Source organism: Python bivittatus, unplaced genomic scaffold (assembly GCF_059951505.1).
Source record: "Python bivittatus isolate LINGU-HERP-01145 unplaced genomic scaffold, Pbiv_v1 ctg000690_np1212, whole genome shotgun sequence".
NCBI lineage: Eukaryota > Metazoa > Chordata > Lepidosauria > Squamata > Pythonidae > Python > Python bivittatus.
This window is the reverse complement of record NW_028277096.1, coordinates 19,400,477-19,460,981: the sequence shown is the minus strand read 5'-3', so window position 1 is coordinate 19,460,981 and position 60,505 is coordinate 19,400,477. Positions and strand designations below refer to the sequence as shown.

General features: G+C 45.5%; 2 protein-coding genes across 6 annotated transcripts; both read left to right on the top strand.

The window, feature by feature from the left end:
• Positions 1-2,672: 2,672 nt before the first annotated feature.
• Positions 2,673-37,635, top strand: DHRS11 (dehydrogenase/reductase 11). The gene is made up of 7 exons (XM_007441332.3): positions 2,673-2,999; positions 21,991-22,200; positions 23,866-23,960; positions 28,339-28,468; positions 29,754-29,846; positions 33,356-33,421; positions 34,809-37,635. Exons 1-7 carry the CDS (start codon positions 2,868-2,870, stop codon positions 34,848-34,850), a joined length of 768 nt encoding a protein of 255 aa, XP_007441394.2. The 5' UTR covers positions 2,673-2,867; the 3' UTR covers positions 34,851-37,635.
• A 110-nt stretch (positions 37,636-37,745) lies between these two features.
• MRM1 (mitochondrial rRNA methyltransferase 1) lies at positions 37,746-54,890 on the top strand. Of its 5 annotated transcripts, none has more exons than XR_003086157.2 (7): positions 37,746-41,156; positions 42,631-43,481; positions 44,999-45,092; positions 48,637-48,757; positions 51,744-51,863; positions 52,624-53,061; positions 53,536-54,890. XR_003086157.2 is itself a non-coding variant. In XM_025175096.2 (7 exons), exons 2-7 carry the CDS (start codon positions 40,951-40,953, stop codon positions 52,310-52,312), a joined length of 1,419 nt encoding a protein of 472 aa, XP_025030864.1. In that variant the 5' UTR covers positions 37,746-39,515; positions 40,900-40,950; the 3' UTR covers positions 52,313-52,757. The 5 variants fall into 5 exon arrangements, 4 of the variants coding, with proteins under 4 accessions (XP_025030864.1, XP_015745948.3, XP_025030863.2 ...); XM_025175096.2 differs by lacking the exon at positions 53,536-54,890 and having other exon boundaries at positions 37,746-39,515; positions 40,900-41,156; positions 42,735-43,481; positions 52,182-52,757; XM_015890462.3 differs by lacking the exon at positions 53,536-54,890 and having other exon boundaries at positions 37,746-39,515; positions 40,900-41,156; positions 52,182-52,757.
• Positions 54,891-60,505: the final 5,615 nt, after the last annotated feature.

Here is a 60,505-nt window from a genome sequence, read left to right as displayed (position 1 = left end):
GAAATGACAATGAGCTCAATATAAAGATTTTACAAAGTAGACATCCATTTGCAAAAAGACGAAACAAAAAAGATGTTCTGGATGTAATATGTTGGAAGCGCAATGTGCAAAATTTAAAAATAAAGAATATTTATTAAGATGCATAGTAAAAAAAAGAAAAGAAAAAGTGTGCTTGTTTCTGCTCTTGTTCGTGAAATCAGAGGATGCTGAAATCTTGCCATAGTTAGGTATAAGTTTCAGCAGTCGAAACTATATATTTTTTTAATGATAGACCATTTTATCACTTAGGCTGAGAACCCAGCTTACAGCAATGTGTTTGTTAGCTGCGTCTAGGGCAGCGTTTACCATCTGAAAAATGAAGCGAGGGTTAACATGGATCAAATAAAGCCTTGTTGCATCCCACAGTTTGTGGCTTATGAATGGCCACCTCCTGGGATATTTTTTGATTTCCTGGTGGCCTCCCGTCCCTGCTTAGATTGTCTGCTCACACGAGGAGCACCGGATATTGAGGCTTAGATCCAATAGAGGCTTCAATAAAGAAAGCAGGAAAGGAGAGGTGTGGTGATTTTAGGTTTATTCATCTCTACGAGGTGCTTTAACGTAGTTTTTGTTACAGCTATTGTACTCTCTTGCATGAGATGTATCCTCGGTCAATAACCATGGATTTTCCAATAAACCAACTGTTCTGGGTTCACCCAACACACTCAACCATAAACTAACCATACTGTCACAGTTCATGCAGTGTGTTCAGCTCGGATGCGGTTGACTAATTTGCAGTTCAGGATTTTGTGCAAACACAGCCTCTGTTATGTTATTCCTGCTTTAAATGGGATTTTCTTAAGCTGCTTAAGTTTTGTGGTTTTTAATCTGCCAGCTCTTAAAAAAGAAGGTTGAAGGGAGGGAGGGAGGGAGGGAAGGGGGTAGGGAATTTGAAAAAAAAGATGATTATATCTTTATGGGAAGTCATTTGCTGTGGCCCATATTGGCCCTTTATGCAGTATACCCACTTATGATTAACTTAACCATCATTTTCAAAATTAGGCTGATTTTTGGTTTCACACGACAGATGCCTCATAAATGATCCACTTGGCGCTATGCGCTAGGCTGAATAATGCTTCCGTTTATGGCACCCCGCATTTTGCAAAGCCAGCCGTTTGTAGAAAAGGGGTGGGAGGTGCGCAAGCATTAAAGAGTGACGAAACGGCAAGAGAAATATGGGGTGCATTCAGATGGAAGAATTTGACGCCCTGCAATACCACACACAAAGCAGGGCCTTTGCACCAGCATCATCAAGCCTTCAGAGCAGCGGTCCTCAACCTCAGCGACTTTAAGATGGGTGGACTTCAACTCCCAGAATTCCCCAGCCAGCCATGCTGGCTGGGGAATTCTGGGAATTGAAGTCCACCCATCTTAAAGTCGCTGAGGTTGAGGAGCACTACTTTAGAAGCAAAGGGGAGATGAACCAGGCACAGTTGGGGGGCGGTTTCAGCCCCACATCTCTGTCGCCAGCTTCTTGCTTGTGAAAAATACTACAGCCTTTAATGCTGGACAAGGAGGATGAAAACCTGCTCTAAAGGTACTGGGGTAAAGAAGAAGGTGGGACTGTTGGATCCTTGGACAGGGAATGTGAACAGCCAGAGGTGCCCAGCAGGAGCAAACGTGGGTTTGTTGTGACGGCTGTTCCCTTTCCTTGCTTCACGAATTTGGATTCAGAGCCGTCCTCCTGCGGCCATAACCATTGCAACCCCAACTGAAGATTCAGGGTGATCTGTTGGAGGGTGTCAAAAAAGTTAAAATGGATGCTGTGATGAAAGCCCCCTCCTCTTTTTAGATGGGGCTTCAATGGCCCGGTTGCAGCCACCATTTTGACTTTTTTGACACCCTCCTGCAGACACCTGTAAAAGTTTCATAGCCAGGAATAGTAGGGGGGAGGTGTCTTACCGATGATTATTTGCATGTCCTCCCGTACTACTCATTCCTGTGATTATATTATGATTCACATTTCATTAGATTGAAGGTTTATGACAGCTCGTATTTCCTCTTGGAGCTCACAGCCGTGTGCATAGCCCTCGCCCCTCTCATTTTTTCCCCACGACAACCCTGTGGGGTAGGCCAGGGGGAGTAAGAAGACGGGTCCTAAGTCCGCAGTGGCGCTCCATGGCTGAGGATGGCCTGGAACCGATATCCCCTCTTCAAGGACCTTCTCCAGCTGCTGAATGGTTCTCCACCCATTCCTGAGTCAGCAACTAGATTGGCACACCGTTTGGCCTGGCACCGCGGATCCTTTCTGCCCCTCTGCCAGGCCTCCCAAGGTCGGGGGTGCCAAAGCTGGGCAGATCGGACGCCCCCCGAGGCTCGCCAGCCAGGTCTGGATCCGAACGAGGGGAAAATGCGGCTTTACGATCCGCCCCGCTAAGGACGCCTCAAGGCTGGCTCGCTCGCGGGCCGGAGACGAGCCGAGCCGAGGGCGCCGCCGTGGGCAGGAAGACCGGCTGCCCGGGCAGGCCCGCTGTCGCCCCTTCCCCGCGCTGCCTGCGGTCCCGCCGACGGCCGCTGCCCCGGGCACGCGAGGCCCCGCCCGCCGGAGAAGCGCACGGGGAACTTTCGACCCTGCCAAGGGAGGGGGCCGCGGCGCCTCCCCGCCTCCCCCGGCGCCTCTCGCCCGCCGAAGGGCGAGGCTGCCCTTGCAGAAGGCGGCGAGTGCGCCGGTCGGTTCCTCCTCCGTCCCCGCCTCCGCCTCCGCCTCCGCCTCCGCCTCCTCCCGCCGGGAAGCGTCGCCGGACAGGCTCCTGCGCTCCGGGAGGCAGGGAAGAAGCGGCCGCGGTCGGACGGAGGAAGGCGCCGGCAGCCGGCGCGGCTCGGGGGCCATGGAGCGCTGGAAGAACCGGGTGGCGCTCGTCACGGGCGCGTCGGTGGGCATCGGAGCGGCCGTGGCTCGGGCGCTGGTGCAGCACGGGCTGAAAGTGGTGGGCTGTGCCCGGAGCGTGGACAAGATCGAGGTAGGCGGGAGGGGAAGGCAGGAGAGAAGGAGAGGAGGAAGGAAGGGCGGGAGGAAGAGAGAGGGAAGGGAAGGAAGGAAGGGAGGAAGGAAGAGAGGAAAAGAGAGGGAGAGGAAGGGAGGAAGGAAGGAAAAGAGAGGGAGGGGAAGGAAGGAAGGAAGGAGATGTGCGGGGAGGTGGCAGGCAGATAAGAAGATGTGGGGGCATTTGCGAAGAAAGGAATTTAGAGAATGAATGAACGAACGAACGAATGAATGAAGCAGTGGGGGGAGGCAGGACCGCGAGTGGAAGGGGCAGGGGGAGCAGGAACAAAAAGCAGCGAAGGAGGGTGGGTCCTTTTGGGGGGAGGGTCTTCCTCCTCTTTTCCCCTGGGAGGAGGCGGTAAGTCTTCACAGGAGTCTCCTGCCTTGCCGTCCGCCCCCTCCCTCCAGCAACGCCCCCTCCCCCCAGCCCAGGGCTCGCGTCCTCTCGGCGGCCAGCCCGGCGTTCCGCAGACAAAGCTTCGCAGGACCGATAGTTGGGTAGAGGGAGGTTTGGAGGGGGTGCCTGGGGGGGGGGGCTGGATGTTACAGTACTTGGCTGGAGAAATCTAGGTGCCCTGGATGGGCGGGTGAGCCAGAGAGAGGGGATAGCACGTGGCCTGTTAAAAAAGGGGGGAAGGGGAAATTGGTGGGGTCTGGGAGCATGTTAAGGGGGGGGGGTGAACAGAAGGGAACAGCACCATTGTTTGCAAAAGGCTGCCCCTCTTTTTCCTTTGTTGGAGGGAGGGTGAGTTTAGAAATCTGGAGAACAACACCCTCCCCCCCTTGCAATCTTTGTGCTGTACTTTTAAAGAAGCAGTTGTTTTAAAGAATTATGCAAGAAAAGGAAAGGCGAAGGCACTTTTCTGTGGTTTCATCTGGAAAGGGCCATAGATGCATCAAGGCACTTATTTGCGCCTCATTGCGCTGTCAGATTGTACATATATTTTCCCTGGCTGACAGTTCCTAAGAAGCACTGCAATTTCGAAAGAATTCTTGCCGATCAAAGCATGACATTACTTTTTCCAGCAGACCCGTAGGTGACATTGCTTTGGAAAAGAAGTGACACCTTAGGAAGTCTTTTCATTGTAGTTCTTGAGATGTTTGAATGTCTGCTCTTGCTGGAAATCAGGGCCAAGGGTTTCTTACCTCTGGAAAAACTGAGCAAGACAATCAAAAGGGAAAAACAGCCCTCCTGGAGTGTGGAATTTCCTGCCAGAGAGACTGCGCCCGTCTAGCCTATTTCTCCCTTCTATTATGGGCAGCCTGGCATCCTTCAGATGTTTTGGATTTCAACCCCATTGGCACAGCAGGCTTAGCTTCCCAATCACGAAGCAACGCGGACTTATGGAGTGGATGGCAGGAACAACTGCAGTGCCAAATGCCCCCCCCCCAAAAACCCTAAAAATCTGCCTATTGTTTCATCAATGATCATTCCATCTGATGAAAAAGAGAAAGTAGTTTCTCTTCCTGCACTTATTTATTTGACCTAAGTCTTGCATTGTCTCTTGAATGGTCTGCCACAGGGTTCCTCAACCTTGGCAATTTTAAGGCGGGTGGACTTCAACTCCCAGAATTCCCAGCCAGCAAGGCTGGCTGGGGAATTCTGGGAGTTGAAGTCCACCCGTCTTAAAGTTGCTAAGGTTGAGGAACCCTGGTCTGCAGGACCTTTGGCTTCTCACATTTCAGTTAGATCTCTCCTCCTCTTCATCACCACCACCATAATTGTTTCTGAGTGACCTCCTCCTTTTGGCCCAGATCAATTTTCTTTGCCTAAACCATAATTTAAGCCTCTCTAATCTTGCAGGTCACATATCTCCTCTTTGTCTTCTGGTGCAGTCTTGGGCATTCGGCAAGGTTACATTCTGGCTTCTGTTCTAATTTCACCTTCTCATCTCCTTCCAACCTGATTTTGATTCGCATCTGTTTAGTTACTTGCTGTAACGTCTGTGCTAATCCAATCAAAGTGACTCTAAGCAGCCAAATTCCACTGGGAAGAACAGAAGCAGCGTTTGCTTACAGGGTCTGTTAGTTCCAGGTTAACCTTGGTTAAAATGAACTAGAATTCACTGAAACAATCCAGTTTGCAGCTCTGGGGTTTGGATGTGGCTTGTTTCAGCACATTGGGGTTAATGGAAGTCAGTGTTAGGGAGCAGGTGACAAGCTTAAACTGGGTTTAATTAGAAACGGGAGCTGAAGCGTCTCTCTTTTCGTCATGACTTCATGGAAAAGTGGAGGAGAGGAAATGGTTGTATCAATACACAATCTGATGCCTCCAGATGTATGGATGAAAATTCCCACAATGCTTTGCCTAATCTGGAGAGAACTCGGTTGCCTACACCAAGGGTACCTGATTTTAAATATACTCAGTGGCCTCTTGTCTGTTTCCTGTTTTTATCTTTTCTTAGGAGTACAATATTTTGTTTATTAAAAAATAACTGTATTAAGATTTTAAACAAGAAAGATAAAAACTAACAGAAACTAATATTTAGAATAAAGAAAGGAAAGAAGAAAAGAAAGGACAAAGCGAAACATGCAGGGAATAAAAAGGAAAGAAAGAAAGTATAAAGAAGTAACTTTCGATTTTCTTTTACAGCAGTTATAAGTAAATTACTTTTACTCTATGGCAGAGTTTCTCAACCTTGGCAACTTTAAGATGTGTGGACTTCAACTCCCAGAATTCCCAGCCATCATCTTAAAGTTGCCAAGGTTGAGAAACCCTGCTCGACCCGTACAGCGTGACTTTCATTTTTTCTATAATCTATTGTTTTTTCTTTCTTTTTTTTTAATAATATTTTATTGAAATTTTAAAATTACAAAGTTAAAAGTTAGAAACGAAAAAGAAAATGAAAAATACAAATTATAAAGAAAAGGAAAAGAAAACGTGAGATAAAGTAAAAGAAAAGAAGAAAGACATGAAAAATAGATAGCTTCCAATCTTTCTCTGGTCTTAAGAATAATAAGAATGTCATAGGTGCTAGTTTTTAATGCATTAAGTAGGAATAATTCTTTGTCAAAACATATCCCATTACATTTATAATCTAATCTTCAAATCCCCATGTAAGCTTCGCCCCACCTGCATTTTGCAAATAGTCCATGATCTATTGTTTTTTCTAATCATCAAAAACATATATCAAAAGTTCGTTTTTTTCTGTTTCACGCAAAAAGTCTATAAGGGGTTTCCAGTCAGGTTTAAACTTAATGTCTTTTCTCTGAGAAAGCAACAGCCGTGGGTAGTGCAGTGAAGGTGGCGGGGCACGATCTCTTCATGTGCCATTTACTCAATATTTCTGGCATGGCTGGTTCCTTTGCAAAACTAAAAACAGAGCAAGCCGCTTGTATTTTGACACACCAAAACAGAAATTTGTCAAATTCATGAGGATGTGCCTATTTAAAACTTAGTTGGGTTGCCTAAATGGATCCCCCATGTTTAGAGGCAGTCCATCTTCAAATTCCAAATTTGGGAAGTGAGAGCAGAGGTATTCTTTCCCTGACCTGTTTTTACATTTCTTGGAAACATTTTAACTAGACAAGACAAAAAAGCTGCATGAGAAGCACGTTTGGTCTAATCCAGTGTTTTTCAAACTTGGCAACTTGAAGATGGGTGGACTTCAACTCCCAGAATTCCCCAGCCAGCATGCTTTTTAAAGCATTTTTAAGACTGAAGATTAGTGGCTTTTTGGACCAGGCATAATCTCTTTTGTCAGGTCTAAACGTGCTGGCTGGGGAGTTCTGAGAGTTGAAGTCCACGCATCTTCAAGTTGCCAAGTTTGAAAAACATTAGTCTAATTTATCCGTGCTTGTTTTAGGCCCAGATTCCTCAGCGGTAATATACAGCTTCTGGAATATAATAATAAAGAAAAGAGCAAACATCTGTTTGGTCCAGAATTCTGTCCTCTGAGTGGCTAAAAGTAGCTTCTCATGGTTGCTCTCGAGCAAATGTATTGAAAAGCCCGCTGCTCTGACAGTGTATCACGACTACTGCTTGTTGATAACCCTCTCCTCCATGAATTTCTCTAATCTCTCCCACGGCCTTTCGAGTTCTTCTTTTATCTTGTGGCGGTCAGTCCCACAGTTTCACTAAGTGCCTCTTATCTGCCTGGAACCGGCTGGCTTTGAATTCTTACACATTCTCCCTTTGCACAAGAAAGTTTCTCCTCAACCATAAATCTTACAAGGAGAGGGCTGTAAGATCTGGAGCCAGCCTGGAGCGATGGACCTACAGCATAAATATAAGGGGGGTGGGTGGGGGGGAATCCTTTGCTGATAATATATATATTTTTTCTTTTTGCATGTCGTCTTGTTTTTGAAACCACCTATCCTACCCTTTTAGAAGAACATTTTAGTTATTTGTTTGTTTGTTTATTTGTTTATTTATTTATTTATTTATTTAAAAGATTGGTATATCCGCCCATCGTAAGCAACTCTGGAGGGCTCACCACGACAATAAAACCATAAAACGATCATAAAACAGTAAAACAATCAAACAATTAAAGCGATCGGGCTGTCAGAACAGAATCTTGGAGAGTTTATGTACCGGATTTGTATCACTGCTTTCAGCTGGGTGTTCCCAATTCCCCTTCTAGAAATTTTGGGCACTGTTATCCAACTACACATCTGTCGGTTGGGGGAAATTCCTGATGGCAGTTGCTGCAGCCCGTAAAATCCATCGCTCACTGCATGCTGGGTCCCCCTTCCCTGGAGGCCGTCCCAGGTTTTATTCATTTATGATTAGATTGATATCCCATCTTTCATTTTTTGCAATACTGGGTGGTGTACGTAATGCTCCCCCAGCCTATTTTCCCTGCAACAACAACCGGGTCAGGCGGGTTGGGCTGAGAGAGAGGGACAGGCCTGAAGTCACCCAGCCGGCTTTCATGCCTAAGGGAGGATTAAAATGCACAGTCTCCCAGTTTTTAGTCCAGCTTCTTGACTGAGACATCCAAATGGCTCTTGATGCTTTAGTGGATCCTGCCCCAAGTTGGGGGTTGAACTCGTGGTCCCTTCCAACTCGGTGATATTATGATTCTGTCTGCAGTGTTTCTCAACCTTGGCAGCTTGAAGATGTGTGGACTTCAACTCCCAGAATTCCCCAGCCAGCCTTGCTGGCTGGGGAATTCTGGGAGTTGAAGTCCACACATCTTCAAGCTGCCAAGGTTGAGAAACACTGGTGTAGAGAGTGTCTGGCTGGTGAAGGCTGGTCAGTCTAAAAATAAGGACTGTAGTCTCATAATAAGACCCCCTACTTTCCACACGGATGGTCCTAAATTCAGTTCCCCAGTCTCTAAATTTGGGAGAGCTGAAGCCACCATAAATGATATTGCAACTGATCAACGTGATGCATAGATGAAGAGGAAGTCTGCTAATTGCTTGAATTTCTACTGCTTTTTGTGGCCCAGCAAGAATGGGGTTCACTGGTTGGGGTAGGGGGCTAGTTTAGTTTTAAAAAAAAAGACGGGAAAATCAGGTAGGACTTGGACTAATTTACAAACCAGGGAAAGATCTGAGAGCTTTAAGCTACTGAGTGGTCTGCATTTGCAGTTAGAGAAATTTATTTATTTATTTGTTCAATTTATATAAATATAAATGTATATATTTGATATATAAACATATTTATATACATTTATATTATATACATATTTACTGTATATATCTATATTTATATATTCTATTGTTCCATTTATATAGAAATGCTCAGTGTTTAAGGAGCATTTGAGTTAGAAGTCAATATAAGATTTTTCTCTCCGTGTATGTTTGCGCACGTGGGTGTTTGCGTGCTTTTAAACTTCAATAAGCTGGGCTTAAAATGCGGGATGGTGGAGTATGTTGATTGTCATTTTAAATGGAGGCTGTAAAAAGTGACAACAGAGACAGCGTGCCTTTAAAGCAGTGTTTTTCAAGCTTGGGAACTTTAAGAGGTGTGGACTTCAACTCAGATTTTCCCAGCCCCTGCTTTAAAGGATCAGTTGAGCGATTCAGTTTCACTTGAATTTCCAAATCAGGTTGATTTTCCAAATCAAACCAGAAAATCGAAAGGAAACCTCAAATCCAATCTGACAAATTATTGGAACACTCCAGCACCTGTTTAGATTCAGAAATCTGAATTGAATCAAACAGGTTCAGCTGTTGGAATCCAATTGGATTGATTTTCCAAATGGGTTTGAATTGCTAAATTGGATCAGAATGATTTTCCGAACTGAACTGAACATTTGAACATTTGGATCCCAATTGATTTATTTAAGTAAGCCAGCTTGATCAACCTGATTACTGGCACATTAAGCTAGTTATCTTGATTAGCGAGACCGGCAACAAAAATTAAATTTTGAAGTGCTCCTGTTCCAGACCTCTTGATCTTCTGTGACCATTCTCCATTCCTCTCTCAAAGTGTTTTTTTTTTTAAATCTTCAGATTTTGGAGCTTTTTCACATGTGTGGATTACCCCCCACCCCAATTTAGATGATTAGTCCTTTTGACTAAGGAAGAAAACCTAGAAAATACAGAAGAGCTTCTCATCTAGGGCTTAATGTGGTCCCCAGAAATCTTGGCTACAATTCAAGGGTTGGTCGGTCATTTGTTTCTTTGTCTGTTTATTCAATTTATATAGTCACTCACTTGACGCGCGACTCAGAGCAAAGCATGCAATTAGAAAAACAAAATCAAATCTACAATATAATAAGGCGTATTGCACCAGAGGCAGTTCAGACAAACAAAGGCAATAACTCACAACTGGCTGCCACTGAATTCTCACTTTAACACCACAGAAGTCTTACATAGATGGGCAATCAACTGCATTTGGCTCATTTCCGTTCCGTGTCAAATGCAAATTAAGTCAAGTTTTCTTTCTCCCCCAGCTCTATTTGTTTCTTCAGTCTCGGCAAATGCCCTTTTGGGGGGAATGCGGCTGTAGGCGTCGCACTCCAAGGGGAAGGTGGCTCTTGGCGCCCCAAAAGTCTCGCGCTCCGGATCTCGACTGAGCTGTCCTCAGATACGCGGTGGCTTTTCTCTTGGGCCCCATTCCCATCCGGGTCCCTTGGTGTCCCAGGCCTCAGAGGCTGAAGAGGGGCCCTGTGCCTGCGGGGGCTTGCCGCTCCAGACAGCATTTCAGCCCAGGTTGCCAAAGGGCTGGTGAGGGGCGAAGGGGGGACGAAAGGCTTGTGGGGCTTTATCGAGCTGAGTGGTAGCAAGAACTTGATAAGCTGAGATGGCCTCTCTTATTAGAAGACAGGTGAAATACAACTCTTTTCTCCTGTCTGTCTTCTTCCTTCCTCTTCCATTTCTCCTCCTTCTTTTCCTGCTTCTCTTTATTATCCTTCTTTTCTTCCTTCTCCATTCCTTCCCCCTTTTCCTTCCTCCTCCTCCTCTTCCTTCTCCATCCCTTCTTCTTTTCTTCTTTCCCCTCCTTCTCCTTTTCTTCCTTCATCATGTCTTATTTTTCCTCTTCTTCTTCCTTCTCTTCCTTCTCCTTCTTCTCTTCCTTTCCATCCCTTCTCCTTCTTTTCTTACTTCTCTGTTCCTTCCCCTTCCCCTTCTCTTCCTTTTCCTTCTCCTTTTCTTCCTTCTCCAACCCTTCTCTTTCTTTTCATCCTTCTCCATCCCTCCTTCTTTCCTTCCTTCTCCATTCCTTCTCCATCTTCCTTCTTCTCCTTCCTTCTCCTCCTTTTCTTCCTTCTCCTCCTCCTCCTCCTCCTCCTGCTTCTTTTCTTCCACCTCCATCCCTTCTCTTTCTTTTCTACCTTCTCCATTCCTTCCTCTTCTTCCTCTTCCTCTTCCCCTTTACCATCCCTCCTCCCCTCCCCTTTCCTCTCTGATGATACTTGCAGGCCCAGGAGAACAGGAGTTTCCCCTTGGAATGTGGAAATACGATGGGTCCCATTTTGCTACTGGCAGTGAAGTGTTAAGCGGTTATGTTGGTGTTAATTTAACCAGACTGCGAAGGAGAAATTGTCAACAGCCAGTCATTTATTAATAACCTCTCCTGCTGGGTGGTAGGACTGTCCATGGGCTGCCAAGTGGGCTGAGAGAATTCCTAGCGGAGCTTTCTCTTGTCCTGCACGGGGTCCCAAGCAGGCAGGCCAAAGATCAGCAAGACCTGTTTGCATTTCGGATCATGTGATACAGAATTTGGGGGGACCCTAGGATCAAGGAGATCCAGATGCAGTTTCTTATTGCCACAAAGCTCTCTGGCTGAACTGGGGCTCACTTATCCTTTGCCTACATGTCCTACTTCACAGGGTGGTTGTGAAGGGGGCAGGAAGTCAGCTGAGAGCATCATGCATTGTGCTGTGAGGTCCCTTGAAGGAAAAGGTGACAGTAGCAAGTCAGGGGTTTCTCAGGGTTATAAGTGAGGTAAGGAGGTGGTGCTTCTCACCATCTGGGATTAAGAGGTATACTTTACCTGAAGGTGGAAGCTCCATTGAGGGATCAAGGCTTGTGATTTTGCAAGATGTGAAAAAGTATTTATGATTGATTGGATGTCCCCAGGACTGGGTGGCTTTGCCATTCTGAAGGGAAAGGGCAGAGAAACAATTACATTTACTAGGATAGATTGCAGCTTTTGAAATGTTGAGTTGAAATGCCTCAGCGAGCTATTTCACTCCCGCTTCCCTGGTTCCTTGCCTCTCTCGAACAGTGTCCTTCAATCTGATGCCCTCCAGAACGGTTCAACTACACCTTCCATCATCCCCAGCCCCTGTTCCCACCGCCACTAAGTTAATCATGATCTTGCTTGGTCCATGGAAACCAGGATGCCCATATAGCAGACATACCCCGCTTGTCTGTCCCAGCACCTGAAACCCAGAGGTGTCCTCTCTCTGGGTATGCAGATAGGTTGCCTTGGTCCGTGGAGGCTCTCCTTCAGCAGTCCACAAGCGAAAGCTGCTCCTATCATCCTCTTTTTAAAAAGCCATTTAAGTTTCCAGCTTCCCCCTTGGCTGGGTTTGCTTGGTCAAGATTGGGAAACGTTGAACCTTCTTCCACCATCAAAACACAGGCGACCAGGTGCCCTTGATCATCCACACTGTGAAGCCACTTGACATAACTTGCTTCCAACCCCCCACCCCAAAATCCAAATAAAGAGTGGCAAATAAAATTAAAAGTGGCTCTTTCATTATTCCTTGCTGGAGAAAGAAAGAAAGAAAGAAAGAAAGAAAGAAAGAAAGAAAGAAAGAAAGAAAGAAAGAAAGAAAGAAAGAAAGAAAGAAAGAGAAAGCGAGGGAGGGAGGGAGGGAAGGAAGGAAGGAAGGAAGGAAGGAAGGAAGGAAGGAAGGAAGGAAGGAAGGAAGGAAGAGACCAGCTGCAGCATACTTGGTTTGGCTTGGCTGATCATTGGCAATTGCCAGCAGAAAACAAGCCAGCTAGGTTGGCTGGCCTGTTTTTGGCCTGCAAGCAAGGAATAAGAGGTGCTTTCGCAGCATCTGAGTATGTGCAGTGATGTCGCTAGGCAGACCATGCCCCACGGTAGTGTCGTCATGCAAGCTCGTAAGCTTGCAAGTTGAGTGCTGTGTGTAGCAATGCCCAATCATAAAACTCACATTTTACCAGATTGCACAGCTCTTTAGCTTCAGGGGATGTTTGCATCTTAGCTAACCTTTGTCTTTTTCCTGGCAGAGGTGCAGATTTCCATACAGAGTCCTTCTCCAACCCCGATTTTTTTTAATTTTTAATTTTCCAACAATGCCTCTGTATATCCCAGTCATGCTTGTAATGGAGGCTTGGGATTGCAACATGTTACATGCATCTCATTTTGCCTCTTCACCTGCTATCTTGTTTTGCTCAGTCTGTTCATTTATTTTCACCAGTTAGTCTTTTATTTTTTTATTGTTATATTTTATCCCCAGCTTTAGTATGGGACAAAATGTTAATCTATTTTATTAATCTTAATAGCCATTTTAATTTATTAATAGTAACATTATAGAAGATTCATATTAGTGTCATTTGTAGTTTTTATATAGATTTTAATGTTGCAGTGGGTTCATAGCTTTGTGTCAGTTGTTCTGTTCCAGTTACTTTTTCCCTAACTTTTAGCTTAGATTGTTGATGTTACATTATCTTATCTTGACCAGGGATAATAAGAAAGTGTTTTGAGGGTGGTTTTTGTTGCTGTTCTTTTTTTTACTTTTTTTAGCATGCTACCTCTCCTTCTCCTTTCTTGAAAACTTAGCAAATCTGAAACAATAAAATAAAATAAAAATAATAGTCACATTTGGGTGGGTAACCTGGTTAGTGCCAAAGGAGGTATCTCTGAAATTCCAGACTTTTGATGGACTGATTGATTAATGATGTACCATCAAGGTGGTGTTGACTCTTAGCAACTTTATAGATAGATTTTCTCTGGATGGATCTGTTCCCAGCCTGGCCCTTCAGGTCCTCAAACAGTGCCCCCATCGCCACTGTAACTGAGTCCCTCCACCTGGCTGCTGGTCGTCCTCTTCTTCTCTTTCCTTCCACCTTTCCCAGCATTAGAACCTTCTCCAGAGTGCTGGGTCTTCACATTATGTGTCTGAAGTAGGATAATTTGAGCCTGGTCATTGGTGCCTGGAGTGAGAGCTCTGGGTTGATTTGTTTGATGATCCATTTGTTTGTTTTCCTGGCTGTCCACGGTATTCTCAAGAGTCTTCTCCAACACCAAAGTTCAAAGGCATCAATAGTCTTCCCATCCTGCTTCTTTAAAGTCCAACTTTCACTTCCATAGAGTCTCACAGGGAATACCGTGGCTTACACGATTCTGATCTTTGTAGGTATAGACACATCTCAGTATCTGAATATCTTTTCCAAGGCCTTCATGGCTGCTTGACCAAGTGCTGGTCTGCGCCATATTTCTTGACTGCTGGTTCCTTTATTGTTGACAGCAGATTCTAAAAGGCAGACGTTATCTACCATTTCAAGACCTTCGTTATCAACCCAGACTCTTAGAAAAAGAGAAATGAATGCATTGACTGGGTCCTTGGCAATCTGAGAGCAGAATGGTAGATTAAAAATACGACACACAACAGTGCTTCCTGGCTTCCGTGCAAAGGATAACAGGGTGGCTGGAAAGGAAGGAAAAACGTGGCTGAACATCGCATAGGAATTTTGCCTTGGGCTGGTCTTCCTTTTCTTTCCTTCCTCCAAATAGGATGAACAAGGAGCCCAAACACATCAGAACATGTTGAGATACCTGTATTGCCTTGCCCAAAACTCCATCTTGGGCCTCGAGTCTGAAAAGCTATGCGTGTTAAAAGGCACAGAAGCAATCGGCGTGTCAGTGATAGGGACAGATCAAAGGTGCCCATTTATAGCCTGCAAGGAAGGCACAGTGCGAGCAATTGTGTTTGTTCCTGTAAGAGTCCGGTGCAGAGGGAAGGCCAGCCGGGAAGATAGACGAACAGCCGTTCTAGAAATCCTTTCCAAGAAGGATATAAATGGAGCACCTGGATGAATAAAGGGGAGCTGATCCTTCGGTCTGGAAATTGTAGGGTGCAAGAATAGCTGAGGAATAGTTGCTACGGTTTGCACACCAAACTATTCTGTGATCTGTTGGTGGAAGAAAGATTTGGATTCCAGCAGGGGTAGCAAAGTCAACTCTGCTTGGGTCTGGTTGTATCTGTGACAAAATGCTGGTGGGTTCCTAGGGGTCATTTAGTCCAACCCTCCTTAGGCTAAAACTCTTGTAACCACCCCGTCCCTGAGTGATGGTCTTCCAACTTCTGCTTAAATTCCAGTTCCTGAAGCTCTCTGTCCCACCACCGAAGAAGTCCTTCCATAGCTTAAATAATGGAACCTTCTTTGGGCTGGGAAAATTAAGGATCGTCTCAAAGATGTATCTCAGTTATCAAAAACTTTTCAGCTAGGGAAGGAGAAAATGTGTCCTCCCCTTGAAGTATATCTTATTTTTCCATGGTAAACGCTCCAAATTTGAATTCATAGGTTTTTGCAACGTCAGGCCACTCCCTCCTCAGAGTTCGATGTCTGATTTATGTTTAGCTTTCAGACCCAGACAAATGCTGCTGTAATCCACCTGTTCCTTAGTCCTGACACTGTAGTCCCTTTGGGCTAAGACAGGCTTTGGGATTAGGGATTATCTTAGCCAAAAGCTTAGGAAAACAGCACGTAATGGGCTTGTGTTGTGGTGGGCCTTGGAGTCTGGGTGGGTGGGAGGTGTTAGGCTTCTTGCATGGGTCCTAGAGGGAAGGCGTGACTAAGCTAAGTGGAAACTCCATGAGCAGAGAGAGTCTATCTGTGCTTTGAGTGTCAGAGTTGGGCACAGAGGCCCGCCTAATTTGGGAGGCAGGGTTTGGGTACGCTTCACAATGTCTGGAGATGGTGAAATCACAGGGGCAATTAGGGCTGTCCTAATCTTGCCCCAGTCATGCCTGCCAAGCGCCTTCATTGTAGACCAAGACAGATAGTTCCAAAGACACTAGCCTGTTGCTTCTCAAACCATCTGGGGATAAGCTCTATAATCTAGATGGGTTTGTTCAGCTTTGGCTACTGCACCTCTGGTGACCGTTCCTGGCAAAGAAAGAGCTAGCCGCAACCCTCATCCCCTTGTTACCTTACAATTGGACTACTGTAATGCACTCTACATGGGACTGCCCTTGAAGGCTACCTGTGTGCTAACTAGGACTTACTTGGCATAGCCGCATAACGCTAGTATTGCAGAAGCTGTGTCGGCTGCCACCTAGTATCCGGGCACAGTTCAAGGCGCCTTTTCCTGTTTCAACTTCTCACCAATCCTCTTTGAAGATCTCATCGGTACCATCCAGCCACGATGTCCTCCCCTCTCTTCCTCTGCCTCTCAATCCATTCCTTCTTCTTTCAGATATTTGGTTGACAAGTTGATCCTCATTCATTCTGTCTCTCTGACCAAACCACCTTCTCATGCTTCTTTGATGGCTACTCACCTTGATTCAGTCCACATTCAATCTGGACCCATTCATGTTTTAGTCTCTCTTCTCGATTGACCACACTTCTTACCCCATTCCCACTGCAGTCAACTTACTTCTTCTTTCTTCTGGCATGCACAACCCTCATTTCGATAAAACTAGCCAGAAGCATGCTCTTATGCACAATCATTTTCACTTTTTTCAACAAGATATTCCATGCCACAGGCCCTAGACTGCCCACTGTCTTTCTACCAGCACTTGCACATCTTAAAACGTCTCCAGCCATTTTCTTAACTTTAGTAAAGACCCTTCCAAGATACACAAATCAAGGTACTTGTTTTAGGTCACCCCCCCCCCCATTTGTGTATAACTTGCAATGATTCACTCTGTTCTGCCTGTGAAACACGACTGCCTTGGACTTTGATATGTTCATTTTCAGATCCTTCCTGTTCATTGCATCATCCGGTCTAACATTCATTGTAGATCATTTGGATTCCCAGCCAACAACATTGTCTGATAAAAAGCACATGTCCATTCATATCTTCCACCAACACACCTCTGTTGTCACCATAAACAATCCTTATATATTTATCCATCGTGATATCAATCAGTTAAGGGGACTTCACGTACCACAGGCTGGCTGGGGAATTCTGGAAGTTGAAGTCCACACAGCTTAAAGTTGCCAAGGTTGAGAAACGCTGCCTTAGCGCCAGGGAGAGATTGAAGGTGTGAGTGGTATAATCATTTATCCAGTATCGAATGAACCCACCTTGGCATTTTTAGGGAGCTAGACCGGAAGTTGCGCATCAGAATAAAAGTATGATTTGATCTCAATATCCCCCACCCCTTTTTTGTGGGGGACAGCATGTTTCAAGGCTAAGCAGAGCATTGATACGGAAAGCTAAGCGGAGCTGATCTTCACAAGGGCTCAGTGTTGAACCACTCCCTAAGCCTCCCACTTACTCTCGTACATGCTCTATTTTATATATAGTATTATATATGGGCTTTTGATATAGAATTGTTATTAGTTATTTTAATATGGATATTTATATTTGTATTGTTCTTATTGCTTCGGATTTTAATTGTAAGCCGCCCAGAGTCACCCTCTGGGGGAGATGGGCGGCATATATATTTAATAAAAATAAATAAACAAACAAACAAACAAACAAACCTTCATTATATCCCACGCCTGTCCCACACCGCGACCAACTTTCCACTCCACATTTGCAGAAAAATCCCACGATTCAAGCTTCCTCGCTTGATCATATGCTCTCTGCCCATCAAGCATCTTTCTCCATTCAGCTAACCTGCTAAAGTGCAGAAAGCTGATTTGCACACCCGTTGCTCATCCTAAGTCTCACTGTCCTTTCCCCCTTTCCTTCCACACGTTGTCGTGTCTCCATCTTTCAACCAAAATTCTGCCCAGTTCTTCCCAGGCACCCTTAACAAACAAATTTCCCTGTAATTTTTGTCTTTACTTTTTTTACCTTTCCTTCATTATAAAGCAACAGGAATACCCTTCTTCCAAACATCGGGCACAGATCTGTACTAGGATTTCCAAGGGCCCTGAAGATGTGGCCTTTTCTTCTTTTCCTTGTTCCCATCCAGGTTTGTTTTCCCTGCCACCTTTGTTCCTTTGGTTTTGGGTGGTTTTGGGGTGGTTTCCTTGTTTTTCAACGTTTTCACTGCCCAGAGTCTCTGGGAGTCGGGTGGGATATCCATTTAATACATTATTATTATGTTCAATGTCGCACAGCCACTCCATAAGCAAACCACACCCATATTTTAACACATCTCCAGCGACACCAGCCACATCTGGAGCCTCACTATATTTCAACACTCATTTGCCACTTCCTTTTCCCCGTTGGTTTTTTTCTTGGACACAGTTCCTTTCAGTTCTATTTTTTGCAATACCGCGGTCATTCCCCTGTAAACTCTAAATCCTCCTTTCAGCGTTCCTTCCCCTCGACTTCAGCTCAAATCATTTCGTCGTTTTTATTTTTCGTTCCCTACAGCGCTCTGGAGACAGGCTCCGGCCTTTTCATTCCCCCAACGATTGCAGGGAGGAAAGAGTTAGGGTCTTAAAATCGGGAGTCTGGTAGCATTTCTTCCAACAGCTTGTATTAAAGGGCGTAATGCGCATAGAGGTGGATGGAGTGGCTAGGCTCACGGAGGATTTAAATCAGGGTGAGATGGGATGGGGGAATCGCCCCCCACAGCAAGTAAGGGATAGTTTCTCAATAGCTAGTCCATTTCAGTTTCCCCCCTGTTCAGGAATGGGTCTACTTTGGGGATGTTTCAGCCTAAGGAAGGCCAGGCAGAATCCGAAAGTGAGACCCTCCCCATTCCTACAGCAATGTCCTGCTGGGGATGTTTTCCTTGCCGGCTGGTGACAGGCTGAAGGGGGACAGCAGCCAAGCCGGAGGAGACATCCAATCCCCCATCCTACCGCAACTGGCACGCTCAACAGGTGATGTCAGTCAGCAGGGATGCAGAATACAGGTGGTCCTCAGTTTACGGCCATTTGTTCGACGACTGTTCAAAGTTACAGCTACACTGAAAAAATGGATATGCAACTGGTCTTCGAAGTTCAGGCCATCTCAGCACCCCCCATGGTCACGTGATTGCAATCTAGGCGCTCGGGTGCCCAGCTTATGATGATGACATCGCAGGGAGCTGCGGTCACATGATCGCCATTTGTGACCTTCCCTACTGGCTTCCCAGTGTGTCTTGGGGTTATGACGGCAACTAGGATTTCAGTTGCTAAGCGATGTGGTCACATGACATCACGCTTTATGAACTCATTGCTTAGTGACTGCAGTCCTGATCCCAACTGCCATCATAACCCGAAGACTACCTATAGAGGCAACATGGATCAGCAGTGGGGACAGAGAATGTTATGCCAGCATTGTTCTGTGTTGACTCAAGGATGGATGAGTGACACTTTAACTCGGTAGTGGGGAAAGGCTGTCATTCTAGAATCACATGCAGTTTGAAGACACTATTAAATAGTTTGTCCAGTTAGCGTGTGTGTGTGTGTGTTGTGTGATTTCTCTCTGGAGGTCTCAAGGTCGAGACCTGCCAAAATGTAGCTGAGGGACTTGCCTCTAACCTGGTTACATGGAAACATATCTTTGCTTGTCCTGAAGGTGTGTAGGCTGTACTGTACATAAAATGGGCATCCTTTTCTGTTTGATAGTGTTATTTCAAGACAAACTCATCAAACAGCAGACCAGAAATCCCAACTTTGGTTACAGATAGGCTTGCCTTCATTGCTCATGATGGAAAGTGGATTAACTTCAAAAATGGGGGGATTGGTTTTAAATTATCTTTGCTTACCACCCCATCCTGATGAATACAGGTAGTCCTTGATTTCCGACAGCAACCAGGACTTGCAGAGATTGCTGTCGTAAAGCATGACTGCATAGCTTGGCGACAGCAATCCTTGCAGTCCCGGTTGCTGTTAACTGAATCTCACGGTTGTTAGGCGAGACAACTTCCTGCCAGCTTCCCACAACCAACATTAGTGGGGAAGCTGGGAGGAAGTTGCAAGTCCCAGGCCAGCAGACAGATGAGTGGCTGCTGCCAGATGGGGGAAGGAGAGAGGGGGTGCATGGGGGTGTGAGGGAGAGTCAAGGGGCTACATGAGGGCGTGAGGGGGTGTGTGGTCAGGGGGTGCATGAGGGTACAAGGAAGGGTTGAGGAGGGTATGAGGGTGTGCGTGAGGGTTTGTGAGGGGGTGCACGAGAGGCACAGCATGGGTCAGGAAGGGTGCATAAGGTCGCAAGGGGGTACTACCATTCGTTCAGTGCCATCGTAATTTTGAACGGTTAATGAATGGTCATATGTCGAGGATTACCTGTATGTCTTCAGCTTGCCTGTTTGGGAGCACTAAACCTTAATTTATTCTTCTGGAGTGCTTTGCTGAATTGAGGCCAGAACAAGAGGCATCCTATATATTTGATTAAACCAATATTAGGTGTAAATTCCTGAACAAAATGCTGCTATGTATTGATTCGTGTGTGGTCAGTGCTGCAACAGATCTGGAAATTTTCTCTGTTTAATGGTGGCCTCCTGGCTTTTCTGTTTTTTTAAAAAAATCTCTTTTCAGTTCCCAATGTTGCAGATACAGCCACGAAGGTGCACCACATGTTTTTTACGAGGAGTATTTTAAGAATTAAGTTTCACTTCTTCCCTCTCAATGGATCAGTTAGTGGAGATGTTTTATCTGCTCCTTATTCAGTTCTTAATATCAGGAGTGTCTGTAGGATATGATTAAAAAAAGTCAGGGCAACAGCTGCGACAGTCTGATCAGAACTCCGCTTGTGTTTTATGTGCAATGCATATAAAAAACAGGCAGAGCTTCAATTGCGCTGTTATAAGATGATCTTGACTTTTTTGACTGGACCCTGCAGAGACCCCTTCCTCCATCTGGATCTGGGTGAAGATCTGTTTTCATCCCAGCAGCCCTATGAAGTAGTGTAGCTGGATCCCCCTTTCACATGTAACATGAATAATTTGGCGGGTTTCTGAAAGAAGAGGTTAGGGATAGATCATCACAGAGAAAATCTATCTATGTGGTCACTAGGAGTCAAAAATGACTTAATGGCACATAACCATCGTAATCATTAGCAAATTGAGCAAAACCGAGCATTGACAGCTTATAAGCCACGATTTTATAACGTATCGTGATGGTATGAAGCTGATGGTACGAAGCCTGCCAATGGTGGTTTATTTGATAAACCATCTTCAGAACAAAGCATGGATGAACTGGTGGCTGGAGCATGAGTGGACTGGTGGCTGGAGGTGCAAACTTGGTACTACTTTGAGAAGGGGAAAAACTGCAATTGGTATGGCAGTGTTATGCATCTAGGTAGGACCAGGATTTTTAATTTTCCCTTTGTGTTTTTGATGGAGAACAGAGCCAGGAAGGCCTGCTGACAAGCTACTATACAGGTAGTCCTCACTTAACAACCATTTGTTCAACAACCTCACTTAACAACAGTGCTGAACAAAGGGACTTACAACCAGTCCTTGCACTTAGAACCATCACAGCACCCCCACGGTCATGTGATTGCTATCTGGGCACTTGGCAACCAGCTCATGTGACAGTTGCAGTGTCGCAGGATCACATGATCTCCATATGCAACTTTTTCAGCCAACTTTTGGCAAGCAAAATCAATGGGGAACCACATGATTCACTTAATGACCATATGATTCACTTAATGGCCTCTGCAAAAAAGGTCATAAAATTGGGTGCAACTTGGTTAACCAGCATCCCACTTAACAACAAATTTTCCAGTCTCCATTGTGGTCATTAAGTGAGGATTACCTGTAAAATGTCCTCAGTTCTTACAGGACCTCTTGCAGACTTCTTCAGATCTACCCTGTGTGTGCTATATAGGAAGATTGCTGGAGATGCCCCCTTCCCAAATGGTCTTGGAGATGGAACCCTGGACCTAAGCTTCTCCATCACTGCTCCAGTCCTCTGGAATTCTTTTCCCCAGAAGTGAAAACAGTTCCTTTCTTTCTTCTTTTCTGGAAGAAGGTGAAGACCACCTTCTTTCATGGAGCCACAGGAGGATAGCTTGATAGAAAGATAGCCACTGTGTTGGTTCCTGGAAATTATAGTTTTATGCTTTTGTGGTGAGGTAAGACCTTGTGGTCTTGATTTTATGCTAATTTTCCGTGTTGAGCCATCTAAAGTCTGGCAAAGTGGGTGGCATAGATTTAATCCTAATGCATACATACTTCCATACAGATCCATTACTGGTTTCAAAAGATCTAACCACACAGGAGTCTGTGGGGTGGATCAAAATCATCAAGATGACAGCCATGACTAAAGAATTGAATCCCCACCTTTTTTATAAAGTGCATTGTGCATGCAACACATTTTTTAAAGGGGCAGGGCTTCAATCAGAGGGTTGTGGCTACCATCTTGACTTTTTTGACCTTCCCTGCAGATCTCCCCATAACCACAGCTTCATCTGCATCTCCATTTTGGAATTCTTTTTCATGGAATATGAGAATGTATCTAAAATGTTCACTCCGTAGCAATAAATCCCAGTTATTCCCTCTCAGTCCCTGTCTTGCCTCTTCCCTCTCCAGAAGTTGGCAGCTGAGTGTGAGAGTGCTGGCTACCCAGGCGTCCTCATCCCATATAAGTGTGATCTCTCAGTGGAGGAGGAGATTCTCTCCATGTTTTCTGCCATCAAGACTCTCCATCAAGGGGTTGATGTCTGCATCAACAATGCTGGCTTGGCGCGGCCGGAACCTCTGCTGTCTGGCAAGACTGAGGGTTGGAGAACAATGATAGACGTGAGTAAGGGAGAAATGAATCTCCAGGGAACCTTCTCAACCCATCTGCACAGTGCTAAATGCTGCCAAAATGTTCAGCCGGCCAGGAAAGTTATGTTCCCCCACATTTGTTGATTTTCCTTGACATCTTCTACAATCAAATTTGTAAGTGACATAGAAAGTGGTGGCGTCAACATAACTGATTTATTTCCCCCTCCTCCTCCTCCTCCTTCTGCTCTACCTCAACCACCACCTCCTTCTCCTCCATATCATTTTCCTCTTCTTTTTCTTCCTCCTCATTCTTCTTTTTCTCCTTCTGCTCTACCTCAGCCACCACCACCACCACCTCCTCCTCTTCCATATCATTTCCCTTTTCTTTCTTTTTCTCCTTGTTTTTCTTCTCCTCTTCCTTCATCTTCACCTCCACCTCCTCTTCCTTCTGCTTCTCCTCTATCTCAACCTCAGTCTCTTCCTTCTTGGGCTCTCTCAACCTCCTTCTCCTCCTCTACCTCTACCCCCCCTTCTCCTCCCTGGAAGGAGGCCATTAGTTTGTTTGTTTATTTGAGGCTTAGTATATTGTTCAAATTATTTACCTGAGGGATCAGTGACCTGTTCAGGTGTTTTCTGGTTTAAGCAGTGGCATAAGCACTCACCCGCCCCCCTCTCAACATCTCACAGCATCACCAGATCGCATGACATTTTGGCCTTGCTTTAAAATCTTGCAAGATTTTCACATTTTTGCACCAAGCTCTTTTGAGCATCCAGAGGAGAGCACCAGAATCTTGTAAAATGAGGGGGAAAAAAGATGTCCTTACACATTTTTGCCCATTTGTTTTAACATAGTTGTGTTTATTGTTATCAGATCAAATCTAACCTTTTACTGCAGTCATGAACCAGCAGAAAGCAAATATTTTATTTACTTATTTATTTAAAAGATTTATATGTCTGGCCATTATAAGCAACTCTGCGTGGCTTACAACAAGAATAAGACCAATAACTCTAAAACAATAATAAAACAGTAAAACAATAAAACAAAAACCCTGCCCCTTAATCATTCCCTTGGGACAACCCGCAGCAAACCCAGTTGCCCTCATTCCATACTGTCTATCTATACAATCCTATAGGGTTAGGTTCGGGGTTAGATTACCCAGTGTTTAGGTAAAAAGCCAGGTCATAATGGCCTCCCGAAAGGCTAAAAGGGTGGTGGTCTGCCAAATCGCATGAAAAGGCAGGCTTTCAAGGTCCCACTAGGTGGCAAGATTTCAGGGGAGGGGCCAGGAGCGTGCCCACCCTATCTGGTTTAGTGGGACAGGCAGATATTCTTAGGGAGAGGTGGTCCCGCAAATAACCAGGTCCTGTACCATGAAGGGCTTTAAAGGTGATATAATCATGGATCTAAGAGTTGCTTGTGTGAGATGGGCAGCTATGTAAATGTGACAAACAAGCAAACAAACGGGTTAAAATAAATGATAGCAGATAAGTATAAAAGAAAAATTAAAATTAATTTTAATTAAAAGTGAATTAAAAGAAAATTGGATGGGACTATGTCTGTATTTGGGAGATCCCAACTGGGGCTGTTGTAGGCGTAGCATGGCAAGTTAGTTACAGTGCTGGTAATTGCTAGTTTGCTTAAACTCAAAGCCCCTGATTGATTTTCCAGGCTTCATCTTTTCTCTGCTCTTCTAGGTCAATATCCTGGCAGTCAGCATCTGCACCCGAGAGGCTTACCAGTCCATGAAGGAACGAAACATTGATGACGGCCACATCATCAACATTAACAGGTGGGAGAGTTGTATGAGTGAAATGGCTTTAGCGGGCAAGCAGCCTTCCCCCACAGCGTCGTGCAGTTGGACTACATCTTCCACCATGCCCAGCCAGCCTAGCCAACACACCTCTAAAGGTTGCTAAGTTGAAGAAAACAACCCAAATGCTGCCGATGATCTTTTTAATGGTTTTTTATTTGGTTTTAATACAGTTTAATGGTCTATTTGTATTTTGCTGATTATATTTTGCTGTGGTTTTTAATTTTGTGAGCCGCCCAGAGTCACTTATATGAGATGGGCAGCTATGTATGTTGAATGAATGAATGAATGAATGAATGAATGAATGAATGAATGAATGTGAATGAGGAAAACAGAATGTTCATAATTAGGCTATTGTATCTGTCTTGAGCCTGTGACAATGCATATACTGGCCCTTTCTTCTGGGGTGGGGCAGCTGTGGAGACCATGAACTACATCTCCCAGAATCCCTCACTATCAGCCACTCTGAGTGAGCTGTTGTGGCTCAGCAGCATCTGGAGCCCTGCAAATGCCTTACTTCGGCTTTGATGTATAATACTGGAGGCTGTCAATTGAGATCCAATCTGGAGGTCTTCCTGGTGGGCTCACAGGATGCACAAATGTGCCACGCTTGGAAAAAAGAAAATCTTGGTCTTCTGTCTGAGCAAGAAATCTCTCCAATTTTTAAATCCTTAATTTTTAATCCCCTCTCACCCCTGTGGGTGGTATGTGTCTTCCTCAATCTTGGGTCCTGTACCAGAGGCCTGGGAGTTTGAGGGCTCTACGCAGTATCTTAGTTGTTCCTAGCCCTGCACTCTTCTGGACAGAGAGCTCTGATGTCATTCCTGGGATCTGTTGGAGCCACTCTCCCAGCTTTGGAGTCACACCCCCAAGCGCTCCTACCACCATTGGGACCACTTTAGCCTTTACTTTCCACATCTTCTCTAGTTCCTCCATCAGGTCCTAGTACTTCTCTAGCTTCTCATACTCCTTCTTCCTGAGGTTGATGTCACTTGGCACCCCTACATCTATCAACACCACTGTCTTCTGGTCCTTGTCTACTACCACGATGTCTGGTTGATTGGCTGTTGCCTGCCTGTCCACCTGCATCTGGAAGTCCCACAGAATCTTAGCTCTGTTATTCTCCACGACTTTCTGTGGAATCTCCCATCTGGACTTGGGAGAGTCTAGCCCAGCCTTTCTCAACCTTTTGACCCTGGAGGAATCCTTGAAATATTTTTCAGGCCTTGGGGAGCCCCTGCACATTTAGGCTCAAATATAGGCCAGAAGTTACAAATTTATTATATTCATTTTGTGTGTAGGCCTGTATATGTGCATTAACAGTGTTCTTAAACTAAAAATAAAGAATGAAACTTACCTCTTTAATGTGAAACCTGGGCTTGTTTTCGCTGCACAAATACTCAATTCTGGGCCAAACTTGAGATAAGCACACACGGATTTCATTTGCAGCTGAAATAAGACGATTTCTGTCTTTGCTTTTGATGCTTGTTAAATAAGAAAAAACTTGCTCACCCATGTAAGAAGTTGAAAACTGCAGCAAAATGTTCAGTGCCTTCCTATGAATGGCAGGATACTCTTCTTTCACAGAATCCAGAACTTGTCCATGGACAGATGAGTGAATCTCATCTTGAGTGTATGATCAGACTGCAGCTCATGAAGTTCTTCTCTTCCTCCAAAGTGAAGTTCTCAGGCTGAGCAGAAGATGCAAAGGAAGGATCCCTCACCAAGTCATACGTTTGTGTTGAAAGGGAAGAAAAGTACTGATCAGTTTTGTTCTGCAGTACTTCCAGGTGGTTTTCAAAGATTTGAGACTTTTTGGTATCCTTCCTCACTCTCAAGCCCAAGCAGCAGTGGAAACATTTCAATATTTCCTTTTGCAACATGATTTTTCCAAACATTCACTTTTCTTTTAAATCCAAGAATCTTATCACTTGAAATCCAAACATTTTCTCCAGTGCCTTACAGAGACTTGTTCAGCTGGTTTGTGATGAAAGATGTCCACTAGGTATGCTAGTTTCTGCAACCATTCTCTATCTTCAAAGGACTCAGCAAAATGTGGAATACTATTTTCTCAAAAATACTCTTGTAAATCTGCCTTCTGCTCAAACAACCTGTTGAGAACACGTCCTTTGTTGAACCACCATATTTCTGTGTGTAACAGGGGACTTATGTGCTCTTTGTCACACAGTTTTTGAAATATTCTTGAGTGAACTGGTCTTTGTTTAATAAAGTTAACCATTTTTGTAGCATCATCCAGAGCTTTTTTCATTTCATCTCCAAGAGGTTTTGACACAATCTTTCTGTGAAAAAGCGTGTTGTGACAACATCAGGATTTTCTTTTCTTACAAGAGAAACGAAACCTCTCATGGAGCCAACTACTGATGGAGCACCATCAGTACAGATGCCACCACAGTTCCTCCAAGATAGACTTTTTGCTTCCAGATATGAAGACAAAACATCTTGGCCTTTGCATGTTTCATGTAGTTCTTTGCAGCAAAGAAAGTTTTCTTGAATTTCACCATCATTTACAAATCTTACAAGTGCTATAACATGACATTTATTGGTGAAATCTGTTGACTCATCAACTTGGATAGAAAAGCTGCTGTTCTCCAGTTTGTCACACAAAACCTCTTCAGCATCGTGTGACATGTCATCAATACGCCGACTTATTGTACTGTTTGACAGTGGAACCTTTCCCATTTCTTGTCCTAGCATTTTTCCCACTACTGTTTTACATGCTGGCTTGATTACTTTCTCGCCTGAAGTGTGACTTTTCCTTTGCTGTGTAGTAAGTTCTGCTACTAAATAACCTCAGGGAAAAGATGCAGGAGGAAGAGACTGACATCACCAACTAAGTTGGATGTGTCCATTAATTGCTTGAAAAATGCACTTCTCCCTCCCCTTCCTTCAATATATTCCTCCCTTCCTGGACTGTAGCATTCACCTGTTATCAACAGTCTCCCCTATCTTGTGTCAAAAATTAAGAATGGATTCAACCAAATAAACACAGTCCTTCGGCGCACTACCAGAGAGCTCAGAAAGAGCTGTAACTAAATTTTGGTTTGGCCTCTGCTCATCACTGCAGAAACAGTTTTGAAATAATTTTTTAAATAAATCGTGATCTCTCAGGGAACCTCTCGTGACCTGTCACAGAACCTTAGGGTTCCACAGAACCCTGGTTGAGGAACCCTGGTCTAGCCCATGCACTGTGCAGATGTTCCTGTACACAGTGGCAGCTACTTGGTTGTGCCGTTCAGAGTATGCTGTTCCTGCCTGCCTCTTACACCCTGCTGCTATGTGTGGGACTGTCTCTGAGGCCTCTCTGCACAGCCTGCACCTTGGGTCCTGCCTAGTGTGGTAGACCCCTCCTTCTATGGCTCTGGTGCTTAGTGCCTGTTCTTGTGCTGCCATGATCAGTGCCTCAGGGCTGTCTTTTAGTCCAGCCCTTTCCAGCTACTGATAGGATTTCCCAATGTCAGCTACCTCAGCTATCTGTTGATGGTATATCCCATGCAGGGGCTTGTCTTGCCATGGCACTTCCTCCCATGTCTGCTGCCACCTCAGGCATTCTCTCAGCAGCTCATCTTTGGGTGCCATCTTACTGATGTACTCCCGGATGCTCTGGGTTTCATCCAGGACAGTGGCTTTGACGCTCACCAGATCCCGCTTACCCTCTTTCCGACTTGTATAGTCTCTGGGTGTTGGACTTGGGGTGGAAACCTCTGTACATCGTGAGGAGCTTCCGGGTCTTCACATCAGCAGCCTCCATGTGACCAGCTCACTATACCGGGCCGGGTATCTGATGACTGGCAGGGCGTACGTGTTGATGGCGTGGATCTTGTTCTTCCGATTGAGCTGGGTCTTCAGGACCGATCTTATCCTTTGGTGGTACTTGGATGTTGCTGTCTTCCTTGCCTCCTCATCGTGGTTCCCATGTGACTGTGGGATACCAAAGTACTTGTAGTTGGTCTGTATGTCTGCTATGTGGCCTGCTGGTACTGTAGTTCCACCCCATCCATCTTAACTACCTTCCCTCTCTTTACTACCATCTGGCAGGTAAGCAGGTGAAGCATTAGGGGTCTTTGCCCAAGGACCCCTAGTGGTAAGGTAGGTACCGAGCAGGATTTGAACCCTGGTCTCCTGCGTCAAAGGGTGGTGCTCTAACCACTACGCTATCCAGCTGCTTATTTCCCTAGTATCATAGTTTGTTGTAAAAAACACACTTGGGGCTTCTGCAGCTTACCAGTGCTTTCAAGATCTCAGCAGAATCTCTGCCGCTTGGCTAAAGCAATTGTCTGTGTACTGAATATCTTCCCCCCCCACCCCTTTCATCCCTTTTTTCTTGCGTTGTACCCAGCATGAGCGGTCATCGGGTCCTTCCGGAGTCTGTTATACACTTTTACAGCGCCACAAAGTACGCGGTCACGGCTTTAACTGAAGGGCTGAGGCAGGAACTCAGAGAGGCAAAAACTCACATACGAGCCACGGTGAGTAATCCTGATCAGGCAGGCACTCGGGTGTAACGCCTGCTTTGCATGTCCAAGGTCCTGGGTCCAGTTCCCTGCATTTCTGCCAAGCTCTGTGAGTTTCCAGAAGCGACAAGATCTGGATATTCTCTTCAGCAGGCCAGACTTAGGGGCTTTCACGATGCTAATCCTCTTCATATGCACCGTGCACACAGGGTGTTGCTAGCAGACCTCCAATCCGGCTTTGCCCAGAGGCAAACTGTCTACAACTTCAATCGCCGCCAGCCAGTGCACCCCCAATAGTTTATTTATAAATGCATTTATCCCATTTCCTTATCCATGGTTCCATGAACAGTTGGAGATCAATCCCAAAGTGGGCTGGGGATTTGGGGCATTGCCATCTGACAGTGTGGGCCTTGCAGGATTGATTAAGGTGCATTTGTTTTAAGATCTGATTGGATTTACTTAGAAATGGAGGTACCTCTAGTTACGAACGCCCCTCCTTACAAATTTTTTGAGATACGACCAGCTCCGCCCCCAGAAATTTACCTCGACTTGCGAACTCCGCCTCGACTTATGAACCGGATCCGCGGCCATTTTCCCTGCTGCCACGCGGTCGCAGCTTCCTATGGGTGAGACCGCGGTAGCAAGGAGACGTTCGGTGAGGCTTGTGGTGTGTTTTGTGGCGTTTGGAAGGTTTTTGGTGTGCTTGTCAGCATGGCTCCAAAGAAAATGCAGAGCAGGCTGGCAACTGACTTTAGACAGGTTTTTCCCCAGAACTGAGCCTGCAGCTAAGAGGCAAAGAAGAGAGGAAACCCCAAAGGAGATCTCCCTGATGTCCCTTTGGAGGGGGACTCTCCCTCCAAACAATAACTGCCTCCCCACCCCATTCTCCCTCTTCATACTGTGCTGTACTGTACTTTTTTTCATGTTTTTGAGGTTTAAAAATAAAATGCATATGTTTCAGAACTGTTTAGCCATATTTACATTGAACCTTATGGGGGAAATTTACCTCGGGGTGCGACCAAATTCGGAGGGCGGATTAGCCGTATTTACATTGAACCTTATGGGAAACTTTACCTCGACTTGAGACCAACTCGAGTTGCAACCAGAGTCATGGAATGGATTAAGTTCGTAACTAGAGGTACCACTGTATTCCCCTTTTGTGCGAATGATCATTAATCTGTATAATATTCATTGGATGTTTTAGCCTAGGAAAGCAGGGGGTCCAATCGGGTGCTGTTTTCTTTTTTTCCTTTTTTTCCCCTGTTTCCTTCCTTCCTTTTTTTTCCCCCCTTTTTCTTAGTGTATTTCTCCAGGGCTGGTTGAGACTGGATTCGCTTTTAAACTGCACGATAACGACCCGGAAAGAGCTGCAGCCACGTACGAGAGCATTAGGGTACGAGAACAACCAAAGCGATATAGAGGGATGATGTTGGTTAAGAGAAACATAAGACTGTTTGCATGCTGGATTTAGATCGGGCGTGTGCAAATTTTGGGCAGTGCACTTGAAAATTGGATGGATTCAGATGGGGGCAGGAAAAAAAGCTACATTCAATTTAATCTATATTTATACAAAACTCGTTGAGTTTATATTTTCCCCTTCGGAGACTTTAAGTTACCGTTTGATAGTGACTTTTGAAAAGGCTCTGAAGTTTGGGGGTTGCATCTGGTCTTGGAGAATCTCCCTGTGAAGCCGTGATGTGTTTATCCAACCAGAAGGCAGGTTTGTTTCTCAGATAGTTACCTAGAAATTAGGAGTCCTTGTACCTTCACTGATAAGAATGAAAGACACGGTTGAAAACAAGAGAATAAGCAAGAGATACGAATGACTGCAGAGAAGGCTTTTTAAGGTTGAAGATTAGGGGCTTTTTAGACTAGACATAACCCTTTTTGTAACCTCTAAACATGCTTGCTGGGGAATTCTGGGAATTGAAGTCCACACATCTTAAAGTGGCCAAGTTTGAGTTAGACATTGGTCTAAAGAGAACTTCTCTCTTTCTTTGTACTCCAGTCTCATCTCCAGGCAATTTTGTTCCCCCCTTAGTTTCCCCATCCCTTTGATGATGATGTGATCCATTCAATTGTGTCTGATTCTCGGCGATTCTATGGACCATCTCTCTCCACATTTCCCGATCTTGTACGGCTTCTTTTAGTTGTTTTATGCTCTGGTTGGTGTCAGTTTGATGCTGTCTAGCCATGGTGTCTTTTGGCAGCCTCGTTTCCTTTTACTGCTGACCGTTCCAAGCACAACTGCCTTTTCTAGTGGTTTGATCGCAGGACATGGCCGAAATAAGTAAGGTGGAATTTTGTGATTTTGCCTTCCAGCGATATGTCTGGTTTTAGACGCTCCAACACCATAGCTCGAACTGCAGAGGCCATCTAGCCCAACTCCTGCTCAGTGCAGGATTTGCTACGGCATCTGTGTGAGATGATCACCCAGCCTCTGTCTGAAGACCTCCAGTGAAGGAGAACACACCATTTCATGAGGCTTCCTGGCTGACAGCTTGTAGAGTCAGGGACTTCCTCCTAAGGTCTAGCCTGAACCTCCTTCGTTAGTTTAACCCATTGGAGTTGTTCCTGCCCTCTGGGATAACAGCGAATAAGCCACTCCCTCTTTTGCATGGAAATGCTTCATATATTTGAAGACTGCTACTATTTCTCCCTTAGTCATCTTTCCTATAGCTGATCATACCCAAATCCTTTAATCCTTTCTCACGGGGCTTGATTTCCAGACTTTTCACCATCTGGGCACTCCTCCTCTGTACTCCCTCAAATTTGCCACTGGCCCTTTTGAATGATGGTGCCCCAAACTCCTCCAGGTGGAGCCTTTCGGTCTCCTCCTCCTCCTCCTCCTTTTCCTCCTTCCTTCCTTCCTTCCTTCCTTCCTTCCTTCCTTCCTTCCTTCCTTCCTTCCTTCCTTCCTTCCTTCCTTCCTTCCCCTCCCCTCCCCTCCCCTCCCCCTCCTCCTTCCTCTCTTCCTTCTCCTTCTCCTTCTCCTTCTCCTTCTCCTTCTCCTTCTCCTTCTCCTTCTCCTTCTCCTTCTCCTTCTCCTTCTCCTTCTCCTTCTCCTTCTCCTTCTCCTTCTCCTCCTCCTCCTCCTCCTCCTCCTCCTCCTCCTCCTCCTCCTCCTCCTCCTCCTTCTCTTCCCTCTCCTCCTCCTGCTCTTCTTCATCCTCTTCACTGTTTCTGTTGGAAGGACGGTATAATTGTATGTATGCATTTTTGTTTCTGTGTGGGAGAATAGTTGTGTGTTTGAGAGAGAATAGCTGGCGTATGCAGATATGAGACTGATTTTATAAATAGATTAGCCAAGACCGTGGGTTTAACTTCAAGCTAATCTGCAAAGTAATCCATAACGTGTGCAGACCTTCGCACTTCCTGCCTACTCCTTCATTTTCAGCAGCTTCTCTTCTTCTTAGCAAAAGTAAGAGGACTCTCTTCATTCATAAGTAATTTCAGGAGAAAAAAACTTCCGCCTTATTGTCAGATAAATTGGGGAGATGCAGAGAGGGCTCAATTCATTTTGCAATCGATATTACAGACAATTTTAATTAGAAGTCACTAATTCAGTTAATATAAATTTAGGGTTCTGTCCTCTCCTTTTTTGGAGAGTGGCTTCCGCCTGGAATGTACCCACAGACACACTTCTGTGCATTCCCCTGTGCAAGTGTGTTACCCACATGCAGTTATTGAACTTTGGGACTGGATGTTTGTTTGCTTATCTATATTCTTTGTCTCCTGCCAATCATAACAACTTGGCAGCATGCGGTAAAATTATTATGAAATAGATCTAAAAATAAAATATCCTCTCAACTCACATGAAAACAACTAAATATAAGAAGCCATTAAAAAAATTGCCAAATATTGTTTGCGGAAAGCTGAAACCCCATTGGAAAAGTGCAGTTTTTAAGGCCTTTCGAAACGTCAGGCATGCTGAGAAGCTGTTCTGCCTCAGAATGAACGTCGAGGGGTGTTGCTCACTTGGAGGCTTTGGCTAGGCTACAGAGATCTTTGGACTAATTTGGCAAGCGGAGATGAGTCATGAGTAATCCAGGCTTATGACTATCCCAGCTATGGGCCTTCCTAGATTTCTTGACTCCACCCTACATCTAGCTCTGGAGAGAAAGCTGATTGTGCACCCAAATTCCTGAACTCCAGGGCACAGTTAGGTAATTTTGGACTCTGAACAGTGAGATCACACTGGTAGAGTGAGTGGGAAGGTAGGTGGTATAGTACAATGTTTCTCAACCTTGGCGACTTTAAGCTATGTGGGCTTCAACTCCCAGAATCCCCCAGCCAGTGTGCTTAAAGGTGTGTGGACTTCAACCCCCAGAATCTCCCAGCCAGCATGCTTTAAGATGTGTGGGCTTCAACTCCCAGAATTCCTCAGCCAGTGTGCTTAAAGATGTGTGGACGTCAACTCCCAGAATCCTGCTGGCTGGAGAATTCTGGGGGTTGAAGTCCACACATCTTAAAATTGCTAAGGCTGAGAAACACTGGTATAGCTTATTACAATTGTATATTGAAATATTGTAGCTAATGATACTACTATTGGAATCATCTGTGTAGAGAGAGGAGGATTCTGGCTTGATTTTTATCAGTTTTCTCTCCTAATCAACGTTGGGCCCAGGGAATTGCTCTAGCTTTGTAGGACTGCCAACTTGGGCCCACCCTCAAGCAGGAGCTGCTGAGAAGTCCCCAGTGGAAAAGCTATAAATAAGTGTCAACTTACAGAAGTGAAGTGACTTCTGAAATCTTGGCATGGAAACAGAGAACGGGAGGATGGTGGAGAAGGGCTGGGGGAACCTTTCCAAAACCTGCTGAAAGTTGTTGCCTCTTTCATCACCACTCAACGCCCCCCCGCCATACCTCATTCCTGCATTCTGTTTCTGCCTCTTTTCCTAGTGCCTAAAAGCCGAAGATATGGCCAATGCTGTAATATATGTTCTCAGCGCCCCACCTCATGTACAGGTAGGACCATGGAGTGGCTATATTTTTCTATAATTTGGTGGAATGGGGAGGGGAGGAAGATCATTTCCGTTGTGTGTCCATGTGGGAGGAAATAGCATCACACACATCACAGCGTCATTGCACAAATGAGGCAAGAACATCCTGACTTCATTGAGCCACTAACTCAAGGATGCCATGACATCATTAGTGCAATGACGTCATGACATGCATGATGTTGCTTGGCTTATACTGGGCTCCTATAACTATTCGCCCACTGCAGTTCTCCTGTGTGTCAATCCACGTTTCTAAGCCACCACTTTAAATTTGCACACAGTTGCTTTTTTAGACTGACTGACTTGCTGGAGAAAGGAGTAAGAAGAATTTAGTCTTTCTGCTGGTGGTAGCAGAGTTTTCTTCTCAGCTGACCCTTAAGAACTAAGCTAAGTTGGATTCCAGTGGGGTAGAACTTCTCCAGGACCAAGAACAGCTCTCTGCACTAAGGAGAAATTGGAGAGGTGGCAAAGGGTTGATGGAGACATCTATTGACAATGCAAGATGTTGGAAAAGTATCAAAGCAGCTTTGGGGCTTTTTAAGTTTTGGGGTCCTAGGTATGTTGCCTTCCAGAAACCTTGTACACTGGCTAAAACATACTTTTATCTCAGTAGGATTTTCCCCTGCAATCTGCTACCACCATTACTGTTGTTCCAGGGCTGTAAGACCTTAGTCCACCATCTGAAGTCTAGTGTTTCCAAGCCATACCTGCAAAAATTGGGAATCTACCCTATGATAGACCAATTCTCGCCATTGTAACTTTTTTTCAGAGAATTATTGAGAAAACAACTTCCTTGAAAAGTTGTTTGCCATCTTTGGTAGGGTTAGATGCACCTTCTGTAGCCTGGACACCCTCCAGACGTATGGACTTCAACTCCCAGAACTCTCCAATCAGCCCGGCCATTGCTAAGAATTCTGGGAGTTGAAGTCCACGCTTCTGGAGGGTGTCCAGGTTGACAAAGACCAAGTAGATCTTTTCATCTCATAGGGCATGATGAGAAATGGCAACATGTATGTATGTGATGCCATCGTGCAAATATAACTTATGTACATGTGTCATGTTGCAGTGCAAGTATGTAATATTAGCTTGATGTCATCACATATGTGCTGTCATTTTGGTTCATCATGCTTTGTGATGGACACCGTTCTTCCATATATTCCAGAATAGCTTTCTTCTCTCCCCTTGCTATCCCTTAAGTGTTCAGGCAAGTGTAGTGGGTGCTGGGGTCCCATGTTAAATAACCTTAAAAGGAGGCCCCAGTGGAGACCACAACTTCTGTGGGATCCTCAACATTTTTTATTTGCTCCTCATCAATTTCACCAGCAGCAGTGAAAGGGTGCCACTGTGTCTTCCAGATTGGTGACATTCAGATGCGACCCACCGAACAAGTGTCGTAGCCGTGGAAGAAGAGGATTGGAGCCGTGCAACCAGTGAGGGGACGCTCTTCCTCCAAACAGGGTTTTCTTCAGTTGATTGGTGACTTTCTAAGGGCCTCGTGTGAAGGGTTGACACCCAGCCCTTTCCCCATCACTTTCCTCTGTTGAGCTGACCTCAGTGGAAACTGACATGAAAATCCAGTCTTCACAGTAAGCCCCCCACCCGCCCCATGGTCCTCTCAACTGCAGTTAATTTCAAGCAAACAGCTCCCAGCTTTTCCACACAGTGTCGACTTCACTGGATTCCGATTTTTGGGGAAAGGGACTGACGCCGGTTCCAGACAGTGAACATTACACGAGTGATTCCTTCAGCTTTCCTCCATGACTTGCAACCACCCTCAGCCAACGCACCATGTTCTGGATGTTCATCCGAAGCCAAAATGCTACTCCATCTCTTTCTTCCTAGATTGTCACCCCCCAAGCAGTTAAAACAGAAGTTTCTGTCTTCTGGGCACTGAGGATTTGCCTTAATATCCATTAAAGCAGAACAAAACAAAACCAGGGCCGCTAAGAAGCGATTTTCCGTTCGCTTAGAGAGAGGTGCACTTGGATTGCAGGTTCAGACGTTTGCAGCTCTTTAGCTGTCCTCCTGCGTCTCCCCCTGCCTGAATTCTGGAGGTGCAGAACGATGTTTCTGAGGAATGCAGTAGCTATCTTTTTCCATCTATAAATCTACACTCCCAGGTAGGCGTGTCTGCAAGAGGAGGGAGTCAGGAAAGTTGATGGCGGTTGCGATTGTGCAATCCAAACCCTGCCCCTTTTGTGCATGTAAAAAAGGGGCGGGGCTTTGATTGTACAGTTGTTGCTGCCATCTTGTGTTTTTAAACAGCCCCCTTCCCTGCATGCCCCTGCTCCCAAGGATGCTTTGCAAAGGAGCAATGGCGTAGGCGTCCATTAAAAGTGCCAATGACCTCGCTTGCCAGGGTGTCATTTGCACGACAAACTCACAATGCACGGGACAACTTTAGCCCCTCCTTGCCCCCTGGGGACACTAGGGGCAATAGTGATTATTGTTCGTGTGCGTTGTGTTGTGAAGTGTATGAGTAGCTGCTCCTTTGTATTATTTCAAACAGAATAATAACTCTATCATATGGTTATAATATCTACTCTGGCTGAGGTGTGGTAACACACTAAGCCCTAAACCTGGATGAACTGTGGCCATGTTCACACACACACACACACACACACACACACACACACACACACAGGGCCTGCCCAAAGAAAGCACATTACGGCTTAAGGGGATGGCTTGGTCCACATAACATGCCAAGAGTCTAGCTGGGTTTCTCTCAACACGTTAAGCCACAAACTGATCACATTTCAGTTGAGTCTAGCTGCACCTGGGTCACCTTGGCTGATTTGGAAAGCTAAGCAGGGTCAGGTCTGGTTTGTTCTTGGATGGGAGAGGACAAGGCAGTCCAAATGGAAACCACTTCCACATCAGGCTAAGAAAACTACTGGATGTACTCGTGAAACTGTCAGCAGTCCACCTTGGTTTGAAGGAGATTTTTGTTTTATTTTGATTATGTAAATCCAGCCACTCTAAGTCCGTTTTGATGTATGGGGAGAAATCTCATTTACGCAGAGATGTAGATATGCTTGTATAGAAAAGGGAACCCCGTGTTCTTGCGCATCTTTTTACAAAGCACATCCCTGCTTGGCTGTACCACGTAGGACACCACCGATTCCCCCAGCTGCTCTTTTCAGGCAGTTTTGAAGTACAAAGGTGCTGCTTGGATCCCTTATTCTGTTAGGCAACTGGGAGGTAAGAGTGCCCATGATTCTGTGCACACATGAAAGAGACAGCGATGGGGAGCTTTTAGCGCAGTTCTTATACATGCACATCTATCCTTGTGATAATGCAACATTATTTTAGTTTGAGAAATGGCTGGTTATCTCATATGCCTAACAATATCCCTGTCTGTGTTTTAGGCAGTTTGCAAATTCAATGAGAATCAATTATTAACTGATGGAAACAGTCTGGTAGGACTGTTTGAGACTAACAAGGTTATTCAAAGCATAAGCTTCCGTGAGTTTCAAAAGGTGCTACTGGACTCTTTCTAAATTTGGGGTATTGTAGGCCAGTTAGCTGGGGAATTCTGGGAGTTGAAGTCCCAGAATGCCAAGTTTGAAAAGCACTGCCATTGGCTAACATAGTTCTCCTACAATAAGAGGTTCAAAGGCCACTGATCAAGCTACAGGTAGTCCTTGACTTACAACTGTTTGTTTAACGACCATTTGAAGTTACGATAGCGCTGAAAAAAGTGACTTGCAACCGGTCCTCACACTTACGACTGTCACAGCATCCTCACGGTCACTGGATCAAAATTCAGGCACTTGGCAACCGGCATGTATTTACGACAGTTGCAGCCTCCTAGGGTCACATTATCGCCATTTGCGACCTTCCCAGAGGGCTTCTGACAAACAAAGTCAATGGGGGAAGCTGGATTCACTTAACAACCATGGCAAAAAAGTTCATAAAATTGGGTGCGACTCAATGAGCGCATCGGTTAGCGACATGTTCTGATCCCAATTGTGGTTGTAAGTCGAGGACTACCTGTATTAAAAAATCCATTCATTGCCTGACAGCTTTAAGGGTGTCTTTTAAGGCTGGCATTTTGGACAAGCTTGCTTGATACCAGCTGAGAATTAGGGTGGAGAAATTCAGGAACTGACAAACTTGTGAATGGACAAAGATCAGGTTTATGTCGGTTGCGGCCTCTTTTATTTTTAAAATGTAACTCCATGATTTCCTAATACTTTTCACTGTGACAAAAAAATCTAGGTAGCAAATGGTACCCTCCAGTAGAATGGAATATCTGTAGCCCACAGTTGGACTGTTGGGTTCTTGGTGTTCCTACAGATGTTTCATTTCCAGGCGAGACCACATCATCAGTGCAAGGGGGAGTGGAGTTTGCTGGTTGTTTATAGATACGTAGTACCTTGCTTGCAATTATGCATAAAAATGGGAAGTCAACTGGGAAACTATTGACATTTTCATTCGAACTAAAAAAGAAAGGCTGGGGAAATCCTGCAAGCTTGGCATTCAGAGAAATCAGCCATCATCGGATACCTAGAAGGGGTTGTATTTAAAACATACAACCAAAAATCAAGGAAGGAAACAGACAACCCATCCAGTGTAAGCTGCGCAGAGTTGGTCTGGAGTCAAGCAGACTCAAATTGCATTAAAAAATATCCAGAGCACGTGCTCCTTAGCAGCCAACACCCAAGATAAGCCCAAAACCACATCAGATAAACAGGGAAGGGGGGAAAAAACAGCTGTGCAGTTTATTGGAGGTCTGTATCTGACACCAGTGGGCAGGGCATGGTGGTGTAGGCAGTTGTGCAGAAAAAAAAGTTGTTCCTTGGTGGAGGTTTTCCTACATGCACATTTGTCCCATGAAGCATCTGACGCCCATATGTGGTTCTGATAGAAGAGAACATCTGTAGTTCAGGGTTGAACTATGAAGTTCTTGTGGTTTCTGAGCTTGGTTGGTAGCTTGGAGACGTTTCATTACCTGACTAAGTATCATCAGGTAGCAACCCCACGCTCACCAGCACTGATGATGCTACCTAGTTGAGTAATGAAATGTCTGCAAGCAAACCACCAAGCTCAGAGAGCACCGAGGATTCCGAAGGAGGGAGTGGCAATCCAAGGTAAGTGAAGAGATGGTTAGGAGGCACCTGGATAGCATGAATGAGTTAGTCTCCAGAACCAGGGTTATCCTATCTAAGAGCCTTGAAGGAGTTTCCAGATGTCACCTCAGAGCCTCTTTCTGTGATCGTCAAGAAATTATGGAGGACAAGGGAGTGTGGGGCCTGTTTATATATAGGAGCTTGCCCTGCCAGTTTTGCATGGGGTGTAGTTTCCTCCTTGGTGTAATTTCCGCCCCAAGGAGGAAACTACATCCCCACCCCCACCAAAACTGGCAGGGCAAGCTACTTCATATAAACAGGCAGCAAGCCCCCCACTCCCTCGCCCTGATGATGCTACCTAGTTGGGTCATGAAACGTCTGCAAGAGAACCACCAAGCTCTGAGAGGCCCAAGGACTCCACCGTTCAACCCTGAGCTACAGATATTCTCTTCTATTGGAAGAAGATATTCTATTGGAAGAAATAATCAAGGATGGATCCACACCCCAACTAAGACTGGCAGAGCAATGGCTTGATATAAGAAACAGCTGGCAGACTCCAACTCTCCCCTGCACTGATGTTGTTAGCTAGCCTGGTAAGGAAACGTCTTCAGGAAAACCACCAAGCTGAGGGAACACCAAGAACCCAACATGGGGCTCTCTTGGTCCTAAAGGCTTGAGGGAAGCTGAGCAAAAAGGCAGAGCAGCTGTAGGATGCCTACCAGGAAGTGGGCATTCCTGCAATTTATGGTTTGCCCAGAGCAAGTTGACCTCTTGCTGGCAGGAGATCATGTGACCCCCACAAAAAAGGGGCGGGGCTTGGATTGCCCAGTCAGGTTTGCCATTTTGACACTCTCGACTCCTGTCCCCCTCGTGGACATCCCCCTCTGTGTAAACACATCCACACATGCAAACCTGCTTATTTTCCCTTCATAGCAGGTCCATCATTGCAGCTGGAGATAACTTGCAACACATTTCCTAATTGAGAACGCGGTAAGGAGATCTTGTTTCTTTAACTGGTAAGAAAGGATGTGCACAAAACGAGCAGGTGTGGAGTTAATATTTTATAAAAGATTTAATGGCACAGCCTGGCACACGTTTACTCAGAAATAAGGCTTGCTTTCAGGCCGGCACCCATAAATTCAACCAAAATGGGCCAGTTTTATTTTTGTTTTCATGTTGTAGATGGGCAGAGCTGAAGCTGAAAAACTCTGGGTTGCATAAGGTAATGGAGAATTCCTAGTTTAATCTTGGCTGCTACGCTTCCCTGCTTCTGTCTTAGTGTCGAAAACATGTCCCCTTGGCAAATTCAGGGAGACTGTTTCCAAAACATCACACTGGACTTAGGACGGATTTGTTTTGAAACCGAGGAGGAGGCAGTTAATGATTTAGAGTTTCTGCAGCTAAAGATTTGTTAAAAATTAAACTTTGCAGGGATTAGGGAGACCAAAACACAAAACAAAACAAACCCCTTCACCACAACCAAAACCAGAATCATTTATTTAATTTATATCCCATGTTTCCTCCTAGCATACATACCACTCTTCCCTCTCCATTTTTTCCCACAACAACCCTGTGAGGTAGGTTAGGCTGGGTGGGGGTAGGGAAAAGTCACCCCATGAGAGTCCATGGCTGAGGGGAGGCTCCCAAGCTGGGCTTCCCTGGTGCCAGTCCAGAGGGCATTTTCCTTTCTGTCTTTGCCTGCTTGAACAAGCGTCAGGATGGATTCCCACCACATTCAAAACCCAGGTTGACAAACACAACTGCGGTGTCCACCCAGCTGGGAAGGCAACAGCGGGGTTCCTAGAAAATGCTCAGTCATGAACTATCCAATCTCAGTTTAGCCGAGGGCGTGGCTTGGGAATCCAGCCTGTGTGCATACGATGAAGCGAGAATATTGAGAGTGCAAAGCAAAACGTGTTGGCTTCCACCTTTTTTTAATTGATCGATTAAGTGCCATCAAGTCAATGTCAACTCTGAGTGTTCACGTAGGTAGTCCTTCTCCAGGATGGTCCATCCCCCACCTGGTCCTTCAGGTGTTCCAATGGTGCCCCCATCGCCACTGTAACTGAGACCCCCCACCTTCTGCTGGCCGTCCTCTTCTTCTCTTTCCTTCCACCTTTCCCAGCATCAGAGCCTTCTCCAGAGAGCTCGGTCTTCCCATAATGTGTTCGACGTAGGATCATCTGAGCCTGGTCATTTCTACCTGGAGTGAGATCTCTGGCTTGGTTTGTTTGATGATCCATGGGTTTGTTTTCTTGGCTGTCCACGGTCTTCTCCGGAGTCTTCTCCATCACCAAAATTGAAAGGTGTCGATAGTCTTCCTATCTGAACTTCTTTGCTTTTCACCGTCAGTGTAACAGTTTCGTCATTCCAGGAGTCATGCAACTCTCTGCCAACCCAGCCTTCCCGGACCGACTACCTTCCCATGGCCAGCACTACAGTCCCCATCATCCCCGGCCAGTCAATCGCGAGGTTCCTACGGATGCTCAGCACGTCGAGCCGCTCAATCTTTGGCCAGCAGGTGGCACCAAAGAGCAAGGGCCTCTCTGGCCGCCGCTTGGACTCTATGGTCGGGAGGGCGTTCCTTCCTGGACCCGGAAGCGGAGCGCGACCCACGTGGCGCCGAGGGAGGTAGGAATTGTTGAAGTCCTGCGTTTGCAGGTCTGGGAGGATCTGGCGGGATCCCGTTTCTGGGCTACGGTGGACGCGTATGTAGGGCTTCTTCCCTTTGCCAAAGACAATCCTCCAAGCTGGATTGTCAGAAAATGTGTGCATTGCGTAGCATCTACGTTTTCGGTCATATATATCAGTGTTTCTCAACCTCAGCCTCTTGAAGATGGGTGGACTTCAACTCCCAGAATTCTGGGAGTTGAAGTCCACCCATCTACAAGAGGCTGAGGTTGAGAAACACTGGTTTATACCATATTTCATTCTTCCCCAGAGAAGTTTTGGGTGCATCTTGAAATCTCTCCCTGGTGTGACTGAGGCTAACGCAGCCTGAAACCCTCTTGGTAGATCAGACTCCAGTTTACATCATCCCCATATGCTGGGAATCACAGGTTTTGTCATCCCCTCGCCATGCACACAAGCCTGAACTAAGGCTCCCCTGTTGTAATGTGTGTGTGACATTTTAGTGGGGAAAGTATTTTGTCGAAACTCTTAGGAGTTCATGCTGGCCAGGATGGAAGGAGGAATCTGTGTGTGTGTGTGTTGGGGGGGAGGGCATGCCTTTTTGACATTTTCCTTTCCATTCACGCTGTTCTTTTTCATCACATCCCACCCTTTCTGGAAAGCAGAGAAGTAAATGTTTAAAATAAATTATTTTTAAATAAATAAATTTAGAGCACAGCACTCTTTCCTTCAGTTTTGTCCCGCAACAACCCTATTTGCGAAATCAAAGGAGCGTTGGATCCCTAAATTCTTCTAACCATTTTTTTCCTATCCCCTAGTATTGCATCAAAAGTGGACAGCCAGAGTGGCAACTGACTTCTTTTATTTTTATTATTTTATTTTATTTTATTTTATTTTATTTTTTTGGTGCCTTCAAGTCAGTCTTGACTCCTGCCCTGGATTCGTCCCTGCGGTTTTCTTGGCAAGGTTTTTCAGAAGTGGTTTGCCCTTGCCACCTTCCTAGGGCTGAGGGAGAGGGACTGGCCCAAAGTCCCCCAGCTGTGCCTAAGACGGGACTAGAACTCACCGCCTCCCAATTTCTAGCATGGTGCCTTAACCACTACACCAAACTGGCTCTTTTATTTTATTTATATTTAAATTAATTAAATGCAAATACTGTAATACGATTATTCTCCATGAATTCAGTATTGAAGTAGGTCCCCCTTTTGTCGTATTAAATACATCGCAGTGGCAACTTTTGGAAAAGTTCTGGGGGACATGTTTAGGGGTTTGGGGGAGCCCAGAGCTCTTATTTTGGTCAGGGGCAGCATTTCCCAACAGTTGCTATTTCCAGATGTGTAGACTTCAACTCCCAGAATTCTCAGCAATGGCCATACTGGCTGAGGAATTCTGGCAGCTGAAGTCTGGAAGAGGTTGGGAATCCTTGACCCAGGAATCATTGCATTGCGTATATTAATCCACCTCCTTTGTTAAGGTTACACATCAAGAAATACAAGCAGCAGAAATGGAGCCTCTCCACGCTTTTAACATTGGCTTCCGAAATGCAGCAAAGTTGCCCTTTGTCATTTGTTTTATCAGTCCTTTCAAAAGCATCCGTTGCTTCTCGGCGTGGAAGAAACCGCCGTTGTTGGAAGAGCAGCCGCCCAGCGAAGTAAGCAAGAAAGAAATTACAGCTTTGCAGGCTGGTCATTCCCTTGAAAAGTCGAGACTTCAGGAAACTCACCTGTTGAACTCAAAACCACATCTGGGTGAGACAGGTCACAAGGCTGGTGCTCCTCAGAATAAGTCCAGGCCAAACTTTCTGACCAAAGCTGTGCCATCCACCACGAAGGAAGAATTCAGGAACCTGAGAAATGACGATTTTGTCTCCAAACGGAAAAGGCTGCAGCGAAATCTGGTTCTCCCAGAAAGGACCAAGGGCTCGGAGGTCTTATTTGGGACAGCCCCCTGCTCCTTAGCCCTCGGGAGGTCGAAGCGGACATTTTTCCAGCTCTTCCTCAAATCGAGCCGAGACGGGGCATCCCCCGTGGCAGAAAAATTCTCCCAGTATGCCGAGGACCATGGGATCCCAGTGAAGAGGGTGCACAGGAAGGTGCTGGATGCCCTTTGTAAGGGGGGCGTCCATCAGGGGGTTTGCCTGGAAGCCTCACCCCTTCACCCCTTGGCATGGCAGGAAGGGCCACTCCGACGCATCCCGGTTGGCAAGGGATCGCAGTGTATCTGGCTGGTTTTGGAGAGGATACATGATCCCATGAATCTGGGGGCAGTCCTGCGGACAGCACACTTCCTAGGAGTCGATGGGATTGTGACATGTGAAAGGAACAGGTGAGTAGGTCCTTTTCAGGCTGGGAAAAGTAATATTTGCTTATCAGCCCTGGGTAGCATTTCTGTACTCACTTAGCATTATGGGAGTGGCTGTCCCAACACCTGAAGGGCACCAGGTTGGGGATGGCTGCTCCAGAGCCACAGAGAACAAGCGGATTCCGTTATCTGTGTGATGGCTCTTCAAATATCGGACTGTATCACAAGTTCTTGATGAGGAATGGCCTTGTTTTTGAATGGAGAATGGCCAGTCTGCTTGGTCAGATATCCTCGAACCAGTGGCCTGTTCACAGCCAATAAGCCAAGCAAGAAGTTGAAGTTCGTGGAAGGCAGAACTGTTGAAGCAGGGAAAGGGGGCCCTTTGTTGAACACCAGAGGTAGAAGAGCAGAGCTGTCTCCAGTTGGCCTCTCTTGGCAGCTGACTGCTAGATGAGATACAAGTAGTCCTCATTTAATGACCACAATTGGGACCAGAATTTAGGTCGCTAAGCGAAGAGGTCATTAAGTGAATCATCATGTGACCACTTCGCTTAGTGACCACAATATTGGCACTCCCAGCTGCCGTTGTTAAGCAAGAATCATGGGTTGTTAGGTGCGGCAACTTCCTACAGGCTTCCACAATTCAGTGGGGAAGCCGGCAGGAAGTTGCAAGCCTCAGGTGCTGCGGGTGGGGGAGGGAATGTGAGGTTGTGTGGGAGGGTTGGGGAGGGTGTGTGGGGTGCAGTGCAGGGTGGGTGCATGAGGACCTCAGAACTGCTTGGATTTTCAGCCCGAGTCGAGAGGCTTCTGAAGCCTCTCCACTCTGAAGGTGAAAATCCACCATGGCTGTTTGCATTTCGGCAGGGGACATTTTTAGCCAACCCCCAGAGATAGGAGGGAGTCCTCTTGGCAGGCGGCAGTGGCTTGCGACCTTCTCTGCCACTTCCGCGTTGACTTTCTGAGGAAGCCAGCAGGGAAGATTGCAAATGACGTTGATATGATCACGGGGCGCTTGGCAACCAGTCATAAGTGCAAACTGCTCGCCGAGATCACGATCACGTGACCACAGGGACGCTGCAACGGCCGTAACTTTGGGTGTGGGTCATAAGTCCCTTCATTCAGCACTGTGGTAAATTTGAACGCTTGCTGAATGAATGGTCATTAAGCGAGGACTACCTGTCCATCTTTGAGTTGAGCCAGTGTGGGAGTTACTAGCTCTGATAGTCAGAAAAGGAGCCTCCATCCCCAGTAATAGTCTGGAAATAAGAACGCAATCCAACAATGGTGTGTGTGTGAAACTGGATCGCGGGCCTTGCAGCTGCTGTGAGGCCCCATATCTCAACTGACTAAGGGGGCGGTCTCGCTTTTCTTGAGAGTGAGCGACACCAAACCTGTAACAAACAGGTTTGGGTTGGGGTTTTGCAACCCGTGTTGTGCTAAGCTGCATTTTCTAATATGTGGCCTTTTAGATAGTCTTGAAGGTTTGTCCTCCTTTTTGCGGGGGCAGGTTCTTTTCTAAACTTTTGCTTTTCTATTCACAGCTGCTCCCTGACGCCAGTTGTTAGCAAAGCCAGCTCGGGTGTCATGGAAGTTTTCGATGTATTTAGCACTGATGATGTTCAAGACCTTCTTAAAGTAAAATACTTCTATTTCTAATAATTAACAATGACAACCCGCTTGAGCGATTTAACTGCAATGTCAAACTTTGCTAAAATGTTAGAGAGGAAAACTGTTTTAGGCTGCATCAGTAAATGATTGTGTACAAATCACAGAAAATAGTCATTCCACTTTATTCGGTGTCCATCAGCTTCAGAACCATGTCCAATTCTGCGCCCCCTCATATGAAAGATTTAGACAAACTGGGACGATTTAAAGGAGATCAGTGGGAATGATTGGAGGACTAGAAATTAAGTCTTATGAAGAGAGTGAAGGAGTTTGGCATTTTAGCCAGGAGAAGGTAAGGGAATATGATTGTTCCCTTCTGATTCCTGAAAGGATGTCACACAGAAGAAGCTCCAGAGTTCTCTTGCTCTAGAGCTCAGGGCAGGGAATACAGTAAATGCTCCATTTAAGGAACCTTGGTTTTAGCAAACTTCTGATTTAACAGGCAAAATCTGCAGGATGGAGATATTCCACTGCACACAGCTGGGCAACAAGTGCACAGATTTCAGTCAGGTCTCTTTAATGCTAGTCCTGGGATAAATGCAGAGTTTTGGAAACTGCAAGAGGAATTTCCCACCCTCCTTTCTAGGGGGTTCATTAAGGTGGAGATTCTTGGAAAGTTTTGAAACGCTTCTTCTCAGCTTTCTCTCCACCTGGGCTGAGTTGCTATTTATGAGATAACTGCCAACAGACTGCTTTCTATCTCTTGAGCATTTATGTCTGTGTCCTCTTCCATGCCTTTCTCAGCCTCCCCACCATCTCTCACAGCTGTGATGGGACTTTGGTGGTGACAGAGGAGCAGTAAAGAAGGGAAGGGGCTGGGAAGAATGGAGGGTCCCCCAATTTTCCCACTGCTTTTCCTTCTTGGTCTGCCCTCTGCTGCCATCCAAGCGTATCCCTGTAAATTGTTGAGGGTGGTGTGCTCCAGCTTTGCTGTGCTGATTTCTTTTATTAAGTTTAGGGTAAATCCTTGATTTAACAGACATTTGGCTTTAAGAGTCACCACTTTGCCCCTTTAGCCCATTACTGTGAGAGTTTACTGTAATGGATTTCAGTTACAGGTAGGCAGAGTCCAGTTCAGCTGGACTCTGCCTACCTGTAACTGAAATCCATTACAGTAAACTCTCACAGTAGCAAAAGCGGCTTGACAATGCAACTGGTAACCCAGAGAGAGGTGGGCTCCCCCTCACTGGATGGTAGACAGACATCCATCAGGAGTGCTTTAATTTGGATTCCTGCACTGTGCATAGGGTTGGACCAGATGGCCTCTAGGAGATCCCTTCCAGGATCTAGGATCCAATGATCTCAAAGTCTGGGGGTGGGTTGCAACACAGGGCTAGAGAATTTGCTTCTCGTGCGGAAGATCGTAGGTTTAATTCTCAGGAGCTTAAGACACGGCTAGGCAACACTGAGTCTGAAGCCCTGGGGGCCTCTGCCAGTTAGATGATCTACTTGATCCCGCTTGGTATAAAAGCATGCTTTGTATTCGGCTGAATTGGTGAAAAGCAGCATAGATTCTTACAGATCTTTTGGACAGCATCCCATAATCCCCAGCCAGCATGGCCACCATACAGGGTGATGGGGACTGCTGTCCATAACATCTGGAAGGCACTAAGTTGTCCATCTTTGACTTTTTGCTCTAGCTCAGTGTTTCTCAACCTGGGCAGTTTTAAGATGTGTGGACTTCAACTCCCAGCATGCTGGCTGGGGGGTTCTGGGAGTTGAAGCCCACCCATCTTAAAGTTGCCCAGGCTGAGAAACACTGCTCTAGCTTGCCAGTTGCTGTAATGCACCAGGTGGCCACGGGATGACAGCATTGGGCAACACTTGGAAACTATTTGGCTATCTCTCCTCCTCCACCTGATCCAAGGATGGAAAATGCAAATTTCCAGGCTGTGTTGGGGAGAAGGAAAGCAGATTTTCACATGGTGGGGGAAGAAGGGTTCTGAGTGGAGGTCTGTCTATCAGGTGAGTGTGGATGTTTGGGTATCTTGACTAGCAAGAGGCGCGAAGCACACGGTGGCTGGCAGTGGGTGTTCAGCTGCTTGTCTGGCTCCCCTGCCATCTTTCCTGGTGTGCCTTGCAGGAGAGCCTCTGGGCCAGTTGCCCTACCTGGGGCGCCATGCTAAAGAGCCCATTAAAAAAAAGAGTTTGCTGCAATTGAAACCACTTTGCAAATTGCTTTGATTTCTTTCAAAGTTAAGGTGGTCTCCTTAACTGGGTCCAAAAATCTCGGCTTTTCCCAGGCATAAATCCGACTGGGTGATGGGCTGGAAAACAGCCAGTTTCTGAGAAGAGTCAGGAGGAAAGCCAAATTCAATCCTGCTTCCTTCCTTTTTTTTCCTGTCCTTCTCAAATAGATTTTGCATTCAACTGGACGTTCCTGAATCTGAGTCCAGGAACATGTAACCAGACCTAGGAGCCTTTGATCCAAGCAAGATTCATGTAATTCAGCTGTTGGCTGCTTTTTAGCTCATTTATCTTCACCCTCTCCCCTCTTGGGTTGGATGTTTTCAGGAGAAAGTCACTGGCTGTTTCTCAACCTCAGCAACTTTGAGATAGGTGGACTTCCACTTCCCCAATTCCCCATCTTAAAGTTGTTGAGGTTGAGAAACATTGGATTAGTATATACAAACTATTTTTATTTATTTCCTAGATTTATATCTGTTTTATACAAAGTGGCGTGCATAAATGCTCTTGCTTCCTATTTTCCTGGCAACAACAACCCTGTGAGGTGGGTTGGGCTGAAGAATGTGGACTGTCCCCAAGTCATCCAGCCAGCTTTCCTTCCTGAGGGAGAACTGGAACTCAGGGTCTTCCAGTTTATAGCCCAGCATCTGAACCCCTGCACCAAAAATTGTGTGATGCTTCTAGTTGGCTGGAGCAGGTTGGAGGATGATTCAAATGAATTGAATCCTAAATGTAATGGAAGACTTTAGTCCTTAAGTGGGAGCATCCTATTTATTTCAAACTTTGACTTCCCCAAGATGTCTCTTTCTGCTTTTTGAACTTGCAAGGTTTCTGTGAAGACATCCAGGCTGAGAGAGGAGGCAACTGACCCCCAAAAGCCGTCTGCAGGGGTTCATGGCCAAATGGAGACTTGGCCCCCCGGTTCCCCTTTTCCCAGTCTGGTTTCAGCACTGTCTGCTGGCCAGTTTGGGGATCCTGAACCTAACTTCTTTCTTTCAGCAATTATTCTGCTCATCTGGGTTGGCTACCTGTGGTCTTCCCGAAGGATACATTGCTTACATTTCTGCAGCCCCTTCACAGTAGCAAGGATACTCAAACCCCACAAAGTTTTAGGAATTTTATTGTAGATTAAAAAAAAAATTAAGCACGTTTGGGGACTATAGGCTGTAACAAATAATGACCTGACCAAAGAACAGCCAAGATCATTTTCCTTATCCCCTCCAGGAGACAAAAGAATTGAGCTTTGTGTATAGGAAGCAAAATATTGCACAGGTCTGAAACTTGAACAACTTTTTTTCTCTCTTCCCCCCCAACCCCTCCCCACCAGACAAAATCCGAAGAAGGCTGGGAAGTTCTTGGGACGGTTGGTCATGGAAAGATCCAGGAAGAAATTCCTGTTGTCAGTTGCTCAGACTTTCGCTGGACTGGACCCACCATCCTGTTACTCGGTAGGTCATTTTTCCATGCAGGGGAAGGAACGAGGAAAGATCATCCTTGCCCCCCCTGGTGTGGGCAATTCTTTTTTTTTTTTGCTGCAAATTGGGTGGGGGGTATCAGTTTTTGTATTTTGAGTTTTAATTCTGTAAGCCACCTGGAGTCACTGTGTGAGTTGGGGGGCCATATAAATTTGTTTAATAAATAAATAAAATAAATGAATAAATCCAGAGAAAATTGAGCTATTTTAATCTGCTTTCCAGCGGTAAGCAAAAGAAGTTGTTCCTGCTGAACAACTGGAGAATAGCAGGTTGGAGGGGAGATTGTGAGATGTAAGGAACGTGGCTTTGTTTTTATCATGGTCAGACTGTAAGAGAAACTTAAGAATAGACACCAACTAGCCTCTGAATGCTGGATGGATGAACTTTGGTTTTCAGATCTTGATACTTTATGATCTTCTCCAGTTCTTTGTCTTCTGTTCTACTATCCCCTAGTATTGCCCCATCCATTATCCACGCTTTCTTCTTCTCAACCACAGTTAAATCTGGTGTGTTATGCGCCAAAATTTTATCAGTTTGTATCTGGAAATCCCACAGTATTTTAACCTCATTTTCGACTACTGACGTTCCCACCAATTTTTCACTGGCAGATGATAATTTTTACAGAAGTTCCAGTGAATCATTTTGGCGGCTGCGTTATGTCGTTTATAGACAGTCTGTGTGAACTTTTTGCATGAGCTGAGTATAGGATCTGCTGTTTCTTCTGCTTCTTTGTACAATCTGCGCTATGAATCATTTGATGATTTTTCAATCCTTTGATTGCATTAGTTCAAATAGCTTGTTCTTCAGCAGCCAAAATCAAGCCTTCAATTTCTTTTTTTTAGTGTTCCAGTTATAAGCCATTGCCAGGTTTTATCTTTATCCACTTTACCCTCGATCTTTTGTAGAAATTGACCATGTAATGCTTTTCCTTGCCAGTGTTCTGTTTGTTTTTATTACATTATTTCAATATTATTATTATCATCATCATCATCATCATCATCCCACCTTTTTTATATATACAACTCAAGGTGGCAAACATACCTAATTCTTCTGCCTCCTATTTTCCCAACAACAACCCTGTGAGGCGGGTTGAGCCGATAAGATGACCTTCGAGCACTATCTGTTTATAACACAATTTTCCAGTCCCTTTTTTTTTCTTACAATTAAGTTTGAAGCTAATATTGTTTTAGGAATACCATTTTATGTATTTATACTTTTCTTTTGTTCATCGGGTTAGCACAATTTTTTTTTACCATCCTGTCTACCTGCATCCTTCGGTAGTCTAATTCTTAAAACAAATCCTTCCTCTCAGCTGAGAGCCGAAGACAGAGGTCTGACCTGGTCCATCCACTCTTGTTTCGCTGGGTGGCAGTTTAATTGCTAATCAATCGAAGCCTCTAATTAAACTTTCACTTGTCACGTTTAGCCTAGTAACTCAGTTGAAGCTGATCAAGGAAAGGAAAAGAGTTTCTGGTTTCAGTGTCCACCATGAGGTTGGGCATTTGGGGGGGGAGATGTATGAAAAGAACTCTAATTCTTTGGAATAGTTTATATAAATAATATCATTTAGATAATTCTGATAGCCATCTTCGAGGGCGAACCATTTTGTGAGTAGACCCAGGGTCAAGCATGAGTTGAGACTGCCATGTCACAAGTGTGTATAGCAAAGGTGTTGGATCAGGAGTGGGGAGACCTGGGTTCAAGCCAATCCCCGGCCACAGAAATTTGCTGAGTGACTTTGGGCCAGTCCTTCTCTCTCAGCCCAGCCTACTTTATAGGGTTGTTGTGGGGAGCACTAGGAAGAAGGAATGCTTTTTGCATCACCTTGAGCTCCTGAATGATGAAAATTTCACAAAAGTTAATTAAGAAGTTGAAAGTCAGCCAATAAGATCAAAGCATGCACATTTCGTGGGGGGAAGCATCGGGAAAGGGGGAGTCCTCTTGTTACAAAATGGGGGGAATACCCTCCCCCCATTGCCATTTTGTAAGACAGCTGTACATTTTTATGATACTGATTATTGTGACTTTTCCCCAAGAGTCCTAAAAGTGATAAATTAAAATATAGTGAAATGTTGGCCACCGTACGCCGGAGAAGGTCCTTTCTTTTCCAAATTATAATTCCCAAGAACCTCCAGCCCCAGGAAATGATTTTTAAACTAGCTATTGTAGGGGGACTTTTTTCTGAAGACAGCAACTCTTTTAGATTTTTTTCCTGATTATTGAGCAATCACATTTTTTTCATGGATGACAAAAAGGAAGAAATCCTCCCCAGTTTTTTTTTTTTTTTTAAAGCACACAGGAATAAAATGAACTATTTGGCAGTCCTTCTTTGCCCTGGAGGGTTGCCTGGTCTGCTTCACACAGGGAAGATACCAGTATGTGTTGTGATGGGGAAGCAGGCTTGTCGCAGGGCCTGATGCTGGTTAGGGCTGACAACGTGCGAGTGGCCCAGAGTCACCCACTGAACATTGTGGCTGAGGGAGGGCCAGAACCTGGTTTCCCTGTTCCTGATCCAGCATCTTCCCCACTGCCCCACATTGGCTCTGGGGCTCAGAGGGAGGGACTGGGAGCTTCTGTGGTCGAAGAAAGACTAGAACTGGATGGTCACACACCATTCTAGGAAGTAGGCTGCGCAGGAAGAAATTGGCTGGTTGAGTCATCCAGTGAACTTCCATGGCTGAAGAGAGCCTTGAACCTGGGTCTCCCAGCTCCTAGTCCTACCTTCCCCACTGCCCCGTGTTGGCTCTGGGGCTGAGAGGGAGGGGCCAGCCCAGAGGCCCACAAGGACTAGAATTTGGGTCTCCCTGCTCTTGGCCCAGTATCTTCATGACTATTTCCTGCTGGCTCTCAAACAGAATGACATATAAGTAATGACATATAAGTAATGTCATTTAAAAAATCTATTTTGAAGCTTAAGATTTAAATTGCCATTCCTTTTCCTTTTGGCACATGTATACAGGAAACGAGGGTTATGGACTTTCTCCAGAGACAAAAATGTTGTGCCACAAGATGTTGACCATTGCTCCAGGAAGAGATTTGGAATTTGGCGTAGAGTCTTTAAATGTGTCAGTGGCGGCTGGTAAGAGAATCTGCCTTCAGTGTATGTGTGCCTTCTCACGTGGTGTTGTGTGTCTTGCTTCTCAGCCAAAAAAAAAAAAAAGTTTGGAAATAGCTAAGTTGTTTTAATATTTCCTTCCTTCCTTCCTTCCTTCCTTCCTTCCTTCCTTCCTTCCTTCCTTCCTTCCTTCCTTCCTTCCTTCCTTCCTTCCTTCCTCCCTCCCTCCCTCCCTCCCTCCCTCCCTCCCTCCCTCTTTTCTCTTTCCTTCCATCCATCCCTCCCTTCTTTCTCCTTCTATTTCCTTCCACCCTCCCTTCTTTTTAAAAAAAACTTCTGCAGGCATTCTTTTGCATGCCATATGCAACCAGAGAATTAACCATCACAAAATTACCACGTCTGGAGGGGAAGTAGATTCCGCAGCTGTAAAAGACTGCCGCCAGGAAAGTCTGCCAACAAATATTTTGGCGTAGAATGAACAAAAGATTCTGCATCTCAGAGAGGAACACCTAAAATGGAGTCAGCGAGACCGCTGGAATGTATTTTCACCCCATGTTGTTTGTACTTTTGCTGTACTTTGGAATTTTAGGGATATCTCAAATCGTCTTCTGCAAAATTTGAAGGGCATCTTGTTCTGGCTGAAATTGAAAGTATTCACATACTTTCCTGGTATGTGAATGCGTAAAGTTTCATCAAAGTAATCTAGCCACGATGTAAAAGCTTTGCTGCCAAGTTGGAAAGAAGTTACCAGCTCCTAGTTTTTATAGCCCTGATCTTTTTGCAGCCCAGAAATTCAGTGTGAAAACTGATGGACAACAGCGGGAAGAAGTTTGGGCCTACCTCTCCTGCTCTGAGAAGGAATCAACGCTCTGGTGGTTCTTAACCGGTACCCTCCAGGAACTGAGGGCATTTTAAAACTGCATTACAAAGACTCAATGCAATGGTTCTCCCTGCTTTTCTGGTGGGAAGATAGGAAGGACTGCAGTGTGTCCACTGGATGGCGGTGTTGATAAGTGCATTCTTTAATTTTCTCCTGGGAGAAAAAGATGGAATAGGTTGTTGCAAGGCCTTATAGCATCTATTCTTGTTGGCACAAAGAGACGAGAATAAAACCCATTTCTTTCTCTGCAGCATCTCGATCTGACTTTATATATTCCCTATGCACCCCATTACAAGCCAATCCTATTGAAAAAAAATAAGAAGAAAAGACTACATTTTGAAGGTAAAAGTTTCATCTCACACTGGTCCTTAGCAATGATTTCCAGTTCAAACAGCCAGTTTCCCCCACTGCTGTCAAGACAGAGGCTGGTCGGTTTCCTCCTGGCATTGGGCATCGTGATGAAAGTATTTTCAGTGCCTGTTTGGCCACGCACCAAGTTTAAGTGGCTTGGAGGAATTTTCCATTTCAATTCTTCCTCCTTGGTTTTTCCTCTTTTCTCCGTTATCCCTCTGCAGGAACGCACAGGGAGTCTCTGCCCCACGATGCATACAGTTTAAATTCAGCCTAGGGAGGGAGATATATTTGAGATCGTTGAGTATTTGGGAGCACAGTGACATAAATGCTGGTGAAAATTTACAGACTCCAAATTAGTTGGACCTTGAGTTGGGTTCTGTCCCCCAAAAGGAAATGTCTGTCTATCTTTATGGAATAGACTGGATTTAGAAGGTTGTCCTCATTACCTTATTTCTTTCTAAGGGGTCAAACAGCAGCTTTCCTTGAAGAACCATCCAGTTTTCATCCTGAGACCCTCCATGGAGCCTGAATCATCATCAGGCCCAGCCAGCATGACTGCCAGCTGGGACTGTGGAATTACACTCCAAACCATTGTTTGCTTTAACATCTGCAGTAGGGGCGTCTGCAGGGGTGGTCGGAAAAGTCAAGATGGTGGCTATAATGGGGCGACTGAAGCTCTGCCCCTTTTTAGAGGCATTGCATGCCATCATGACTTTTGCGTGCCCCACCCACTGACGCCCCTGATGTGCAAGATCCAGAAAAAGATCCAGTGGCCACAGATAGGAAGATGAGCGATCCATTGAAGGCAAGAGTTAGCTATGCAGGTCCTTAACCCAGGAGTCAGCTAGCTTCCTGGGTTTCTATCTTCCTGTTTAATAAATGCACTCCATTAAGTGGATCATTGCCTCTCTTCCAAGTAATTTCCTGAGTATTTTTAAATGTGAAAATGTCATTTTTATCGTCTTTTCCTTTTAGATTTGCCCTTAAGCCTAAATATTATTGTCCTTGTGATATAACTGTAAAAAAAATATAAAAATCACTTAGCTCCACGTCATAAAAAATACTGTCTTTTTAAAAAGCGTATCTGTGAGATCAGAAATATGTTCTCTGATTGCATATGTTCTGTATGCAGCTGTTGGTCTTAATTCCCAGCGAAGATGCAGTGATTTGTTGGTTGAAATTTGCAAGTCTCTTAATTTTCCCCAATCCCAGTTGTTGCTTCATAGATTGGTTGCAAGGATTTTTACTGAGAAACAACAGCAAAACGTCCTGCTCTATTTACTTTGGGGGAGGGGGGCAGTTGGTTTTCTAATTTCTTCTCTGAAAAAATCTGGCTCAGTAATCAAAGCATCTCTCAGAGCCAAATCAAATAAATCTTGACTTCTTTCATTAGCCTCTCTTGATGTGGCTTGTGTTCTGATATGGCAGGCATGGCTAAGAAGTCTTTTGATGTCCTGCTTTTAAGAGTTTGAATGAGGAGTGTGGATTTTTCTGGGTCAATTCTGCCCTCCCCCTTCTCAAAACAGCTTGCTGCCTTCCACTGAGCTTATCAAAGCGACATCCGAAAATGAAGATGATGAAACGTAATAAATGTAACGGATAAAACTTATCCCAGGCAGAGGCGTCAATGGGACTCTTGCCAAAAACAATGAAAACAGCGTCATTCCATCAACCCCGCCCCTTTTGTGTGACATCACAATGCATGTAAAAGAGGGGGCGGGGCTTGCATTGCAACAGGATAACCTTGCTTTGCTTCTCACGCCTCTGATCCCATTTTTCATAAAATCTTGATAGTAAAAATCCAAAGGAATTTCCGATGGCTTCTTGGCAAAATGTTCAGCTTGTTACCTGGCTGGGGGAGAGCAGATGGAAGGACAGGGCATATTGCTGGTGATAGGTACGGTGACCGTATGTCCTTTCTTTCAGAAAGCTGTCCTTTAGATTTATTCATTTTTCAAAAACTCACTTTTGTCCTTCATTTGGGTCATTTAACTTTTACTGTGCCAACGGTGCCACTTAATGCAGAGTCTGATTGCAGAAACCCTTTTTAATACTTGCTGCTTATAACTTTTTAGATCTTTGCATTAGAATAGGTGTTTTGGTGAAGTTTTTCTTGGTTTAACTCTTGATTTTTCCTTTGTAAAGCAAAGATATAAACATCAACAGTATTAACATTGTTTGTCCTTATGAACTTCTTTCAGATTTGCCCCTTTTTCAGGTTTCTCCTTTATTTTTTCTAAGAAAGTAATGGTCACCATAGTGATAGATAAGTTGTGTTAGGAAGGGAATTCCAACCGGAGTGGGCCATAACCAAATGTCCCGGCCCACAATTGATTGCCACCTTTGATCAGGCACTAGCGGAAAAACAGTGGGGTATCTGGCAGGTGTGCCAAACGCTGCAAAAAGATGGGCGTGGCCTGGATTGTGACACCACACCCACCATCTTGCAAACTGACCTCCCCTGCAGGTTGCCCATGATAGAAGATCTTGAGCCATGAAGCCACTGTATGTTATATGCAGAATGCAGCTTTCCTAAAATCGGTGCCCCCCAAATGTGTCAGATGCCCAACCAGCTGGTAACGGTGAGACTTGCAGTCCCCTCCCCCCCAAAACCTGGTGCAAAAATATTTTTAGTGGCTAATTCCCTCCAGCACAAATTGTAAATGGGAACTGTCTGTATTTACAAATATGAATTTGCCCCCCTCCCCTTTGAACCAGTTGGGGCTTTATCAGAAGATTTCCTGCATTGACAGCTGTAACTATCCCACATGGGTGATTGACTGTGAGGTGTTCGATTTGTCTTGGCTGCTCTTTTATGCCGTGTTATTTATTTATGTTCTTAATCATGGGTTGTGTTTTTGTCCTGCTTTTATTTTGTTTTAATTGTTAGCCATCCTGAGCCTCGTATATGAGATGGGTGGCCCTGTGAATTTATGAAATAAATAAAATAAATACAATCCCTCCAGCAGTTGCTTTCAGTCTTAAGATTTCAAGCATTCTTTTGGAAATCTCCCTGACTGTGGGTAAAAACTCATACAAGAGTTTGGGTTTCTGTAAGATCCCGTGAGATTTTAACATTCCCCTTTAAGATCTGCGCAGTCTGAGATTTGGACTGCTTTAATTTGTTTCTAAAAATGGTTTAGTGTTTGCAGATTTGGGGGGTTGATGAGCTTTGCTGGGGCTGCGGACCCTGTGTTGCTGATTAGGACCCTAATCGTTACACTACAGATGGGAAAGGCACATTTTTGGGATGGGGGGTTGAGAGCTACAAAGTAAATGGAACCATGTCACACCTGTAGGCAGAGCTGGTGTTCGAGGAACAAAACGTGTCTGTTTTTACCTTGTGGGCTTTGGTTTTCATCCTACTTAATCCATTTGCCGTCACAATCTGTGAGTTGGGTGGTCGTGTAAATTGATTAAATGAACGCCCAAATAAAGGAATAAAATGTGGACACCTCTGTTTTTTAAATCACGATAGGCTTGTTTTAAGGATTGCAGCACAGTTTTCAGAAAAATTGGGGTGGGGGGAGGGTGTCTGGTGGCTTTTTTCCTGACTAACGAATTTTATTAAAAAGCATAAGCTTCTGTGAGCTGCAGTTTACTTCTCCAGATGCATAGAGTGACTAGACCGATGTAGGATTAAAATTGGGGTGGGGGGGCGGGTGGCAGAAGATAGGTTGGCTATGCAGATGTGGGCTACACATGAGACAGATTACAGATTTAAATTAGAATTTAAATCCTACCTCAGTCTAGCCACTCCGTGAGCTGTAGCTCACAAAAGCTTCTGCCTTTTAATAATAAAGGCAGAAATAATAATAAAATGCAATAAAGTTTGTTAGTTAGAAAAGGTGCTATTGGACTCCTGATTTTTTGGCCACCACAGGCTGAGATCGCTCTCCTCCAACAACGATGGCAGTTTTCATCTGTTTCTCACCAATAGATGGCAAGAACTGGGGCCTTCAACCCAGAACCAGGGTCAAAGGAAATTTTGAGGGCCTTAAAAAGGGAACTCGGGGTATCTGTTGCCAAGGATCTATGGTAACTCTCTCTGCCCTGCCCTGTCCTTGGTGGTCCTTAAGTAACCCTTACTCAATGTCCCAAAATTGAAGAATCCGTGTATAAATAAAGCCTTGCATTTATATGTGTTCTCAAAAAGCTGAGTTGGATTTGGATGGGAGACCACTAGGAAATCTCAGAAGTGTAAGCTAGTCTGGGAAGTAAGGGAAAAAGTCCTGAAGAAGGCCAAAGTCAGCCACAACCATGCTTCCAAGAGAAGTGTGCCCATCTCTCCACAAATTCATCTGGGATGTAGCCAAAGTATAGGGAGTTTCAACTTTTTAAATCTATTTAAGAGGCCTACTTTACAGGACAGATCTCTAAATGTGGCTTTAAGGACCTCTGCCAGATGGCAGCGCCTAGCCCATCTGGGCTGATCCTGAAACACTAACCAGGGTTGGGACTGGTTTGTGTTTGGATGGGAGACCAACAGTGGCAAACCACGTTTGTTGTCGAGGCCTTAAGAGAAACTCCCAACCAAGAAGAAAGAGATTAGATTGCAGAATTTTGGAAATGGGATATGTGTACCTTGGCCTTCATGGAGGTGTTCAGGTGGCTTCTCTCTTTCTGTTTGATCTTCTTTCCTACTGAGCCTCCGTTTAATGGGGAGGGAGGATGCTAATAGCTTACCTCACACTACAAAAATTCTGCAAAATTCCAGTTTCATTCCCAGGCTAAGGAAATCACATTTTGACTGAATGGCTGATAAGCAAACTACTTGGGTGGTGTCCATGAGTTCCCCAGGAGTCAACCTGAATGGAGACTGGATCTTTTTTAACCTGTTCCACCGATACCATCTCAAGAAATAGACTCATCCACATCGACATTCAATGCATCTTTTCCTAAACCCATTCATCCATTTCACTCCATTTCCACCCCAGTCGGGCTGATTCCAAAAATGAGGTGCCTCTGATAGATGACAAAACACCACTTTGCCCCCCTCCACCCTTTACCTGCTCAGAATTGAAGCATCACACAGGGACCACAGAGGGTATCTAGCCCAATGCCCTGCTGAGCGCAAGATCCAGTGAGAGGTGATTGTCCAGCCTCCTGCTTGAAGGCCTCTAGAGAAGGAGACTTCGCCACTTCACGTGGCAGCCTTTTCCACTGTCAATCAATCCAGTTTTCCTTTCATATTCTTACGGATCTAATGCTCGAATGTTCTAATCTAACGTTCACAGAATCGCCAAGTTGGAAGGGGTCTCAGAGGCCATCTGGCCCAACCCTGCTCTGCTCATTGCAAGATCAACTACTACAGCATCTCCAAGGCTCCATCCAGCCTCCTTTCCAAGACCTCCAGCAAAGGAGAATCCCCACTTCATGTGGCAGCCGGTTCCGCGGGCCAACAGCTCAGGAATCTCCTCCCCCAGAGCTTCCACCCCTAATTCTGCCCTGCCTGCCCGCCGGGGCCCCAGACACGTCCCCGCCGTCTCCCACGGGCGGCCGACCCGTGTGCAAGGCTGCTCCGCTTCTCTCCCGCCCTCGCCCTTTGCAGGTCGGCCGGCCAGCCTCCCAACCGTGCCCCGCTCCTTACGACCGCGGCTCTCCCTCCCCGCCAGACCCCGCGGGCCGCTCCTCCTGAATCCACGACCCCTTTGGGGGCCGGAGGAATCCCCCCGCCGCGCCGGAGCGCTAATCGGCGTTTGTAAATGCAATCAACCTTGAGGTCCCGTTACTTTCCCAGGTGCAATTAACATCACCATCTGCTGATCCGTGATTAACGATGTTTACAAATATGCTACAACGTGTTAAAAACAACCACCACAACCGCAATCACAATCATCGTCATCATCGGCAGGCACTTCGTCCCACCGCAAGCTCCCTGCTAACTCCCCCCCCCTCCCAAACGCCCCGCTCACTTTCTCTCGGCCAACAGCGGCGGCGTCGCGCCTTGCGGGGCGGAAGGCGCTGTGCGGAGCGCGCCCCGCGCCCTCTCGCTAATGCGCTGGCAAGCTGGGGCGTGCACCTGTGTGTGTGTGTGTGTGTGTGTCCCTTCTTTCACAATGCTGGGAAAGCACGAAGCAGCTGGACGTGGCAGGTGGGATGTTGCAGAGCGAGGCGCGGCGGGGGGAGCCGTCGTTGCCACGGCGCGGAGGTGCCAACTGTGCCTCGGCGGAGGGGGAGTTGGGTGGGAACGGCGGCATATGGGCAGCTTGAAAAGGGTTGGATTTTCCTCTTCTTTTTTTCAAGAGCTCCCCCCCTCCCACCCGCAGCCCCAGCGATGTGCTAATGAAGTGGCAGTGTGGTTGCCAATGCTGCTCCCCTCCCCTGGCGTTGGCTCAAGACGTGATAGTTAATGCCGTGGCAAAGGGATATTGCAGGGCTTAAAAAAAGCGGGGAGGGGGGAGAAATAACCTCTCTCTTAAAACGGGAGGTCTTCCAGTTTGGCTGGTCTAGATTTGTCTGGGATCGAATAAAGGGAGCAAAAATCTGTGTGAAAAAAACAAGAGGCTAGTTCTCAAGATGGTGGGATGTATGCTGGAAATCTGTTGTGCTATCTATCGTTTTGGTTGCTGCGATTATGAGTCACAGACAAACTTTTGAATTATTCAGTGCCCTGAAGTTAGGCCTTTTAAGAATAATACACATGCACTTTGAAGTGAAGAGCTTCCAGAAACGTCAGCAAGGCAACTGGATGGTGGGATAGATGAAGCATTTCTGTATCAGCTAGACTCGTGCATTTTACATAAGTTATTGCTGAACTCCTTACTGAAATTCTGCAGTGGAGGTTGCATGTTTATCATACAGGACAAACAAAAGCCATTTTGAATAATTTGCAAATCTATTAAGGAAAGGAAAGGTTTCTGTCCCCAAGTTTATAATCTAATAGTTGCGACACAAAAGGAGAAACAGATGGGGAGGGAAGAGAAAAACAAGGAACTGTGGCCACCCTTCTTAGAAATAAAGCAGCTGGGATGGAGCAGGTGAGTTGAGAAGAGGAGCTAAAATGAGATGCAGTTTTCCTTTTCTCTCTCTGCTCAGCAACTTGATGCACTCATTGGGTTAATGGCCACAGTGAGTTTATTAATAATACACATTAATAAATGCATAATGCAAATTATGTGTATGTGGGGAGCTGCTGCTTAGGGCTGAAGAGAGTGGGGGTCCAAAACTCACTTGAAGCTGAAGCTCCTTCTTCCCTACCAAGCTCCCCCTTTTCACTGTCTCAACACCCCTGTAAAGTGGGCTTTATTGAAAGAGAGCGGCCACCCTTGAGGCACCAGTAAGTTTTGTGGCTATGGGAGATTGTGAGCCCACAGTCCTCCAAATTGTCTTTGCTACTTTGATACAGGATGAGAAGCATAGGCAAGGGGGGTGGGAAATGTTTTGACGCCAGTAATGTCATGTCCATCATGACATCATCACACCATTGATC

Coding starts and splice junctions, on each gene's coding strand:
- MRM1 (XM_025175095.2), top strand. CDS start 40,905: ATGCAACTCTCTGCCAACCCAGCCTTCCCGGACCGACTACCTTCCCAT. Junction 41,157..42,630: donor CCCACGTGGCGCCGAGGGAG/GTAGGAATTGTT, acceptor TCCTTTGTTAAG/GTTACACATCAAGAAATACA. Junction 43,482..44,998: donor GTGACATGTGAAAGGAACAG/GTGAGTAGGTCC, acceptor TTCTATTCACAG/CTGCTCCCTGACGCCAGTTG.
- DHRS11 (XM_007441332.3), top strand. CDS start 2,868: ATGGAGCGCTGGAAGAACCGGGTGGCGCTCGTCACGGGCGCGTCGGTG. Junction 23,961..28,338: donor CACATCATCAACATTAACAG/GTGGGAGAGTTG, acceptor CGTTGTACCCAG/CATGAGCGGTCATCGGGTCC. Junction 28,469..29,753: donor AAACTCACATACGAGCCACG/GTGAGTAATCCT, acceptor CCTTTTTCTTAG/TGTATTTCTCCAGGGCTGGT.